This window comes from Numida meleagris, chromosome 5 (assembly GCF_002078875.1).
Source record: "Numida meleagris isolate 19003 breed g44 Domestic line chromosome 5, NumMel1.0, whole genome shotgun sequence".
NCBI lineage: Eukaryota > Metazoa > Chordata > Aves > Galliformes > Numididae > Numida > Numida meleagris.
The window spans coordinates 17,720,528-17,788,202 of record NC_034413.1 but is presented as its reverse complement, the minus strand read 5'-3'; the positions used below and the strand labels follow the sequence as shown (position 1 = coordinate 17,788,202).

At 40.8% G+C, this 67,675-nt stretch overlaps 4 protein-coding genes across 4 annotated transcripts in view; 1 reads left to right on the top strand and 3 right to left on the bottom strand.

Moving 5' to 3' along the window:
* Positions 10,964 to 21,893, top strand: ZNF488 (zinc finger protein 488). The gene is made up of 3 exons (XM_021400343.1): positions 10,964 to 11,206; positions 14,461 to 14,689; positions 16,064 to 21,893. Exons 1-3 carry the CDS (start codon positions 10,988 to 10,990, stop codon positions 17,221 to 17,223), a joined length of 1,608 nt encoding a protein of 535 aa, XP_021256018.1. The 5' UTR covers positions 10,964 to 10,987; the 3' UTR covers positions 17,224 to 21,893.
* Positions 21,959 to 38,071, bottom strand: RBP3 (retinol binding protein 3; the record flags this gene model as incomplete). The annotated part of the gene is made up of 4 exons (XM_021400693.1): positions 21,959 to 23,987; positions 25,754 to 25,896; positions 28,454 to 28,644; positions 35,033 to 38,071. Coding segments are annotated over 4 exons (3,702 nt in total), but the record flags the coding sequence as incomplete, so codon positions are not given.
* Positions 49,816 to 53,079, bottom strand: GDF2 (growth differentiation factor 2). The gene is made up of 2 exons (XM_021400347.1): positions 52,618 to 53,079; positions 49,816 to 50,963 (listed from the first exon to the last, which is right to left on the bottom strand). The coding sequence occupies exons 1-2, from the start codon at positions 52,961 to 52,963 to the stop codon at positions 50,023 to 50,025; spliced, it is 1,287 nt and encodes a 428-aa protein (XP_021256022.1). The 5' UTR covers positions 52,964 to 53,079; the 3' UTR covers positions 49,816 to 50,022.
* Positions 55,824 to 67,675, bottom strand: part of GDF10 (growth differentiation factor 10) — a 14,813-nt gene continuing 2,961 nt past the window's right edge. The window contains exons 2-3 of the mRNA XM_021400211.1: positions 65,270 to 66,174; positions 55,824 to 59,330 (exon numbers count right to left, since the gene is read on the bottom strand). Of these exons, the coding sequence (XP_021255886.1) occupies positions 59,139 to 59,330; positions 65,270 to 66,174 (1,097 nt within the window). The 3' untranslated portion in view covers positions 55,824 to 59,138. The remainder of the gene's footprint in view (positions 59,331 to 65,269; positions 66,175 to 67,675) is intronic.

Sequence of the window (67,675 nt, the reverse complement as noted above, 5' to 3'; positions counted from 1 at the left end):
GCGGGCGGGAGGGAGGGCGGCCCCGGGGTCCCCGTCCCCGGCGGAGCTGTCCGGGCAGCGGGGTCTGGAGGGAGAACCGCCGTCCTCAGCCCCTCCTCGGCAGCCCCGCGGGGTTCCACTCCCTCCCGGCCCCTCACCCCCGCCCGGACCGCTCGGGCGGCCGCTGCACTTTGGTCGCTCTTTCTTCTTCTGACTGCGACAAGTCGGAGCTTGGTTAGGGTCTGATCGCTTTAAGAAACGGGTGAACTTTCTTTGGAATATCTCTCCACGCTACTCCGTATTCCTACCCAGTGTAAAGATATCCATGCTCCTTAGCAGGAATTTCTTACTGGTTCCGAAAGTTAGAAACCGCTCTCGTCGTCACTAAGAAATGTCACTTTGGTCTTCACGTTTGTAAATCCCTCGTGGAAAGGTTTCTGTAGGAACGGAGTCGGGTACAAAGCGGGGAAGCAACACCTTCGCTCTGTGGTCGGACGGGTACCGCTGCGGGAGACGGCAGTGACAAAGTCACGGGAGGACGCGAGTTTTCACTAATTCTATATTTTCCGTGTAATTGGTGTTAAACAAGAAGCGGTTGCATTCGTGCATTGAATTGGAGAATTTACACATTCTTGCTGAGGAGCTGTCCCCTCTTTGTGGCTTTCAAAAATGCCAAACGCAGTGCTCGCAGCTCCTGTTACCGTTCGTTAAATATAATCGCGAATAGAAAGAGGGATTTATTTAGGCAATAGAAAAAACGGGAGATTAAATTTAAGGTTTATTTTTTTAGAAAATGTGTAAAGTGATGCTAAATCATCGTTTGCTGTTTATGAGAATGCGCATTTATGCAGAATTCAGGAACCTTCTGGTTTGTCAAAGCAGAGCAGTGCTTTACAGAACTCGACCGAAATATCATCTTACTGAAAGAAAAAAAAAGCTCCAGGGCCATAGAAATGTTAGCGTAAAGTCAAAATATTGCTTTAGCTTCTATTAACTGGATGGGAGAGAACCAAATAAAACAAAAAACAAAAACAAAAAACCCCGAAACAGAAAGAAATTTGGTGTGAGGAATTATGGAATGTACAGAAGAAAGGACTTACCTAAATCCCAGCATGTCATGTGCGTGTTTTTCCAAGTCTGTGATGCTGTGAATCTGTTAATGTGGTTCTCCTGCAGCACTTGTTACCTGTAAATGCTGTTAATTAAACATAAGGTCAAAGAACAATGTGTTTTATTGGGAAACAAATTGGTTTAGGTCAGAATTCACTTTCCATTAAAAGATTCCTTTGCTTCACTGCAGTATAGAGTAAGTGGTTTGTGTTGTTCCCCACAATTTCACATTATGTGGTGCTGTTCAGCTCAGTTACTGCTGTTAGTGGAGGTGACACCAATGTAAGTAAGGTGGATGCAAGTTACTGTTACTTAGTGCAGCTGAAGAAATCTCCAGCATGAACCATGTGAACATGACCACTCATTGTTCTGAAATATTTATCTTCAAATGCAAACGATGAGGATATAAAATTGCAAAAGATCTTACAGCTGTATGTATAGCCATATGTACAGCTGTGAGTGTGTGCCTGTATATATGTGTATATGTATGTGCGCACATAAACAAATATATTAGTTTCTTGTTGATCAAATATCACAATTTAAAAAATTGAGAGCTCCCAAAAATAGCAGGACTGCAAAATGAAAACAAACTGTGCACATCTTGAACAGCAATCAAATAAAGTCATTTATTTTAATTTGTGAAAAGGAGACATGAAGTTGAACGGTTGGAGAGAGAGCAGTGATGGTTGGTGACTCTTTTCTCAAGTTACAGATGCTTCTGCTGTGTGACTGTGGGGCATCAGTCCGACTGCATTGGGTCGTGCTGGCTGCTCGCTTCGCAGTGTTCTCTGCCTGCAAGTGGAGAGTGGGGTTTTGGTCTGCACGGATGCCCATGTAAAGAGGAAACACTCAATCTCTGTGAGAACAGATGTGCCAGCACGCACTGCCACAGCCTGGGTCTCTCCTATGGACATGATAGCAGAGGAAAGTTTGCATCATTACTTTCCCTGTTCCACTTCCCATGAAATGCATTTGCTGCTCTAACATATGTTTGTTGCATGCTCTTTCAAGGGAATGTGGGAAGCAGAGGCAGTTTGGGATCTGTTTTCTCTCCCTTCCTGGTTGTGCCCTGTAACATTCAAAATGCCTGTGATATTTTTGGGGTGTTGTGTCTATTGCAGAACACTGAGCAGTGCCAGAGCAGCTGGGGCAGAAGGCAGACCCAGTCTCTAAAGTGACCACTGGCACAGTGCAGATCGGGAATATGAAATACTGTGTGATCTGAACTGAAGTATATCCATACACTGTGCTCTGAAATGAGGCTAATTCATAACATTTACAGGCCAATAAGCCTCAAAGCTGACTGGAGAGCTACAACATGCTCCTGGTATGCCACAGGAACCCTGTTTTTTAGGTCCTAGGCCTTGCAAATGCAAGAACAAAAGTAGTGGATAAAGGTAGGCTGGTGAGGGATCAGCCCTCCAGCATAGTGCTTTGCACTCAAACATGAAGTCTTTAAAACCCATCAGACCACTGAGCCATAGTCATCTCCCTTTGCCCATGTGTGAATGTCTTGCACAAGCCAGCACCAGCCACCAAGGCCCGTTAGATCAGTTGCAGTGCCAGGCAGAGGAAATAGTTTCACATTTGGGGTCAGCCCAACTGGAAAGGTGTATTGACCCTTATTTCTGAACCTGGGGTAACAGAAGATCAGCATATTTCATCCGTTCCATCCCACATCCGAGCAAACCAGTGTTAGTGAGGCTTTCTTGTTCTGTGGGATAGTCTGCTCCACTCCTGCATGCCCATTTCCTGCTGCAGAGGATGTGGGCAATAGAAATGGGTGTTTGATGTAAACTGACAAAGAAGAGAGCTAGCTGTGGAGCTCCCATGAGGAAGTGTTCTGATTAGGGTACGTACCTCTCCTGGAACTTGTTCCAATCTCAGTTATGTCCTCACCAGGCTAGATCTGACACTGAACTTTGGATTTTTCTTTCCCAGATTTCAAGTAAAGAGTGGAAATTGCATCCATATGGTCTTGGGAGAAAAGTTCTGCCTCTTTTTCAGAGGCAGTTCTGAGTATCTTCAGGGCAGCTGCCATGCATCGGGTGAGAGCCCTCTTCAGCTTTCCTTGTCTTCAGAGGAAACAGCAAAGGAAACTGGAATCTTACCTTTTAATCTGTTCTTCCAAGTGGCTCCTGATCTCACAAGGCTTGCTGAAGGCAAATGTGGAACTTGAAGTATTTACTCATTTCTAAGCAGGGGTTTTAGCTCTGTCTTCTTCATTATTCCCACTGAAGTCTGAGAGATAGCTCAGAATAAAAAGGTTTGGCAGCTTCATGATTCACTAGGCTGGGTATCCAGCCAAGATATAATGATGGCTCATCAGGAGCCGTCAGCTTGCATTGCCTGTACTGTGTGTTTCAGGTGATGGAAGACAATCTGAGGACCACAGAGCCTTAAAATAGTAGGAGTTGGAGAACTGCTCCCTGAAGGTACTGTGAAAATAGAGCAGCAAAATTGTGAGCACTCAGTGAGCTTGGAGGTCTCTGATTCAGAATAAAAATGTCTGGATTGGACTTGCACTTCAGAAAGGGCCAATTTCTGGAAGCCCAATGTGTATATCAGACTCTCTGCTCAGAGATGCCTTGTGAATTTTTCAGGGAATGTGCAGTTTCCCTGCTTGTACCTACTATTTTGGGTGTTTGTCTAGGCAGAGTTCCGCAGCTGCTGTGCAGGAAGGTATGATGGAAGGAAGCTGGGGTCAGCTAAATACTGAGAAAAACCATTTGCATGCAGTGCTCCAGTTCAGCCCCAATTTTATTCCACCATTTTCAGACTCAGTTCACCTCTGCAGCCAGAAAATTCCTCCCTGATACAAAGCTGTATTTCCTGCTGCTTCCCCCAGATGCCTGGTGCAGGCAAACTGCAGGGACTGAGCTGCCCCAGAAGTGCAGGGGATGTGGTCAGAGCAGCAGTATGAGAGAGGTGCTCACAGGATTGCTCAGTGTTGCCCTGGGTAAGAAAACCAATAGGTCTCATTGGCATTTTGTTTATCATTGCTAATTGTGCTGCTCTTTCCACGTGGATTGGAAGCAGTACATTGGCAGGAGTGGGCCTGCCTTGAACCAGCTGATCCTGATCTGATTTTGATGTGCAGAATCATTGCTGGAATTCCAAGTTGCCATCAGTGAAGTTGGGAGGATGAAAGAGGATACTTAGAGCTCAGGAATTCAGTGAATGCGATCTATGGGCTTTTACTTGAAGATGAACTGGATGCTGGGCTTGAGACTCAGAAATGTGACACGTGCTTAGATTTCTGTCTTACAATCAGCAGCACCTCATCCCTTCCCAAGCTCATCCTAGACTTTGATATACTGTGCTTGGGATGTAACATCTGCCAGAGGGGCAGCAAGCCCACAGCTTGGTGTTGCCCATCCACGCTGGGAAAGGCAGCACATGGTGGCAGCTGCCTCATGTCTCCACATCCACTTGTATGGCTTTCTTCATGCACACAGGCTTCTCAGCACCAAAGGTATGAAGGAAAGGCTCTGGACCCCAAAGGAGAGGCTCCCAGACCTGGCACAGACTGCCTTGCAGCAACAGTGAGCTAAAGGAAGTGGCTGGCTTAGTTCTTCTGTGCTTTAACAAGACCTCCTCAGTTTGTGGTTTAATGGACTTAAGAAGCAGGTTGCAGTTAGTTTCAGTATTTGTTTGGGGGTATTTGGAATTACTTACTATATCTTTCAAAACAAGAATTGTCCTTTTCTTTCTTTGATTTCCTGCCAGTTTTTTTTTCCAGTTTTAGCTTTGATTCATCTCCTTTGCAGTTCACAGCATGAATAAAAAGTGAAGGAAACTCTGCACAGAAGGAAACCAAATGTTCGAAACCCAAGAAGTGGATTTCCTCACTTTTTCATCTCTGATTCCCTTGGAATTCCCCTCATGTGTTAAGAATCCTTAGTTCCTTACAACAACAGAGAATAATAAATGCTGCAGACAGAAGCACTCTGTCTGCATCAGCTCAGTTCTTTAATATCTGTAGTTTATTGTGCATGACAATGCATGTCTGATCACGGAGTCCTCGGGCTGACAGTATTCGGCCGACTACTGAAATCAAAAGGAGTTTGGGCAGTGGCCACAGGAGTGCATTGGCACCGAGTGCCAGGTTATGTGCTCCAGGGAGAACACTGTCAGTCCTGCGCATGGAGAGGAGTCAGTTAAAAGGAGAAGGGAATGATGGTTCCAATTTTTGTTTATTTCAGTTCCGTCAACATGGCAAGTGCAGGGCTCTACAACTCAAATTAATCTCTGCTCCAGAGACAGGCCAGAGTAGATGTAAAATTGGCCTTGGAGGGTGGAGTGGTGCTCCCGTGGGTCAGATCCTCCCAGAAACTTTTAGGAACATCTTTGTGGTGTGTTCTTTTTTCTTTTTCCAGAGGGTGATTGCTTTGAAAGGGTTATTGCTATATGCAAATTATGCCACACTGAAATGAAATGTGAAGGTGAAATTAAAGAAGCTGTGTGCAGGTATTTCTATGAAATTCATTTAAGAGAATCAGTCTTTACTAATCCTTTCCATTTAGGATTGCGAAGAGCAGAACTAACTAAAGTTCTGGTTGAAAATTTTCCCTTCTTGCAAAGATGGCTCAGTTGTTTCCTTCACACCTGTGAATCGATGATAACATTAAGCAAGGCTACCAGTGCTTTTGTTACCACCACCAAGCAAAGAATGGTGCCACAGTTCAATGTTGTCACTGTGGCAAAGAGAAATGGGCCTAGTCTTACGACAATAGGTGACCGGGGAGTCCATTCCAAGCGGAGTTTCTACGCTTGGGCTTTCCCAGTCATTCCTTAGAAGAGCTTGCAGTGACATCTGAAGGCCTTGTAGTAGAAAATCAGGGATCTGAAAATCTGCTCATAGCTATTCACAAGCCCTTCTCTCACTTTTCCCTGGAAATGTGTTCTTGTCTCAGGGTGTGGGAGCTGCCTTAATGCTTCTCAGAAGTTACTATTGCTTTAGGCTCTGTTGCCAGCTCTGCTGCTGCCTTTCTGCGGAAGCTTGAGAATGCCACTCTGGTTGTTCAAGAGTGGTCCAAATGCGCTTGTCACAGCTGTGTGAGAGCTCCATTGCACTCATCCATACTGAGCACGAACTTGCAAACGAGCTAAGTCGTGTCTTACAGGACATGCTGATTCCAAATGCCTTCCTTAAAGAAGTACAGGAAAACACCTGGAATGGGTCTTAGTAAGGGAGAATTGAAAGGGGATTGTGTTTTAATCAGGCCACTCTGTTAACTGGGTCATTAGAGCATGGGTTCACAGAAGTCTTCTGTAGACATGAAAAGGAGTAAGGCAAAATACTGAAACTATATCTTCAAAGCAAACTGCTAGAAATTCCTGCTAAATCACACTGCAATTTGTCAGGAGGAAGGGGGTGCAAATACTTCAGATTAAGGCAAAGCCAGCCTAACGCATCATAGTTGACTTTGCAAGGCCGTAGATTTTATATAGACTATCCCCAAACCATCAGGTGGAACCCTTTTTGCTAGCAATTTTTGTGCTCCTTCTGAAGTGAGCAGACTGGGAGCAGTTGGCATGAGCTCCATCTATTTCATGTGCTTTTTGATGAAGCATACACAAGTGTATAGTCCATTGGGAGCTGCCTGCCCATAGGTACTTGTTGTTTGACAGATCTGTCATGCTCCTCAGAAATAAAGATGCAAAATCCATCACTCAGGGACATGGTGTATGTGTATCAGATATTTTCTGGGGGATGAAGAGTCCATTAAACTGCAAGTCCCTAAACTCATCCATGTGAAAATTCTCATCTGTGACAGATAGAATATGGAGAACACCCCCTGTCTAACAGGTGATCTGACTCTAATGTCCTACTAATGCACAATAAATATTCAATTTATTCACCATTTCAGACATGTGTGTGTGGGTGAGCCTGGAGGAAGAAGAACTGCTTATACAGAACATGAGCGAGAGCAGCGGGATTATGTTGCATGAGAAGGACCGTATCTCTAGGAGGCAATGGCACTCTCAGCATTGGCTGTTTGAGGCAAGGGTATCATTGCCTGCACAGTACAGAGCTGAAGATATGACCTTCACAAGGAGACTTATGACAGAGTACTGTAAACTTTGCCATATAGCAGAGGAATGAGTTTGTCAGATGCACAAGCCAGTGAGCAAATCTGTGAGAAATAAGAGTGCAGAAGAATGGCTGCTTCTTAAAGCAGTTAGCCAAATTGTAGAAATCAGTAACATAAAACATGTGTGATTTTAATGTAGTGTGTCTTCACCTACATGTGCTTGTCCTGATGGCACAGGAAAACACTAACTGGGATTTTCAGGTCACTGAAGAGAAATTGTGTGCGGCTGTTATTCCTTAAGTACTGGAGTGAGGTCAGAGGACACCTCACTGGGTAAGGGCCAGAGGTGGTGGTGTCTGAGGAGCATGTGAGGCATAAAAGATGGGGGGTATGACCAGCTTGGGAAAATAACCAGTGAAGCCATCAGTAGGAATCCCATCGTTCCAAGTGCTTGCAGGTGTATGTGCATCAGGCAGGGAAGGGAGTAGTGACTGTACTGCAGTTGTGTAGGCAGCAATGACAGGAAGCTGACTGAAGGAAATGAAAGCCCGATGCCAGCCTCGGGACTTCCTGGCATCCTAGGAGAAAACAAAAAATCCATTTTGTGAAATCTTGAAGAATTCTCAGTTAGGATCATTTTCTCTGTCCTTCACTCCCCTTGAAGAATGTGAGCAATTCACGCACTTCAGTCTGCCAAAGACAAATGCCAGCCGGCCTGTGTACCATCACCACTGAACATCATTGCAACCCCTACTGTAGGTTCTTAATGATTGTAACTTCATTCAGACTGCAAGAGCCATTGGCAAAGATGTGAAATGCACCGGGACTGGATTCAGAATTAAGCAAGAGCTTCTGTGCTGCTGTCCCTTTGTCTCGGGCCTCCATGTTATGCTGAGATGTTTCACTAGGTGGAGCATTCGACAAATTATTTGAAGAGATTGATCTTCCCACACAGAAAGCTGCTGCAGGGCTCACGGGAACGAGCCCCTTTGCTCTGTACCCACGATACATCCTCTTCGCAGCTTTCCCAGAGCTGACCCTGCTGTGCAGGAGAGGAATGTGACCATCGCTGTCACCTGGGGGATTGTTTTTGTTCATCAGATCTGTGACTAATTCACAAGACACTTAGAAGACAAGCAAAACACAAAGGCATATTGAGTTTGAGGTAAGCTTGACTTTGGATAGAAGAAAGATATGTTAGTGATCTGATACTCGTTACTGGGCTCCATTTCCTCCATCCCCTCAATCCAGAAGAATTTAATGGAATGGAACGTTCCATTATCTTGATTTACTTGTTTCCAGAAGGGAGGATTACCTGTAGGCAGCCCTGTGGGACAGTGAGGGCAGGCAGAGGCTCCTGCATCTGGGAATTATTTCCTCCCTTCTCTTGGGATGCACAGAAGCCCTTCAGGACTCAAGACTGGGGGCAGGACCAGGGGCATCAGGCAGGTGGCGCGCAACGTGCTGCCAGCAGCTGCGCTGGCACCAAGGAGCAGAGAGCAGCCGTGCTGGCATTTTGCATCCATCCTGTGAGCAGCAAAACCAGAATGGGGAGCAGCACTGAGGCCTGTCCTACCCTGCTGTCAGACGTTCTTTGGGACGTCTCTTCTGGCAGAAATCACTAGATGGTGGTGTTGCACATAAATCCTAGTCTTGGTATCTGCACATTGTCAGTTTTTGGAGAAATGGTTCTTGTCATGCTGGGGTTTGTGGTCACTCTTTGACACTGGCTGAAACAAGGAAAGGTACCAGGCCACAGGAGTTGGCTGGAAGCAGGTGTATCTTCCTTTGAGCCCAGTATCCATGCTTCAGTGGGGATTTCTGGAGGAGGAGGCTGGGACCACAAACAGGCAGTGACCCATCCCTTTCTGACATGGATGTGCTCACATGCAGTATCCTCAGCAACATCCTCACTCAAATTCAACCTTGAAGACCCCCAAAGAAAACAGAAAATTTGATTTCCTCTGAAGGACACCGGGGTAGCCAATGCACAACGCTCTCCTATTTACATAGAGACATTCGGATGAATTAGAAAGGGGAATCTTAGTGAGATGATTTGCCTTCTAAGGTTGTAAGTGGATGAGTAAAATAATGCTAGAAGGGATTAAGAATTTACCAATTGTAGGCTCTTACAAAAGGAATTGTTTCAGTTTATAACTTATTCCTAATGCTTTCTTATGCAGAGTTACACTGAAGCATTTTAGATCTCAAACTAATTTTTCTGATGGTTTGGCGCTTTTATTTTTTTCATTATTATTATTTTTAAAATGTGGCCTCACCCTCTCCATTTATTAAAAATCAGTACTGTTTAAATGGAAACACATAAACGTATGAATCTGTTGTGTTTATTTAGGCACATCCTATGTTGTACGAATGTGCACGTAGAAGCCATCATTTTGCTCTCACACCAGTAATGACTTCAGCAGGTTATTGGGAAACCAGACAATGAAACTCATCAGTAATTGAAAGCAGAGTCCCGTTCCACCCTCCACTTAAGGACTAATTTCTGGCAAGCCAGCTGACCTTTTCTTACCCTTTTACCTCCCACTCTTTGTCTTGCTTGTCTGTTTTAGACCTTCAGCCTTCAGAGGTTCACTACTACTGCATACGTAAACATGCATTTCCATATTTCCAGGGTGGAGACTCAGACCTTGCCTATGAGGAGGAAATTATTCTGAATTAACGATACTGATTTGGAAACTGATTTAGTTAAATCAGTGCAACTCTCCTGAGCACTTTATATCACTTCAGTTTAAGTCATGAGTCAGTGAGTAACAAATCAATTCTGTTGGCAGAGAGTGAGAAAGATTAGACTGGATCTTTAGCCCTTCTATCTCAGTATTTATTAGGCTAAGGCCTCTTCAGGGCTTGTTGCTGTTCTCTTTAATTTTCTGTGCCTAATGGACCTGATCCAGCTCTTGATGGCATAAATTAGGGTTTTTCCATGACCTCCAGCTGGGAGCTGTAGATGGCAATATCTTTATTAAAAACCTAGAGAAGCTCAGATTGGCAAATAACACAAAGCGACTTCCTTGCTGCATATACAGACCTTGGATTGAGGCGTGTGATGCAGAAATCACCTCTGCTCTGAAAAAGATTTAATATTCAACATTCAGGGCAAGGAAGTATAGCCCCTGAGTACACCAATCTCTCCTAATATTATGCTATGGGTAAAACCATGGCAAGAGTCATAATCTGATTCGATTTTCCTAACAATAGCTAATAATTATTATCTTAAGTACATTTTGGAAGGGGAAGGATATAATCCCTGTGTCAGTCTACAGAGATTTTGTGGATTCAGGTAAAACAGACACTCAGTTTACTCCTGGTTGTGTACCCGAGTACTTAGACTGATGTTGCATTTCCGAATTAAAGAGCATGAATTTTTCAAAACCCATCTCAGAAAACATCTGCTTTTTTTTATTGTTGTAGTCCTTCTGCATCTTTCTTCACAATTCCATGAACTACCAATAATAAATAAGAAGGTTATCTGAGAATATACTGAAGAAGAGTATACAAAATTCCACTGGTTGAAAATTTTGCTTACTGTTCCCAGTGTTTCTTGTTCCTGGCTGTAGGGAGTAGCAGTGCAGAGCAGCTGGGCACCTGGACGGTCTGACTGTTCCAGAAAAAAAAGTAATCAACTTGTCTCCAAACCTCATATTTTGGTTTTCTACATGGTAGTTTTTCTCTTTTTGAACTAGATGTTAATAAAGCTGTAAACTCTGTAACCAACAATGTTTTGGCATGCTCTTACAATTCACCTGCAGTTCCTGGAAGCCTTTATATTGTTAAGTAGTGATGTCTCCTTCCATTACCATCTGTATTCCAAGTATGACTTCTTGTTATTTTACAGGTTTATGATGGAACTCACATCTTTGCCTAAATTCCTTTGGACAAGTGACAACAAACTTCTGCATCACCATTTTCCGGATATACTGGCTACTGTTCACACCGCACAAGACATTCCCGAAGAAGCTGTTTTTGGCCCATGCATGCTGCAGAACACCCTGCTGGACACTGTAGCTTTTATTGCCCTCAAGTGTTCTGACAGACGGACCATCCACTACGTGTTTAAGGTAGGGAAAGGCAGCTCTTGATGCTAGTCGTATCAGACAGGGTTACACCATCCTTCAGGAGGTGAATTTGTCAGAGGTGGATTTTCGCTCTGTTCAGCACAACTAACAGCTCCTCCAAAAGGGAGAAGCAGCCAGCGTGTTGCTGATTTATGGGCTGTAGATTGGAGGGACCTCAGTGAAAACTGTTTCCTCTGCAGGAAGAATACGAAGTTCTGTTTCTGTGCTCAGGACTGATGACCTGCTTCAGCACTGACTGCAAGCAGGAGGGAAGAGAGATGAATAGTTTAGCAACTTCACTTAGCTCACTCAGGTTTCCTCCTTACAAAGGACACAGGAGGCACCGTAAATCTGATTTTCTGAGTTACCCATAAAAGTAAAATCACAGTTGTCAGTGATTTTAGTATGATCTGTAAAAAGTGTCAATCAGGCAGCTAGCCCACACATTCTTCAGGTAGCCACATCCTACTGTTACTAGTACATGGATCTGCTGAAGTTACCTTAGATATGTCTGCACTGCAGCTGCTCGTTGCAGTCACTGCAGGGAAGCCACATAGCTGGGGCTCTGAAACAAAAGGAACCATCGTGCTGGGGAGGACTGGAGACCCATGATGGTGATGGAGTGAATGTAGGCTGTTAAATCTCAAGGTCTTGTTCCCAAATATTTGGATCCCTAGCCACTGTTTGTCATAACATTCTCATTTGGACAATGCCTATTTCTCCTGCTGACATCTTATCTCAGCCTTCTGGGTCTTGGAGTGCATTTCAGTCATCATTGTTCTAGATGAAGACAGGGACATCGTGTTTTACATCATGAAGAAAGAACATTTCTGGGAGGGATCCAGATTCTCCTAAGCTTTCTGTAGCTTAGAGAGAAATCCCAGGCAGAATGTGCAATAGGGAAGATGTGACAGCTGGACTGGATGATCTCGTAGGTCTTTTCCAACCTTGGTGATTCCGTGATTCTATGTATCTTTTGGGAGATATCTGTTTGATGTTTTTGGTTAATACAAATTAAGAAAGAGACAAAGAGCCTTCAGGCTTTTGCTGACTGTTCATTTGAGTCCCTGGCACAAGTTAGCCTGCTCAGGCAGGGTTATCAGTGCTCCAGGAGAACCATCAGCTCTCTGAAGAATGAGCCCTCCTGAAATGAGATTCTATGGAATAATTCTATATTCCTCCTAGAAGTTTTGGAATGACTGTAGACACAAGGAAGAGCCTCAGAGGGTTTCTGCATTGGAACAGCCCTCCAGTGAGATGTCTTTAGTGTTTTGCTGCATTTGAGTTAGGAGTTGCTATGAACACCTGAGCTGGCTCTGATCTCTGTTTTTGTCAGTAAATGCATCAAACTGAGTGCAAGTAGCTATTTCAGATGCAGTTCTTTGCCCCATCTCCTGTTTTATACTCAAAATTAAAACAAAACCTTCCAGAAATCAGGAACTATTGTTTAGCTTGCAACTCTGTGTGCAGACAATTAATTAATGATATAATCACGATGCCACAACATTGTCATGGCGCTGAGGGGAAAACAAGAGATGGGGCTTGATATGCTGGCTATAGCAAAAACACAGTGTTGAGCTGGATTCTCTGCAGCTGAATTTCGTGCTCATCCTAGTTCAGCAGCAATTCTTCAAAGCTTTGGAGAATATAATTTCCAAAAATATTTTCATTTTCTTAGGCTTTTATGTTTAGTTCAAAAGGGAGCTCTGTTTTTTCTCTCATCCACTTGGAGGCCCTAATTTGAGCTCCTTGAGCCAATTTATGTGCTTGGGAAACAATTGGCACAGGTAGTTCTTTCCAGCCAGTGCTCTACCCCAGAAAAGCAAACCTTTATAGAATCTGTCCTTCCCGCTGACTTCCTCTGCCCCTTGCAGCTTCTCATGCTTTTGCCTCCTGGATCCAAGGAGCAGCCTTATTCCCATCTTTCTCCTCCAGATTGTATCAGGGAAGCCAGACTAACCTCATGGCACTCTGGTTGAGCCTGTTGGGCAGTAAAGCCCTTCCCTCATGTATGGATGCAAAGGATTCATCTGAGGGATTGCCATCCCAGGGAGAGGGAAAGCTGACGTGGGCTCACACTTGAAGCTGAGTGCACCCAGGTCTGCTGTTCTGCCCTTGATTCCTCCTGTGAGCGCTCTCAGCTCCTGCCTTGGAGGTCTGGTTCCTGGAGGAGCTGTGTTCCCTTTGACTTTGGTTAGAACTCTGGGGGGGTTCTTGGTATTTCTGAAACACAGAAACTAATAAATGACAGCCTCTGTCATAGCTATTAGTCGCAACCACTGTGTCTGTGGGTGGGTGTGCTTGTGTTGCTGTCAGACTTTAGGATTTCTCAATCATTGTTAATTACCGTGGTGTTCAGAGAGAACCAGTTACAGGGCATGCAAATTTATTTTCTCCCTCATACTAATTAACTCTTATACTAATGGCCCTTTAATGTTTCCTTCTATATCCAAGCAACTGCCATAGTCGTACTTTTCTTGGTAGGTAACAGTCAGATTGAGTTAAAAACAGAGAAATAAATAACCTAAATACTGTTTCTGATACAAAACACCAATGAATGGCCATCCTGCAATTAGTGGAAAACAAAGAGCTATACATTGCTTGGGGTGAAACTTGGATCATGCTTGTCATTAGACATTTTTCATTTCCAAAATTCTTCCTTTCAAAACAATGACTTAGTGCTTCAAAAATTAGTTGAGGCTTTTTATGTGTGTAAATGTTGCCCTTGATCACCCTGTGTTTCAGCCTCCCAGCTATGAAAATCTTCCTCATCTTTCAAACACTGCAGAGGACATAGTTCTGCTGTGGTAAACACCAAGGAAAAACATATAAAGAAATAAATCATTCCCTATTCAAAGCAAATGCAATCAATTAAATGAGATGTGAGCCACACACTGAACAAGGAAGACAAAAACAAATGTTTTGCAGTTATATTATTTCCAGAGCATGGTCAACCTGTGACTAAAGGACTCAGTAGTCCTGTGGAGAAAAGCCTTTGTGAGACTGAGCACTACGTTGTAACGTGTATACAGAAGGGAAATTTAATTTGAGCAATAGACTTAATATTAGGTTGTTAACTCCTGAGCTTTCTCCCCACCATGACTTTGGTGACAGATGTGTATGGATTGGGCTCACCGCTTTGGCATAGGCTCCGTGTGAGGCAGAAAAAACCTTTTTCTCTTTTTCTTGAATTTGTTAGACATCCATTTTGGCTCCTAGAATGTGAAACTTCCCTTTTTTTGTGTCCTGTCCCACAGGTAGATGTCACATCCATGCACAGTCCTACAGGAATGCCTTGGATGAGGCTCGTACAAGCAGCTGCCAATAGCAAGGAGCAGAACTTGGAAGCTTACTTAGAAAACAGTCAGTTATATTATCGCTCTACCAGGAAAATCAACAAAAATGAGGAGCTGCTTGTCTGGTACGATGAAGAGCTTTCCAGCCTCTTGGGTTTCAATGAGATAAAAGCTCAGAGTCCCCCGACTGGTAAGTACTGGACTGTTGGCTGTGCAGAGGTCACAGAGGACTGAAGTGAGCCTGCAACTTCTTTAGTATGTGCTGATCCCGTAATACCGGACACAAAAGCTGCCTAAAGCCTCAGCAGTTAAGAGGTCAGACCTTCTGCTTTGGGGCTTGAGCTGAAGGCATAGAGTATGAAGAAATTTCCTTCAAATTTTGATGGAGTCAAAGTGGAGCAAACCTTCTTTTACATTCCTTTTGCTGGAATTAAAAGTAGCTTATATAGCTTTGTTAGCATAGGTATGGGTTGGTTAGTTTATATGATAATGTACTTACTAGTATTTTAACATTAAATTAACATAGATACATTCATAGCTGGTACCCACTAAATCATTTTAACTGATTTGAGTGTATTCTGCTAGCTTCTGTGTAGACACACTATCAGCCCTGTGTATTTACCAGGGCAGAGTGCTACCTGCACAAGAAACACTGTATTTAGATGCAAGACTTGAAACTAGCAGCTGTACTGTTAATAAGTTCAGCTTCTGTAATTCGGGAAGCAATCTATACTGTACTAAGCCTACAGATTAGGTTTGGTTTTTTTTGCTGTTCTGCCTAGCCAATATGTGAACTCTTCTATGCATCGCAGACCTCAGGAGCTCTCTGCCATCACTTGCATTTATAAACTGCAGTGTGTTGTGGAATACTGGAGCATGGACGCTGTTCACATTGGTTAAGATGTGCTATACATTTCTTGGTCATTGAGTTGTGTCTCATCTGAAGGCCAGAAAGAGATGGTGTCACTCCAGTGCATGTTCCCATTCCTCCTACTCATGACTGACATTGTTTCACGTTGAATATTTTCTATGCCACAGGCATCTATGCCTTGAGACATAGAGCAGTTTGCCAAATGACCATGAATAAGGGCTTCAGGCATTAACATCAAATGATTTGTAGAAAGTATTAAACTTTCAGAGTATCTTCTGCAGAAATTAGAGGCTTGAACCAAAATCTTTGAGTCTAGCTCTAGTCCGTGTTATTACAAGGGTGCATAGAAATTAACATTTAGCCCGTTTTAAAGATGGTGAGTGCAGTAATATAGTCCCAAAGTTCGTATGGTTTTATCTGCACTATTTTGTGCTGGCAATTTCATCAAATACAACCACGGCTGGAGGGGCTGCATGGAAGCATTTCTGCAAGTAGCACATGGAGGTAAACAGATGTGAATCATTTTCCATAAGAGCAAGGGATCTCACTCTCGCTTTAGCTTTACCATGTATCACCTTGTATGACTTAAGGGATGTTTTTGTGTTTTTGTTTGTGTCAATAATACGGTCAGGTTCTGCATCCATCCACGATTCTAACTTTGCAAAACTCATCATCTGTTATCTGTTTCTGCAGAGCTGAGATGCCAAGAATGCAACCGCGTCTTTAAAAGTGAGCATTCCTATCTGTCCCACGTTCGCTTCCTGTGCACCCCAGAGAAGAGTGCCCTGCTATGGAGGAACTTCCAGGCTGAAAAAGGCACCTTAGAGGAGCAGACCACAAATTTCCACAGCCTGGCAAAGGATCTAGAGGACAAAATGACAGCTCACAAAGATGATGCCCATGGTCTCACTGGAGAAAAGAGAGCAAAATCAGAAGAGGCTGAGAACAACAGGAGCAGGAAAACAGTGTTGTTGGAGAAAACGAATAATCTGAGTGAGGAACATAACTGTGGGGGCAAGGAAGAGGCTAGGGGAGAGCATGCACCAGCTGGTTCTTTCTGGAAGTCGAGTTCAGGGAGGCAGTCAGCTAGGAAGGAGGCTTTCGAGCAGAAGCAGAGCGCTTTCACTGAAGTCAGGAGGATGAAGGAGAAACTGAGGAATGAGAGACCCAAAGAATCAGACCAGGAGGATGGCACAGTCCCCACTGGTAAGGAGCAGGTATCTAAGGAAGCATTACTGAACTCCTCTGGTAGTGCATTCTCCTTTGTGTGGCCCACCAGAGGCCGAGGAGAGCAGAAGAGTGCTTTCAGCAAGCCCAGTAAATGTCTAGCAGAAAGAGCGGCAATAAATTCTTCTCATCCCATGAGTGAGTCACCAAAGAGCCTGGGGGAGCTGTCTGGCTTCATCGCCACCACAGACATCATGTGCTGCAGCACTCTTCTCAATTCCAAGTTCTTTGTCAGTGATTTGTGTAATGCTCAGATGCTGCAGACTAGCATCATTCGGGGCAATGTTTTCCCATATACCTCAGAACCGTGGCCCAAACAAGCAGGACAGTTACAGAACACGACGACTACTTCTTCCTCCTCCTCCACCTCTTCCTCCTTGACTCTTCTTCCCCCCACCTTCACGTCCTTTGGAGTGGCTGCCCAGAACTGGTGTGCCAAATGCAACCTGTCCTTTCGCATGACTTCCGATTTAGTTTTCCACATGCGGTCACATCACAAAAAAGAATACTCCTCAACCGAATCCCAGAGCAAGAGGAGACGGGAGGAGAAGCTCACGTGTCCCATTTGTCATGAGTACTTCCGAGAACGCCATCATTTATCCCGGCACATGACCTCTCACAATTAGAGTTGTGCAGATGGATCTCACCAAGGGACTGGGCAGGCTGGGTAAAGAAGAGGGACATCATTCACTTGTATCCATTTCTTTTTTGTGTTTACATTCATTTCTCACAGAAAATCACTGTTTACAGTAATTTATAATAGATGCTTTGCAAAAAATATAAAATGTTTACAAAAGTCTGAGTGGGTTGTAAATTTTGGAAACTCAGCCTGGCCCTTGTCAATCTATTTTTGAGGAAATAAAATAGTGAAATGAATGCACATGCAGTATTAATTTGCAAACAAAGTTTGGGGACAAAGGTATCATTTTGCAGATAAAGTTTGCTTTGCACATATTTGATTTGCTGGTGTCTGCAGTACAATGTAAATACAGAGGTAGCAACCTCTTCACTGAATGTGGAGTCTTTAAATCTACATGCTTGTATGCTAAAAGAAAAGAAGTTACCATTTTTATCAGCATTGGTGGCCTCTTACTCCTTTGTCCTAGCTGAATCAGCTCTCCTACCAGGTTTGTGAGTCTGAAGAAAAGACTTGCATCTCCCTGTTTCCTGGGCTTTGGAAGGCACTACTTAAAATTAGTGAAATTAGTGAAATTAGTGATCATCAACAACTGACCAACACACAGCCAAAGGGGATGTGACTTAGAAGTCTGAGCTCTGCTCAGAAGTCTGAGTCTGAGTTCTAGGCTCTGCCACTTTTGAAATAACTTATACAAAATCAAATCAGTCTGCATCTGCATCAAAATGTGAGCTGTAGTCAAATAATCATTTAAGGAAGGGAGCACAGACTCTTCCCAGAGGTGGGCTTGCAAGATCTATGTGACTTTGGTAAGCATGCAGGTCTGATAGGGGGAGGGTTTCACTTATGGATTTCAGTTTATGTATATACTAAGGAAGACAGCTGGGGTGTCTAAGTTACTGCTAGCTACTGCTAGATAGAACCTGCATTCTGCATTCTGGCTGGTAGGCTCTGTTCTGCTGACAGCTAGAAGAGGAATGTCCTTCACAAAATGACACAGATGCTCATGAATTGCACTGGATGAGACCATTTCTCTCATCTGGTTTCTACATTGGCTAATTCCAGATGTTTTACAGAAGATGCCAAAGTCTTTCTGTAGCCAGTCCATATGAGACATTTTTCTGTTGCCTCCTTTGGTTTGTGCTCTGCTTAGTCTCAGATGCAGATGAGTTTATATTACTCGGGGGGGAAGAAAGAAAGCAGCAGCCCCGCCTGTTGTTACTGCAGCTCATCTAATTAGCCTTTCATTACCTCTTAAATCCACTTAGGGACTTACTTTTGATAGTTTATGACAACATGTTCTTCAAGTCAGTCTTTGTCTCTCTTGTACGTTTTTTTTTTAAAGGTTGTCTCCTGGTTTTGTGGCCTGTCTCTGTGCCTCGTCTGCTATTATTCCCTTTCAGATAATGATCAGAAAGTGTTGATCTCACAGCTAGGAGTACCCCCGGGATTTGTATAGGAAGTTTTCCTTGAGTTCTCATGATGATGCCTAGGTTGATAATGCAAGTATCAGACAACAAAACATCTGAGGGACAAAAGACGGCCCTAAAGTCTTAGGCTGTCAGTTGAGTTCAACATATTACCTTCACTGTCCCCTCCTGGGAGATTTCTATGAGTCAGGAAACTGTATTCTTCCCAGTATACTGCTGTTCAACGTTAATATGTGGCTGTTCCCTATTAGCATAAACATTTGAAGTATTGTAGGCCAACCACTAGCTGTGCACTCCAGCTTTGTTTCCCAACATAAAGTGATACAATCTTTACTTTATGCCCTTGAATTCAGAAGACATAAATTGAGACTGCAGGTCTGGTTGGATTGTAATACAGCTTTCCATGTCAGTGGTGGAAGCTCTTTCACCAGAGTCATTAAAAACCAAAGGGAAGAAAAGCTTTCAAACATGTAGCACAGGGAACAACCTTGCACTGAGTAGGAGATTATGTGGTTTCCTCCTAATCTTTCAATCTCTATTTTGTGTCCAATAACAGTTACTGTGTAAGGAATATATTTATGGCAAGGTTTTAGAGGCCAAATTTCACTTCATCTGGTTTTGTTTGAGTGCCAGCCAGTTTACTGTGAAGTCAGTGTCCATAAAGTGTAATGAAGGACCCCATGGTGTAACTGCATTCATATGCGGTTAGGGTTATAGTTCCCATTAGTAGTTTAAGCCAGATTGTGATCTCACTTATTCCAGTGCAAATCTAGAATAATTCCATGTTGCTACTCCTGATTTACATCAGTGACTTTCAGATCAGTCTTGCCCTGTATAAATAAGACTTAATATTGTTTGGTACCATTGCTGCCAAATATTCTCCTCTTCGCTTACTAACAGATACTGTGTTTTATTAACACGGTATGTTAGAAACTTCGGAGTTCTTCTGGAAAAAGACAGGATCAGCTGTGTAATGCTTCCCCATCTTATGTTGGTACATCGCTTCAGCACTGCCTACTCCAAGGGCCTGTTTTTTTCAGTACGCTGCACGTAGGTCAGAATGAAGCAGTACCAGACCTAACAGTTTGGTTAACTGTTAGGTTTCACCTAACAGTGAAACCTAATGGTTTCACTGACTTTTGGTTGATGTAAGTCATCTTGAGAAAGTGTGGAAAATTAGCCCCTGATAAAAAGCTGCCAAATCTTCAAATGTTATCCAGTCATGCATTAGACCTGCATCCTTAGAGCGCTCGGAAGCGATTGAACTTCATTCTGCTTATACCATGAGGCTCATGCAAGCATTAAGACTGCAGGGAGAGGGAGCTTTCCTGTATCTCATGAAGCTCTATTCTTTGGTGAAAAAAGTAAAGGAAAAAGAAAACTCTTATCCAGCTTCTTTGTAGGCATATCTCAGCCACAACATATGTTGATGAGAAATATCTAAATAAGTGCCTTCTGTGCATAGAAAGGCAAGAGAATCAGTTATGAAGAGTGCCAGAGCTGATTTGAAATTAAAAAAAAACCGAAGAGGATAGGTTTTTAATCAGCTTTCCTTCTGATACCATCCTCACCTCCTCCAGTTGCAGGAGAAGCACAGTTTGGTACTAGCATGTAAAGACAGGGGTTTTCTTCTTGCATACCAGAAACCCCACTGCAGGGAAGTGTGTGCTATTCTGTCTTGCTCCTTTGCAGGTTGGCACAAAAATTGAGTGAAAGCAAATTGCTTTTTACACTGACGATTAAAGTGTCTTGTGAAGTAAGACCTGTTTACATACACAACTGTCCAAAATCACATTCTGTTGCAAGCTATGCCTGTGTCAGCATCAGAGCAAAATAGCACAGATGTCAACAGAACCAGAACCTGATTCCCTATGTGTAAAATATGCTTTTGTGCAAAGCCCCTTGTGGAGTCAGAAGGATGTCTTTTATGTGTTTCACATTGAACTGAGTGTCTCATCTAAGTCAGATTACGTAAACCATTGGGCTTATCCAAGAATTTTGGAGATTTTATTTCTTTATATGAAAATATTCATATTAACACTGAGTGAACCAAGGCAGCACAGGCAGAAGGAAGCCTAATGAGACAAATTAAAAGAAGCATCCTTTAATCAGGTCATGCTGGAAGCTTTTTCCCTATGTCTAGAAGTCTGAACATTTAAATTGGTGCAGGTGAAAGGAAATCCTGCTGTAGGAAAGGCACTCCACTAGAGCAGGGGGTTCTTGAAGAAATGCAGGGACTTGAGAAATTCATGAAGATAGTCCTTCAGTCTCACTCACAGTGCAATGCTGAGATCTTACAGCAGGGATCTGTGTGTTTATTATGGCTAGAGATACTTTGAGGAAAAAAAGAGTGTTTTTCACTAATTTCTTAGATGTAGTCTGTGAGTCCCTACAGACTACTGCTTGAAAACTGAGCTAGGGCAGCTTTTGTGGTACGATCAGAGGAGTCTGCATTAGGAGCACTCTCTAGAGAGCAAGAACGCGCCATTCTGTTGTGCAAAAATGAACACTCTGCCTGTCATTTCTTGTTCAGAGTCCTGTGAACTCTGAAACAAGACAGATCATACTGCTAGGAGTCCTGATATACTGATTTCTTACTTCCTTTGAAAGGAACATTAGCAGAATTAACCATTACGGAGTTATTCTAGATTGGATGGTAGGAAATGGTGCTACTACAAACTCTTGAATGTCCATCTCAGCTCTGGAACCAGAAGAGAGAAGAGTGGTGGTTTCAGTGTGTTTCCTGTTGTATAAAAAGCTGGAAGGGCACTTCAGAATTTACTTAGTCCATTTCTAAGACAAGTTCTGTCTAACTTTCTAATTTAAACCACAAGCCATCTATTTTCTATAACTGATTTTTGTTCAGAGTTTGATGATGTTCTAGCCTTTCACTGCAGTGTAATTTTCTACACAGTTACTTTCTACTGAGGGAGTATTACAGGATTATTGACATCAAATGGAGCCACCAGCAAATGCATTTTCTTTTCTTGTTTTCCCAACTAGATTCCAATCATTAAACATTTATTGTTCATAAGTACTTGTCATATTACTTTGGTGAAGAAATGATTTGTTATTTGTACCCATATGGTATAGTATTTGGTCTCTGAATGGATGACTACACGTTTTAAATGTTGCATTTGAGAACCACTATTGTTCGTACCTGACAGCACAACAGATTGTGTTTAAGAAAAAAGAAGTATATCTGGATCATTTAGATTATTAAAGAAGCTTAAAAGACATTAGAAGGAATACACGAGTGTTTACTCATTCATTGACTAAGCCAGTCTTTTCCTTATTAAGTATCTTTAATATTCTCCATACACATACCACTTTACACAAAATGCTGTATGAGTTTTAATCCATTTAAATGGTTCTACAACATTGAGAAATTCAACAATTGGCTACTGAATAAAAATCAGAGTACAAAAATGACTCAAAAGAGTCCAGGTTAGTGACTGCACCAAGAGTAACTGGAAAGATAAGCAGCAAAAAAGATGAAAAGTCTACTTCGTCGTTAAAATTATTTTAGTGAATACTAAAAGTGATTCTCTGCAGTTAGATGTTAAAACATGATTTATAAAAAATGGCAGTTACTCACAAATGAGCAAGTAAAGAGCAATGTGTAATCACTACAGCTTCTAACTGGCGATATTTAGGGGCACCATTTTCCTAAGTTAATTGCCTTAGAGCTGGTATTTTGCTGAAATGAGGAATCTTGAGATCTAGATTAGAGTTATACATATTTCTAAATCATTACAAAGACAGATAGTTAGATAGGAATTTTAAGAATGGAAAGGAACATAGGGCATTGAGTAGGTTCATTCCAACAATCCTGTTAATTGCCCTGAAATACACTAGCATGTCATAACTAGTTTGTTACCAGGACACAAAAGATATTTCTCTGCTTTCCTCTTGTCTTTGGGGCAGGGCACACAATAATCTGTTTTTAGCCTTAAGTCCATACACTTCTTTTCCCTGAGCATTGATCTGAGCACTGGGTGAAAGAGCCAATGCCCTTCTGCTCATTCCCCATCCCTCTGCCAGACTCTAAGGGAGAAGCAAACGTGCATGAGGAGTATGGGCAACCCGGCAGACTGGAAGGGTTATTTCTGACACATCTAATGAAGAAATGAAGAAGACACTTAGGTCTTGAAGTTTGGAAAGCAAACCCTCAAAACTACTGTTACTTCTTCTTTAAGATGTATAAATGAAAATGAGCACATTTTCCAGAAGGAACAAGTATGTTTTTGCATAAATGCTTTAAGGTGGTTCATGTGCCTTCAATACTGGCAGCTGGGATTTTCTAAGGGACCAAGGGAAATCTCTGTTATTTGGAGCTAAATCTTAGGGAAAAAAAAAAAAGGCAATGCCAAAACTAACATTTACATTTGACCAGAGGAGAGGAATCCAGCTATCCCACTGATATATCCAGTTATCTCAACCATGCCCAGAACAAGTTGGGCTTCTCAGAATGGGGTAAAACTACAGCATGTTAAATGGAGAGTCACTTAGAGCTATGTACAGGGAATGACTCACCACAGAAATTGAACTCAAGTTCCCACTCCTTTCTAGGGTTTAATCTGGAGAGATGGCTTTCTTCCCCAAGGAAACAGATTACTAAAAAGGTCGTTCAAAAAATGAGATTCCATTGTGAAGCCTCCTTCTGCTGCCCATAACAGCATCATTCCCAAGGCTTGTGAATTATTTTGGGTAGCAAAAATTATTTCTCCTGATGGAAGAGAGTTGTTGGGCAGTAAACAAATAGATAACATATAGAGAAACACCAGTACCCTTCCCATCCTCTCACATGCACACATACATGTACACACCCTGTTAGATATTTTTGGTCTCAATTTTGCGTTAGTTACTGAAATTAGGAATTAGGAATTAGAATAAGTCTTGCTCTGGGCTCCAAAACCATTATTGGTTCAGCTCGTGAGAGTGCAAGTCCCCCCGGTTCCTTTGAAAATTACAGCTATCTACATTTTCGAGAGCTAACTTGAGCTGTGCAGGTGAGCGCTGAGCACCTCCTTTGCTTTGATGAGGGCTGTTACTGCTGGTGTTTCCATGTGAGGGGGCACCCCTTTCCCTTCCCAAGAAGCGCTCTCTGGAGAGATGACTGATCGTGCAGTGGGGATGATGATGTAGAAGTTGGTATCATCTACTTGGTATGTCTGTGGGGAATGGGATGCACCACTGGTCTGTTCCCCAATGATGAGAGCTCTGCCCAGCCTCTTCATTATGAATACAAACTGCTCAGCAGCCCCAGCTGTCACAGCGCTGGTAAGGATTATTAGCCCTTTCTGGGCGCCGTACCTCTCCCCTGCCAGAAAGGACAAAAAGCATCACAAAATGTGGCCATTTTCAGAGATTTATTTGCACAACTAAGGCAATATATACTTAATTCCCTACTTGCTATTAATAAGCAAAGAAGTTTGAAAATCTACTTTGTATCCATGATGTTATTAAATCACTTTTTTCCCTATTCCAACCTCTACATTGTTAAAAAAGACGGTCTGTGTGGTGCTCTTGTGCCACCAGTTTCTGATATGAGCTTCAACAGCTGGGAGGCCAGTTCTTGGTTACTACTGCTGACTCTCCAGTGGCTTTGAATTCCACTGGAGCTCCTGGAGCAGTGGGATAGGCAGGTGAGGAAAACAACCTTTTTCACTGCTCCAGCAGGAGTACTCAAACCTCAGCCAGCAACATCTTCAATTACATTCTCATCCCTGCTCTAGAAACATGGCTGTCAATGTGCTTAGCCTCCAAACTATGCAGGTGGCATTTTTTGAAACTATAATTACAGTGGTTTCCCACAGGCTTTTTATAGTCTATATATGGAAGCTGTTGCACAGCCTTTGTCCCAGGCCCTTCAGCAAATACCTCCTTATTTTTTATGTCAGCCAAGTTGTTTCATTCTCTTACATAAACCAGTTGACAAGAGTAGAAGTTTTCTTGCATCTTATTTTCAACATATCTGAGTACACCGTGTACTTTTTGAAAGTTTAGATCCTTTGGAAGTATGACCAGTGTGTCACAGCTGGGACTTGATAACTTGAAACTTACCTAAAACTGCTTTAAAAATGTCATTCTTTAAGTTACAGTATGACATCTAATTCTCATACTAAGCTGTAAGAGAGGGGCCAATAGCATGGTAATTAATTTTCACACTATCTTTGGTCTTCTCATTTCACTTTAGACTTAATATCCATTAGAAGACTCTTTTCACAGTAGATATATATACTGCAGGACCAGATCCAGCTCCTTTGAAGTTAATACGAGTCTGCCTGTTCTCTTTGATGGGAACTGGAATATGTCCATACTAATCATACCCCCTTAGCACAGCCCACCTCCAACTGTCTGAGAGAATAGATGGACCCCACAGCCTGCCACAAAGTTTAACCATTTCAGTATGCTCAAAGCCAATAACTGCAGATACCATGAGACACCGCTTTCAAAAGTGTCTCAGCTTTAAAGGGGAAAAGAATTAAAGCCATTATTTAAGGCTGTTCAGTTCTCTAACTACACTATATGAGCACTGAAGAGCTATCTCCCTGAACGTTGCAGCATCTCTTCAACTTCTGTGGACAACGGGGTGGGGTGTGACACATCACCAAGAGGTCCAAATTCACTCAGATATGCAGAATTTAGTGCCTCTCTTTTGCAATTGCCTTCTCTGGACAAAATGGGCTATTGCTGGTATTCTCATCTTCTGAGATAGTATCTGATAGATTGCGTAGGTAGAAAGTGAAGTGATACAGGTAAAACTTAAGTGAGCATTGGAAGAGGTATTACTTTTTAATTTTGTCAACTTCATAGCAGTAAAGCCATAATTGCTATCTACTGTGTTCAGCTAAAATTCTGGGGACCAGTTAACAAACTTCTGTGCCAAACATACTAGGCTCCTAGGAATTATTTAGGATAGCATTAGAGACAGGGTTGAGATGCACATTTTTGTCTTTACAGCTTGAGCTAATTGTAGCAGGTGCTTTCACCTAATGAATTATGGTATCTAATGGCTCCCTTTAAAACACAAGGAGGGATACCTGAAATGAAAAAACTACTCTGAAAATAAATTGTCATTCTCACCTCTGAGCTGTGGCTGGGTCCATATTTCCTTTACTGAGTCACTGGGTCTGTCATAAACTTTGTCCAGGAGAACTTGGTGTCCTTCATCGAAGAAATACGAGCATAAGATTGGTATGGAATTGGTGTAACCTCCAATATTGTACCTTTTCAGAAATTTAGAATATTAAGAAAACACGTGAAAATTTGTTGCAGACATTAAAACTCCCTTCCAAGTATTGTTTCTGAACATTATTACTGGAAAGACTTAAGGCTACATTTTGATGCATTTACATTCATTCTCCCCCATCAGCATTAGCACATTTATCAGAGAAACAAAGTCCCATCTAACAGGGTGGGATTGTTACTGCCCACAACTGGCTACAAATGTAAGCAGAACGCAGAAGGGTCTGTTTTTCTCTATATTCTACCTGGAAAAGAAATCAGAAAGTACAAAATGACTTTTAATTTGTAGAGAAACATTAGACTTGCTATTCTTCTGCCTTGAATAACCCAGTGTTACTGACATAGGCAGTATGAGTAAATACCTAACCTTGAGGACAAAGCAGCTGTGTCTGCACAGGGTTAGGAGGCAGTGATCTGTGGAGGGTTCTGCTCAGTTACTGCCAAAAAAGCCAAGTCCTGCCACCTCTTTTGGTGGCAACAGACTAGGCAAGGTGGAGGGGCACTGAAATTTGCTGTCTTCTTGCTGCAGAGTCATCCGTCTCCTGGAGGATTAATTTGACTGTCAGATGTAGCCAAGAAGTCAACGTGTCCTCATGCACTTTGAAGAAAGGAAAGAGGTGTTTAAGGTACATTTTCCCATCTAGCCTCGTCTATACTGCAGTGCCAACCTCTGTCTGGGCAGCAAAGAGACAGAAGTATGCACCCATAGAGAAGCCAGGCAGCAAGATGACAGAGCAGCTGCCTGCCCTGCAGTGCATGCCTCACAGACTTGAGCTGGTGAAGTCTAGAAGATTTTGAAGGAAAAGCAAATGTCAAACATCTCCATCCTCTGCAAACATCAGTTTAGAGGCTTTTCCAATTATCAAACTTCTTGTCAAGAAAAAGAGACAGGGCTGATGAAGAACACAAGAAACATTTTGACATGACAATAGAAATAGAGCAATGCTGGAGAGATCTTCGTGAGATTCTCCAGGGCAGAAAAACTGCAGAAACTTTAGTCAGTAATAATAACTGAGCAGCTGTGAGAATTTTAGCTCAACTCTTTCAGGCAAGTTCTTCCTTCACTACAGAATTCTTGTGTGACATTAAGGAAGCTGTTGAGTTTACCAGTGTCTTTGTTCCCTGTGCTGTGACAGTTAAAAATATGAAGTTGATGAGTAGCTAGGGAGGGGAATTTGTAAAGTGTGAGACATTATATATTATAGTTGATCCTATGCAAAATTAAAATTATCAGTTTCCCCTTAAAATAATCAAGCTGTTTTAGGTAGAGTTTCAAAAAGTAAAATGCTAGGGGTTCTTTTTATCTGATTTCTGAGACCAAGTCTACGTGGTGCTCCCAGCTCTGCTTTCTCAAAGGTCTGGAAATAAGATAAAGATAAAAAACAGAGCAAGTCAAGAAAAAGACTATACTGAGACCATTTAGTACCTGGGACATGGCATCATCTTTGCTGTTTTGTTGGCCCTGGCATGAGTGCTGAATTGAGAGAAAACCAGGGCAAGAAAAGGGAAAGCCCTGCTCCTATCTCAAGTCTACTGGAAGATAGCGGTATCTTTGCTGAAACTGATTTCAGTCCCAGGTGATTTTGACTAACTGTTGTGCTGTCTTATCTGTGCTCACACAATGGGAGCTGTGCTCATCTTTTCCTGCACGTTCTGTGAATCCCAGAAAAAAATTAAGAAAATTGACAACCACTGAAAGACCCATTATAGCAATAGACAGAAATTGTTCCAGCATTAAAAACTGATTCTTAAAAATACCTTCTTCTCTTTAATTGTTATTTATAATGTTTGGGGCTCCAAACATTAGCTGTGAACCAAAGCAAGGGAGTAACTATAGAAATATTTTATGGGAAATGTACACTTCTGGTATTCATCTACACTGATAGCTGTCAACAAATGGATGCTGTCTTCTGGCTTGTAAAACTTGGAGCGCTGTTGACGCACTGGAGTGCCCAACACAATCCCAAAAAGAGAAGGCACAGGACTGCTGCACAGCAGGGTCTAGGAGTGCAACAGTATCTTTCAGGCAAGGGAGTGCCTTTAGGCCACCTCTGTGCTCTGTGCAAAAGGGTCATCCTGTACAGGGCTGATTGCCCATCATAATTTGGCACTGCAGATATAGCAGTCTAGATGCTGCAACAGACTTATGCATGGTCTGTTTTTTTGACCATTTGACTTGACCACTGCCCGCAGTGAAATATTTAATTAGACCATATATATATAACTAATACAAGGCACATGCAGAGTTAGATTAGAAAGAAATCAGGGAAAGAAAACAGATGTGAAGTCCAGGATTGTGTCCTGCAGCATATCCCCTAAATTTGCCTATTTAGTTTTAAACATCTCAAGTGATGGTACAATTTTTCTTGAGATATACTTCCAGGCTGTTATTGTTTTCTTCGGCTGATTTCCTTTACTCATTTAATTCCAGTAATGTTACTCCGTAAACAGGTCAGTAAGCCATGTAAAGCTAATTCACTGTTACAAATAAAATGCTGTTTCAAAAGAGGTTTGGTTATTTGCCATTCAAAGGTTTACCTCATGTCTATGATTAATGCATCTGTGTGAACGATTTTCTTCCAAACATGCTCTACCAGTAGATCAGACACCTGGATTAGAAGTTCACAGTCTCCAAACATATCAAATCTCAGATAGCCGATGTTGTTTTCGAATACATTTGTGTGGAATGAAAATTTAATCAGATCTTCAAAAACTTCTGGGGAAGGGATCTGAAAGAGTTTGGAAAAACAAAACAAATCATTTGCTGGCACTGATAGCTTGGCAGAAGATTTAAAAGGAATTTTGAAAGTCAGGATTAGTCCAGGTGGGACATATCTAAGAAACTGACCGAGTTTGAAGAACGATAATGTAATGATATTAAAACTTCTGCATATTTAACTTAGTTTAGCATTGGATGCTTTTTGCCCAGTACAGGATGCCTCAATAGCATGTCAAGAAACTGGATCAGGCCCCCATTTGTCACGTCTCAGTTCGTTTTTCAAAAATACAGGAATTTCCTTGGACCAAAGAATATGAGAAGGCTACTAAAACCACCCCAGGCCTGCAGCATAAGTCATTATCACAGACCTGTCACCCAAGTCCTTCTGTTTCCTCTAGCAGTTCCTTCTAAGGAAGGCATGTGGGGCTTTTTTAGTCTCTTGATTGGGCTTAGCTGACAAACAGCTGCTGGCTACAGGTGAGACTGGTTTCAGCCCCTGGTAACAAGCCAATCCCTGCGATAGTGAGGAACTCCATGTGTTGGGCATGTGCTGGGATGATAATGAGGTAGACATGTGTTAAGACTATTTATATGGTGGCCATGTGCCTGGAATTTCACATGTTAGGCTGTGATTAATTTCATTTTGTTTATCTGGATGTTATTAAACAGCAGACATTTTTTTCATAGCAACACGTAGCCAGCTAATAAAGTTGTTCTAGTAACCCTATATTATTTGGAAACAAAGTCTGCTGCTATTGCCAAACTTATGTTTTGCATGCGTATTTCTGAAAACTGAAGACTTTCTATCTTAAGGAGATAAGGCTTTGGTATATATATTACTTATGTGACCTTCTACAATACGGGCTTTTCTCCTCAGTGTCTTTGTGAAAATGATTGTATACTTGCTTCCGTCTTAGCTCAGCCCCAGGCAAGCCATAGCTTTATAGTGAAAAGAACAGAGAATCAGCAGTGCCACATGATGAAAGGTGCTCTCCCAACCTGCAATATGATCCAGAACTTGGGAGACATCTGTACTTGACACAGTTTAAGCACATTACCTTTACCTGGGGGAGTACTACCTACTATATCACATTTCTGGTTGCCCTCAGCTTCTTCAGTATTCAGTGCTTTATAAATGTCAAAATTTCAACCATTAATTCAAAAGTTTTGCTAGCCAGTAGTTGTTGATCTAATGCTGAGAGCAAACTTGACTGAGCCCCCTTCTGTACTTTCCTTCTTTTTGTACCTTGTAAAAATAATCACTGTATTTTGACTGTAAACATATCAGTCCAAGCTGCTGAGTTTGTCATTTCCAATCCACTTCCCAGTGACAGCAATGCTACTTGATCTGCCTACTGTACTTTGATTAACAAATCACAGTTTTGAAGAATGTATCCAGCATGCCCTGGATTGTTCTGACAGAGCTTATTTCTAGTTCAGAGGTACTGGTCCCCTCAGGAGAAAAAATCATCACTCATTGGTAACATACAAATAAAATTGATGTGGTACTCTCAGCCACTTACCAATGAGATTTTAATTGAATGCACATATTTCTTACCTCTATCTCACAAAATAATTGCAAGATGCACACCCAGAAGCATGTTGATTAAGAATAATCCTGTCTACACCTGTAATATTTTTTTTCTACTTGTTCTTTATGGCTGTAGAAAAACTTATGAAAATACATCTATTCCAAAAGCTCTAAAAGGAAGTAAGTCAGTGCAAAAAGCACTTGGAATGCACAACAACAAGAAAAACCCTCCTAATTTTTAAGGAGGGAGGAAGGCTGGACCTGACAGTAGAGAGTTACTGTCTTGGAAAACCACAAGTTCAAAACACTGGCACATGGGCTACATGCTGCTAATATCTCAGGAGGTGAGCCTACTTTTAGAGATAGACAGCATAATTTCCTTTGGAAGGCAGGGCTATGTTTGCAGGTCAAGGACAAGCCGGGACAGGATGCAGCTGAGACTAAGATCCTGCTGCTCAGTTACGCAGTGTTTACACACAAATGACTTGATGGTTAAATATAAAGCCTCAGGTGCCTTAATAAGAACTATAAGCAATGTGGCTAGACTAAAGGACCTCCAAGCTAACATCACTTAATCCAAGAAGAATTTCTTTTGGTTAACTGTATAGGGTGTCCAGCTCTATTCTGCAGTCACCTTCCACATGCATGTGGCCTAGCTAGAACACGTAGTGTGACACAGGGACCTGGATTGCTGCCCTGGGAAATACGCATGGAGTTTCACCACTGGCTCATACCTCAACCATGGGCAAATTGCTTTTCCAGTTGCACCTCTCTTCCCAGTTTTCTCCCCTTTCACCTCTCCCCTAAGTTGTTTTATTTATTTGAAAGAAAACTGTATTTTCATAGTTAACTTCATGCTAGCCATTGTAGAGTAACTCTGATCTCCATTAAGGCTGCTAGTGCTGTCAGCCTCCTGATTAAAATATCATCAGCTAACCTTGTGCCACTGGAAATCCAAGGGCTAGTTTAAGAACCACAAGATCTTGCGGCAGGGTGGAGATGTTCCTCCTTTCTTTTTCAGAATAACATTGGATATCTTTGTGCACCCTCACAATCTGAAAGGGAACCATCCAGCCTAGTAGATCCGTCAGCTCAAGAACTGAGCAGGATTAGCAGTCCCCCTGACAGCTGCTTCTCACTTGCTCTCAAAAACAACCAGTGACAGATATTACATGTTCCTCTTCAGGCAATCCAGACCAGTATGTCACAAGCTTTACAAGATGTTCCTAACATCTTGTGTAAACACTCTAAATTCACTGCTTTCTGCAGTTTAAGTGCATTACATCTTGGCCTACTCAACATGGACAAGGAAACAGATTATTCCCTTCATATTTAAAATCGCCTCTTATCTATCTGAAAACTGTTTTTGTGTATCCTCAGTTTCCTTTTCTCTTGTATAAACATCTCAAATCCTTTGAACTTTTTCAAGATAGCTCTTACCCACTCTTTTCTTTACTCCTTTTCCTCTTCCCTGGGCTCTCCTCACTTGTGTCACAACTTTCCAGAAAAGCATTGCACAAGACTGGGCACTGTGCACTCCAGCTGAGGCTTCATTATAGCTGAACGTAGCAAAAGACTTTGCATGTTTTACTGATTAGATTTGTGCTTATCCATCCCATTTTCATGACGATTATTTTTTACTGCAACAACTTGACTCTGTGAAATTGTGTTCAGATTGTGAACTCCAAAGGACCCATACACTTTTGTATGGGGCTCCTTCCATTTTCCTCCCAGAGTGGTGCAGTCAATTACTCTCACTCTAGAAACTGTAAAAATCTTGCATGTGCTGTTATTTAACCCCATCCAACTTTTCACAGATAATTTCTCCAGTTTTTCTAGAATTGTGGCTTTGAATCCTTATTCTGCCCTTCATTGCATAAGTAAAGCCAGAATGGAGGGGTTACCATAAGCAAGAGCTGAAATGCTTGGGGACAGCTCTCTGAGAAGGATTAAAAGAGGTGACTTAAGGCTGTCAGCCCACACTGAGGGAGTGCAGGGCAGAGAGAGAAGCTGTACTTTCACGTTGCAGAGGGCTGCTCCACACAGCAGCACACCAGCCTGCTGTAGCAACATATAGCTTGTAACATATTGCCAGCCAGTCAGAAAAAGCTTAAAGCATTGTTATTTTCTAGCTTGGAATATTGTGGAAGGTTACATTGGAAAACATGATTCTCGGCTAAGTTTTGAGTTTTCATCTAGCGCCCACTGAAAAATCCATAAAACTAACGGGCAAATCTACTGTAACTTTAATGACAATGCGTTAGATAAGCACGGGTCTCTTATGAGGCTAGAATAGCTACCAAAGGAGTATTCATTCCCTCTAAGACCTCTGCTTTACAAAGAAAAGGCTCTTTTCTGAATCACAAACCGCATACCCAACATTTGCCTCTGGGAAATCTGACTTTGGAAAGCGGCATTTATGCAGCAGAGATCTCCGGCTAGCATTGACCTTGCTGCTGTCACAGAGGAGACGTATTCACTACCCAGTATTATGCTTCAGCAGCTCTTCCAGTGTAGCAGATGCAAAGGTCTACATGCATTTCACTTGTCTGTCTCTCACGTCCCATCCCATCCCTTCTGCAGTTATTCATCATCACTTTCATTTAATTGTGTTGGATCTGCTTCACTGTCAAGGTCATTATCAAGAAATCCCACTGTTAGGGGAAAGGGTGGCTGGAAGATTGGTAGCACAACAGAAAAACAAGTTCTTTGATTTTTAAGGAATGAACATAATACAGATTAAAGAGCCACTGTGTTCCTATTTAAAATCATCCAAAAAAGATGAATTTATAAATGCGTTTAATGCTATCATGTAAACCTCATGGTAATCTCAAGTCATTTGCTCTCTGGGATATTGGAATGGGCAATTTCTGAAATGATCCACAGAAAGCATTCCTTTTGGCTCCGTAAAGGCAAGGCAGAATCAATTACCACGTAAGGGGAGTAATGAAGAGACAGGGACACTGTGGAAAAAAAATGGGGTGAGGAAGTAAAGGTACCTCTGCTGCCCAAAGCTCTGTGGATTTTTTTTCTACCTCTATCACAAGGTAAAACCCTTATTTTAAATTTTAGCTCATTCACTTTCTTTTGCCCTAAAATATCTCAATGATACTTTCTGGTCTCTCATCCTCCCAGTTTCATCAAGTTCCATAAGCTGGGAACACCTCCTCCTTTGGCCTCTATTCTAGCCACATAAGAGACTCATGCTTCTCCTCTGTTCTGTATACATTACTCCTCTTGAAGAAATCTCACTTTTGTCCAGATTTTCATCTACACTGCTATGATTTCCTTCATGTGGATGTACCCCCTGACCTTTCCTAATCATTTCGCTTGATGGAGTTGAGGTAAACAGTGGTATAAATCAGCATAATAGTATTTCTTCATGAGCTCTATCAGGGTTAGAATTTCACATCATGTGAAAAGTAAGAATTTTGTACATTCTGTTCTCAACATTCAAGGCATGAATAAAATAATTTTTAATAAGTAAGAGTAGAAGACAATATCCAATAGGAGACTTCAGAGAATATGGTGACTAAGTTGCAGGATGAGGATGTGTAACAGCTGTTAGTCTGCTAATAATTTAGCAGGGGGCACTGTCAAAAATCCCTTTAGAGAGTAATTATCTACACCCAATAAATGTAGGAGAGGGAGAAAAATGACGGAATAGAAAACACAATCCTTCAATTAATGATTTCCATTTAAGTGGTGCTTTTTGTTGTTGTTGTTGGTTTTTAAAATTTTGCTTGGAGGTTAAAAATGGAGCCAGCACCTCTTGGTTAACAAACCTGAACAAAATGCCCTCCTCTGAAAATGCTTAGATTTTGTCCTTGACCTTTGTATTGGAGATACTACCACAAAGACCATACCCACCTTAATTCATGCATGCCCAAAACTTCAGAGGGTGGAAGCCCAAAGATTTCCTCCCCCAGGAAACATTTGATAGTTACCTGACACTTGGTAAACTCTGGTTCACTGCAAAAGCAAATGCATTCTCCTCAAAATGTAATTTTATGAGTCCCTGGGGAAACGATAGCCATGCTGGAGCAGTAGCCAGAAAGATGCTAACTCCATCCAAGAAAGAGATCAGGTTATCCTAACCCTCCCTTTAATTTCAACATGGAATTATAACAAGTGCTCCTGGGAGCTCCCTCCAGCACAACAATGAACAAGAAAGATTGCCAAAGCAGACCAGTGTATAAATAGGCAGGCTCAGAACAAAGCACAGACTGTTATGCAAACCATGCAGCAAGAACAAAAGGAGATTATTAAAAATCAATTTCTCCCTAGGGTCACCTAAATTCCACCCAGATACTTCTTCCAAAGTATTTCTATGTCACTGGGAAACTATCAGATGCTGAGCATGAGATACAATCAGAACAACTTTTCACTACCAGTACAAAAGGAGTGGCTTATTCTGGTGTAACAGAGTTAAAAGACAGGTATGGCAATTTTATACATAAAAATCCACTACAAAATATGTGATCTTATATTTTGCAAGTATGTGCACTTTCACTGGACCAACTAAGTTTTTCTCAGGCTACAAACTCTTTTTCTAACCAGTAGTTTTCTGCGTTAATTTATTACAGCTTGAAAAGCCATAGTACTTTTCTGTGACTGGAAATGATGAGGTATTTTCTCTTCAGTATAGAAGCCCTGAATCAGAACCTTTACTTAAGGTAGATGGCTGCTGAAGGAGATATACAGTCTGAAGGCTGTTGTCTCCAGAATGCATGCAACCAGAACTACCGTCTACTACCACAAGCTACTCTCCTGGTTTGTCTTAGTGTCAGAGAGAGTTCATTGCCCACTGAGGCACTGGCTTCTAGCTGGTATAAATATAGCTGAGAGAACTGAAAAAGAACTGTACCTGTTTTGGCACAATCCCTGGAATGCTGTCCTTGGTGTGTTCAGGGATGTAGAGTATTTTCAGGTGTTCATCATCAGAAAGAGCTTGCAGGATTGCAGTCAACTTCCTGGCCAGCTCCTTTTCTGAATTAATCCTTTTGTAATTTTCTTTGTTGATACCTTTGGTGAGGTTGGATGCTATAACAGTCCCAATGTCTACAAAAGCATAATTTTCTGCCACAAGCTTACCTACAGTTTGCACTGTCTGTGGCAACTGGGCACGCAGGTTGGCAATGTGTTGAGCTACAGCCAAGGCTTCGCTGGCTTGGACGGTGATATGTGGCTCTGCTCCAGACACACTCCATACTTTGCCAGTGACTGGGCTGAGCACCACTTGGCTGGGGATGGAGGCATACAAGGAGCTATTGCCAACACGATAAATACCCACTGAGAGGGAACCACCTACTGTGGGCTCACCAATAACTGTGGCTCGGTGTAGATCCTTCATAGAGCGAGTGAAAGCTTCAGCTGCAGAACCACTCATATGGCTTGTTAGGATGTAGATGTCCTTGAGGGAGCCATATCTCTTGCCAGTGACCTTGGGGAGAGTCCACACCTCTGTGCTGCGGGAGGTACTACGATCGAAGACAGTGTAGAGGTGTTGACGAGGCTCAGGCTCAAAGAAATAGGAACAAAGTATTGGGACAGCAGTGGAGTAGCCACCTGTATTGTACCTCATGTCAATAATCATGGCATCTGTGTCAACCAGCTTGTTCCAGACCATCTGCACCAGTTGAGGCCCAATTGCTTTTACTGTTTCTGCCTCAGCCATCATATCAAAGCGAAGGTATCCCAGGTTGCCTGGCAATACCTCGATTTTGAAGAGTGCCTCAATGATATAGCTGAGCTCCTCAGGGCTGGGAATCATGTTGGGAAGCTGTTCTTCTGGTGTTGGTTCCACATGGCTGTGGAAAACATGAAGCCGATGATCCCCTGATGCTTCCTGCAAGTCACTGGTAAGCTGGGAAGCCAATGTCTCAAAGTCTACAGCCGATCGATAACCTCCTTGGGCCCGTTTGGTGCTGAGCATAACACTGGCCTTTTCAGCCACTTCGGGGATGGCATAGTGAGCCTCTAGAAGTTGCCCAGTACTCTCCAAAAGCATCCCCATTTTCTTATGAAAAGCTAGCACCTCTTCTGCCTTCTCCAGTGCATCTTCAGCCAACACTATGGCATCAGGCACAACTCCTCCACCCATCCAGCTTTCCCCATGGTTGTCAATGAAGGTGATAACTGGGACTGTGATGGTTAGGCCATGGGTTATTCCCTGCTCAGGTTGCAGCAGAGGGAAGGTACGAGTATGTGAGAGGCTACCTGCTGTGATCTCACCAATCAGTGTGGCACGGCCTAGTGACTGCATGAGGTAAGCAAACTCCTCAGCAGCTGTAGCAGTGTGGTGGCTGGTGAGCACATAGATGCCACGCTGAGCTCCGTAGGGCTCGGCCAGCAGTTCTGCCTGGCTGTTGTGCTCTTGTGTATGGTTGGTGCGCCTGTCATAGGTTGTGAAGAGACGCACAGAGCCAGCAGTGGGATCTTGGAAGTAAGAGATTAACACAGGCACAGCAGAGGAGGAAGGGCCACCATTGTTGTAACGTAGGTCCATAATCAGGTTCTCTGTATTTTGGAGGGGCTCCCACACTTTTTTTACAATGTAAGGTCCCAGCTTAACAAGAACAGAGGCATCAGCAAACTCATCAAAGCGCATGTAGCCCACATTGCCTGGCAACACTGACACCTTGAAGACAGTATCCACCAAGGCATGCAGCAGTTGCTCATTATCAGGCAAATTGGCTGCCATCGCAATTGGCATCTCAGCAGGAGGGGCAGCAACTTCACCTGGCATCATGGCTCGGACCAACAGACGAGGGTCCTCAGATAAGGTCTGCATCTCAGTGTTGAGCTTGGTGGCCAGGTCCTCTGCTGACTGCACAGAAGAGAAGTCAGAGGTAGTGAGGTGCCGCAGCAGCACTGGCACTCGTTCCACTAAGCTGTAATAGTCCTTTAATATGTCTGTGAGGCGACTGAGGGTGCCAGGCACTGCTCTGCGCACTGCTAAGATGTCCAAGGATTTCCGCAAGGCTTGCTCTGCCTCAGTAGCCACACATGGCATTACCCCACTCACCTCCCAGCTCTGTCCACCCCCACTCAAGGGGCTGACAGATCGAGACACAGGAACCATCATATAGAAATTAGAAGTGCCAATACGTAGCTTCTGGATGTCCAGCGAGCCCCCAGCTGTCTTCTCCCCAACAGTGATAGCTCTGTTCATGTGCTTGAGGATGTAAGCCACATCTTCAGCCACTCCTGTGGTGTGACGACTGATCAAAACAATGACATCCTTGTCTTTGCTGTATCTCTCTCCCAACACTTTTGGCAATGTCCATACCTCTGTAGTGGTGTTGGAAGGCCGATTGTATACAGTCTCAACATGTAGCATCTTGTCTGCTTCATGCAAATATGAGATAATGAAGGGAATTCCAGAGATCTGTCCTCCAGTGCTGTAACGAAGATCTATCACCAAGGCAGATGTATTTATTAGCGTCTTCCACACCTTGTCCACCAGAAAAGCTCCAACTTTCTCCACAGCTTCCTGTCCTATGACATAATCAATCCTCAGGTAGCCAACATTTCCCTCCAGCTTGTCATACATGACCACATGCTCAATAAGACTCAGGAGTTGTTCCCGAGTGGGGTAAGTTCCAACTTCTTGTTTAGGAGCTGCATGAGGTGATGGCTCATAGGAAATTACCAGTCTTGGATCATTCAAAGCACCCTGCACTCCAGCTGTCAAGACACTGGCCAGCATTTTTGGATCTGAGATATCCAGGATCTCCCCACTCTTGATGGCTTGCTCAATAGCTTCTTGCATTCCCACTAGGTTTTCAGGATAGCAGTAGTTATCCAGTAGGACTTTAGCCATGTCCAGCACAAGAGTTGGCTGAAAGATTTCCTCAGCAGATATGCTGTGTATGATCAGAACAGAAAACAGAAAGAAATATGTTCCAATCATTTTGTATTTGTGTGGAACAAAAAAGAAAAAGTACTGAAAGAAGTCAAAAGCTCTTATCTGTCAGAATGAGCATAGCTCTCCGCTGTCCCTCTGCTTGTGAATCACACTGAAATCTCTGCACTGAATACGGGTGCACCGAACAGATAAAAATCTTTTATCTGCATTAAACCTTTAATCTCATTAAAATGGAGTGCATCATCCAAAGTGCACCAATAGATGAAGTTCAGCTTCTTGCTACTTTACAGACCTCTTATGAAACAGTAACAAACTTCAATCATCAAGGAATATCTTTCTGGCAGTTAATTGTTTTCAAAAAGTAATACATTGCCTGTTAAAATCAGGGCCTGGCTTATCCTAACAGTGGATTGCTTAAATCCAAATCTTTGATCTTAACCACAATTAGAGCAGCAGTCATACAGTCTTTTACCATTATTTATGAAAAGCTTATACCAGGAGATTTTTCTGTGACTTAGTTATATCAATATTTAATGTTTTTTCAAAAGTTGTTGACAATACATTGTCTTTGGTGTTTTTCAGTCTGTGCAGCTAAGGACTGTTCTTTCCTTCTGACTAAGGGCTCCAAACAAGGAACTCCAGACATTTGAAACAGCTCATAAAATCCAAGGTAATGACAGCCTGTTAATTTTTGTGCTGAGAATTGCCAGCATTTTAAATAAGACTTTGAACTACATTTGCTTCGATGTAATGAAGCTAAATGGGAGGTGACTTTAATCTTCATAATTTGCACTCAGTTAGGATTTACTTGTAATACCATTGAGTAACATATGGTCATGTCTGATGACAGCTCCCAGCCAATGGACTTTAGGCTCAGCATACTAAAATAGAACGTAGGGGGTTGTTTTCTTCTGTTCACAATGTATTTGGAACCCTATTGTATTAAGCGTTTGAAAGAGGATCAGAATATGCAGTATGCATCTTCAGGCTGTACCCATGTAAATTATCAACACCCATAGCTGCAGTATGACATGCCAAAAACATACAAGAGCAGATTCCTGGCTCTAAATCTGAAAGAACTTGCTACTTCAGTCAATCTGCTTGCTGGAGGTAGCTGTAAGTACAGACTAGGAAATGTGGGGAAAGCATGCTTTTGTACCACTTTCAAAATGTCACTTGTTGCCACATATGAAAATAAGCAGAGGGGAGAGACTAAAAGTGGTCTGTTCCAGCTGGGAACACTCTGTTGGTGTCATGAATAAGGCCTGCCTGAAACACAGATCAGCCACTCATATTTAGTTTAGTGCAAAACTCTTTCTGGACCATTCAGTAAGAGTAATGAAAAAACTTTGTGAAGCTCCTTCCTTTAACATGTCTGTATACCTAGTCTATATATGCAGATACTAGTCTATGCACACAGATACTGTATAATCCCATGCTTGATTCATACGTGTGTGTATGGAAATATAAAAATGATGGAAAATCAAACTTATTCATGTGACACTTTTCCTCCTCATATCATGACTTTTTGGAAAATCTCAACCACAATTTGAACTTTCTGGGGAAAAAATATTTTGAATCTATTATTTTGTTTTCAAGAATTTATACATTGCTTCTGAATAAACCAAAGGGACATCAAGCAGAAATTCTGACCATAAATCAGATAGAGAAGTTATACAGAGAAAAATTCCTTTTTTTTTCCCCCCAGAGCACAAGGACTAGAGGAACTTACTGAAGCAGATAACAGGTTTAAAGTGTATAAGAGGAAGCAACTTTTCATGCAAAGCATAATTAATTTTCAAAACTCATTGCTAGAGGATTTGTGGGCACCTAAAGTATGTGAACTAAAAATTAATTTGGACAAATTCATGGAGAATAAAATCACTTCTGCCTTCAGTCTAGTTGTACTCTCACGTTTAGGAAGTTCCTAAATGGACATGTGCAGAAGCCAGAATGTTGTACTACAAAAAAGGCCATTTTACTTACACTCCTGTTTATACTCTCTTGAGCATCCTTGCTTGTTACTGTGAGAAAGAAAGTCTATTTTACTGAAAAATCTAACTCAAGTTCTTATCTAAAACCTTTTCTCTATTTTATGAAAAACTTTGTTTTTTTCAACAAGTTATGTCATTTTCAGTAGCAAGTGATCTCTCTGAATGTTTGCTTGTGTTCAGAAGAGAATCAGTATTCTAGATAAAATTCTACATCAATTTTCATGACATCATTTTGGTGTTTTTTTTATTTTTTATTTAGGTCTTAAATCCTACTATAAACACACTGAATGCAAGCTTAGAGTATCATGACAGTGGGATTCCAAGATGTGCCATCCTTAATCATACATAATCTATACAGTGGTGAATATAAGTGCGAGAGCCCTCAAACAGTTTAAGCAGTTTAGCCCGTTGTGCTCTTTCCAGCCTGCTTACAAATTTCAGGACCTGTGGTATTTATCCAAACTGACAGGATTCTGTGCGTTTTTTTTTTTTTTTTTTAATGAAGAATAAGAAAGTATGGCATTTAAATGTTACGAAGATTGTCATTTCTATACACAGTGGTTTTACTGGTATTATGTTAAAGAAAAGAATTGAATAAATCCAACAAAGGGAACAATTACGTGGCTCTAAGAGTCCATTAGAGAAAGGACTGGTCTATGGCAAAAGCTGTAAAACATGATGATATAAGTATCTTTGGCAACCAGGCAGTGCTATTATCCATAAAATAGCAAATATAAATTTTCATTTTAAAAAATGTAGCCACTTCCCTCATCAAAGAAGGGGACTGGGATATAGTTGAAACTGCTGCTGATAATGCATAAATAAGTAATTAATCTCCAAGTATGTCATGGCAGTGTTTCATGTGCCTGACTGGTAGATAAACTGAGATTCAGATGTGTTGCATCTTCTTAGTTTGGTGGAGTGGTGGGGTGAGAGTTGGCTGCTCTATATTGTGACAATGTGTGATACCCACCACAGAGCTTACTCCAGGATATTATCACCAGCTTGAATTGCTCTTCTTTCTTTCTTCCTGCAAAGGATAATTCAGCATTCTAGGGCAAAAGTAGCTTGAATAAAAATGCTCTAGCAAAACCACATTTTGTACAGAAGTTGACATTTGAGCTCAAGGATTTATTGCGAGAGCTGTATTTATTCCTCATGTGGACAATGCAGTGGCTAGGGCCACAGAAAATGGGCTTCTGTTTCTAGCTCTGCCACTACCCTACTGAAGTGACTTTGGGCAAATTGAGTACTACTGCTTTTCTAACCAAAGGCTCTTCTATCTGTCCAGCTTATACAGTTCTGAGGACAAAGAATATATCTTGCCACCACATACCCTACCCTTCCTTCCAAACTCAAACAGTGCCTCTAAATGCTATTAACAAGGGAATAATTGCATATACTGCAGTATATCAGTTCAATAGACTAGATAAATCTTGAACTTCATAAACCCATAATTTAATTCTGAAGCACCATGCACTCTGCACACTGACTAAGGCAGGGGATTTCTGAAATAAAAACACTAGTGACTGTGATTGCATTGATACACAGACAGTCTTAATTTTGACACACTGCACTTCGAAGTGCTTAACTTTTTAACTTTACTTCCACCATCTTTCAATTAACTTGAAAGTGAAGATATCTATTAACTAATTTTGTTTTGATGGAAAATGAAGCTTAACAATTAAGAAAGAAGTGAGACAGAAAACAGTGAAATAAAAATGTGTAGGGCTAGATATTCTGCCTGCTGGGCTAGGGGCTTGGGGTTTTTCATGAGTCCCCTTTTCTACTTTCTTATTTCCTTCTTCCTTTTACACCTGCTGGGTGCTGGATGAGGGCATGCCCAGGAGCCAAGGAGCAGGGTTACCAAATGGATCCACTGTGACAGGAATTGGGGAAAAAAGTACAATAATCCACGTCCCTAAGAATATGTCAGGATGGATCTCTATTTCTGTCTGTTTGTACAGTAGCTTTAAGCATACAGCTTTCTATCCCACAAGAAAAAAAGAATGACATTGCACGTTTATGGTGTATGCGTATATTTTCTTTTTCAATCCTTCAGTACATAGTAAGTAATGGACAACTATAATTATATAAAAACATTTAGGAAGTATGGGATAGTGATGGAAATATGGTTAAAGTATTTACCATTAGAACTGGAGAAAGTTGAAGTTCCTGAATTTCAGGAAAGTAACTTTATTTTGCAATGTAAACCACATTAAGTCTTCAAAAGTATATTTTTTAAGAAGGGCCTTCTTTCTCACTGTATTCTGTGACTGTCTTTTAGAATACAGATTAATGCAACTTGAAATGAGGAGGGATTATTTAAACTACTTCATTGTAACTTTCTGTTCAAGGCATGTCCTAGGATGTTGTAGGTGTTGCATATGAGATGGTAACATTCACCTCATCTTAGCCTGAATACAGCAGACACAGATGAATAGTCACAAAGATCATCCTCAGAAAGGAAGTAGCAACAAACACTAAGCATATTTTAATCAGGATATTTGCCAGATAATCATCTCCTATATCTAAGTGAGCTCTATATATCGTCCATTAAACTCCATACATGTATTTTTTGTCTAGCACTTCAGGAATTATTTCCTGAGATTTGTAATATTCTTCTCCAGTGCGGCCTTAGCCAGAGGTCAGAAATCAGGAAATAACCCTTTCCTACATGTAGTTGTTGTAAAACTATGAAACTTAAACAGGAATGTTTTCTGCTTTTTCTTTTTTTTTTAGTACTTGTTGTGCATTGTATCATGTTCTGGAGACTTTCATAGAAAGGCTGGAAACTTTAGCTGAGATTTTAAAAAAGTATATTGTAGTGTGATAGAAAGAGTAACAAGATAGTAGAGCAGCAAAGTCTTAAGCTACAGCAAGTGAGGCTCTACTTAGATGCAAAAGTAGCAGGCACAGAAATAAGAGAAAGAACCTGGTTTCCTTAAGAAGGCCTATAAGGCCTTCAAGTAGGCAGAGATCTTCAGAAGAGATGCTCTCACCTCCACTGCCAATCCTAAAATGAGGTGTGGGAAGGGATGGATCCTGGCTCCACTCCTTCCAGTCACCCTGGTACATTGCTTGCACCTGAGCTCTCCTGGGTAGGCCCTGCCTTCCCATCCTGCCAGGTGCTCAATCACCAGTTCAAACTGTGACTTAGCATTTCCACTACATATATATAAAGGATTGTGGTTTGCTTCATCCAATAAAAGCTAAGATATAGTAAGATTCTGTAGCTCAATGTATTCCTCTAGTTTGATATGTATTCTCCCTTATGCTTTCTGCTATTGCCCTTTTTCACTAGCTCTCTGAAACAAACCTAGTTTCACATTGCAACTGGAAAATAAACGCTTTTCCAATGTGCATACCTTAAAAGTGGAGTAGTATGTTTTTCTACATTAGATCTTTTCAGTTATGTTTGGGTTCTCTTGTGCTGAATTGACATGCATCATTTACTGCTACCTTCGTAGTTCTTCATACGCATTGTTAGACAGAGAGAATCTTTTCTTGTGTGGTATGGATAGTTCAGGCTTTGGAGAGTAACAGTTTACTTCTTCCTTGATAGAAAGAACTTATATCTTTATTCAGTATGCTGCATAATGCAATTCTGTTCACGGAACTCTCATTATTTAGCTCCAAAATATGATTCTACCATCATGTCTAATTTCCAATATTGCCCAAGCTAAATGACTATTTTGATTTTAGCTTTGAGCTGAACTCAACAGCTCAGGCCTAGTTCTAGCATTTATAGCTCATAAAATTTTATAATCCTTTAAAATCTGCCCACAAATATTTCATTTTCTGACTTCCGGTGGTTATGGACTTCCCACGTACTCAGAGAAGAGGCATTTTCTTTTATCTGTCTCTGACTAGTCTGCATGCAAGGTCTGCATCATTCTGATTGCATGCCAAAAAGCTTCCACAAGAGAGTATGTAAATATTTTTCTACTCCTGTATTCCCTGGTGGTCATCTGCATCTCACCATTCCCTCCGCAGCGTCGTTATGGATCACTTGGTCGCTGACAAACTGCAGTAGCAGGAAGCTCATCTGAAGGTGGCAGCAAGAGCAGCTTTCTCACTGGGAGAAATGATTTTTTTTGAACCTGGAAGCTATGCCAACAGGATTTAGAAACAAACTAATTTTGGTTTTAATAGAGACTCCTAATACAGTTGTATTTTAATGTAAAGGTGATATTGGGCTCCTAAATACTGAGAGGCAGAGTTTATTAGCTCAAGCACAGGACTATGCTAATGAAAATTTTAATGCTTCCAGGACTCTGGTAAGTATTTCTAGACAAACCTCCCCTGCCTTTTATAGATGTACAAGTCTGGGTCAGTACTACTTCATGGCTGTCTGCATCGGGCATAACTGGATTGCATAGGTATGGTCTATGACTGTCTTTTCTGTTCTGTTCTCGTTATATTTGGTACAAAGTGAACCTTGTCCCTGAGTAGGCTTTCTAGGCGCCTTGGTAGTACAAGTAATGAATAATATCACCCTAAGGTTCCTTTATAACTCTCAGGCTAAAAGAAGTAATGTTAGGTTTTTCTACCTAAGTCTTTCAGTTCTTACGTTATACAAACCTGTAGAGACTAAAATTAAAGCTGATGAAGTTGTTTTTAATGTCAAAAGATTTACATTTTAAGAAAATAGCACTTCAAATGAATAATGATTATATTTGTCCATTTTAATTTTCTTCTGCTAATATGCCTTTCCCTTTCCTTCCTTTCCCTTCCCTTCCTAAAAGGGACACTAAAAAAGTATCAAAGACAGAGAAAAGCAAAGGAAGAAAAGTATGAGAAGACAGTTTATGATTTAATTGAAAGACTGGGGAATGGTTGGAAATGTACATTTCCGTTATCTCTGTTTTCAGCCAGGATTCATGATACAGTCAGGAATAGGTGGAGAGTCATCACAGCTCGTAGCACAGTTGTAATAAACTCACATTGCCTAGCTCTACTGAACTGCCATATTCTGGATAAGCAGAAGATTCGGGAGGTCTTCATATAAATGCTTTGCTGCTATCCAGCCTCAGCTAGTTCAGTCACATAGTTTTGCATTTTGATAAGTAGTTTTTTTGACAAATTTAGGGAATTGATGTTCAGTCTTTGGAGAATTGGTGTATTATGTGCTTACACTATATTGTGTGTATCCTGTAGATTTAATTCTATTTCTAATTCACCTTTTTTTGAGCATGTTGCACCAAAAGAGTGTTTGCCAATACTAAAAAGTGAATGTTAAATATTTCATCAGGAGACCTCCTATCCGTATTATTTGAAAAAGTGAGAACTCTGGTAACACACAGCAGCCTTTGTTTAACTGCCAGGTACTGTGAACTGCTGCCACCAAGCTAAATCCTAGACACTGTGCTGCTGATGCCCCGCCAGCTCCAATGCCAGATCAAACACATCCTGCCCATGCCATCCACTGTGCTGACGTAGGATGCAAGCGCTCAGTATGTCCAGCCAGACCAACTATTGCCATCTTAATCTATCTAGTTTGCTGTAATGTAGTGTTCTCCACCGCTGCTGGCTCGGAAATTTTGGTTACCAGCCTGGTACCGAGGCCTGGGCTGCTAGCTTGCTTGCTCCATGCTTTTGGTGTGCTGGGCCAGCATCAAGGCTTGTGAGGGCCACCAGAAGGCCTGCAGGGCTCCAGCCAAAGCCTGCGCCTCAGGAAGGGGCTGACTCACAGCATCCCATTTTCCAGGGCTACACTGAGGCCTTTGTCCTGTGAGGCTTCGGCTGATTTATGACTGATGATCTAGAAGAAACTAGAAGGCAGGGTACAAGAAAGAAACAGGGCCATCTTAGCAGTAGCTGACCACAACTGTGAGGCAGCTTGGCAGGATGATAATGGTGCTGAGGCAGCCCGGCGGCGGCAGCCTGCACAGAGATGGCAGCAAGGCAGTGTGGAGACAGAGAGCAGAAAAGTCTGTGGGCAGCCCAAAGGGAGGCCGACTTTCAACAGACATTACATTTAAGGCACCACGGGAGGGGGTAAGAAAGGCTCCTGGCAGCCCAGAGATGGCACTGAGGCAGCGTGGAGGCCCCTCACAGCCCAGAGATGGCGCTGAGGGAACGTGGAGATGAGACAAAACTTAGAACACTGAAGGCTGAAGAAAGCCCCACGAGGCAATCTGTAGGCCTCAGTCAACCCTAGAGTGGCACAGAGATTTGTGTCTCAGGCACCTCCAGCTTGATCTTGCCCTGCAGTGAGACAAGCAGAGCTCTTCGAGTGCTCTCCTGAGACTGCAGCAGGACCTGCCCTGGTTTTACCTGTGCTAAACACAAGACAAATGGTAAGTTGGAGAGTTCAAATGGGTAGAAGGGAGGTGGTTAGCTCTCAGATGCAGCCAGAGGGAAAGTGGAGCTCCATTTAAGCTGTTTGAGGTTGAGGTCTTGCCTCAAAGACATTGCTCATTTGCTGCTTGTTTGTTTTCCCAAATTGTTCTGTTCCGTTCTGTACCCTTCCAGTCTTCTTTGCAATAACAGACTTAATTCAGTCTGCATATGGGCAGCTACAGTGAGATGTTAATACCTCCTGCAACTAACAGTGCAGGCTTATGTGGACCTCCATGTTGTGTGATTATAGTGGCCAGGCACTGAGGAGGCTGGAGAAGATTCTGCTGTGATCTGGGAGCAGTGTTAGTTGTGTTAGGGCACAATTCTGTCTGAAATGATAAGCTTCCTTGAGAGACAGTCTAAAACCTGTTACTTAGAATTTCAGAAGCTGGCAATTTTGAGTTAACATTCTGTGTTGTCAGGATATTTTCAGTACAGAGGTATCTGAACAGAGAGCAATTGAACATCTCCAGATTTCCATGAAGCTACTGGCTTTTAACCCATAGTAAGAAATAGTGAAAATGGAGGCATTTGTGGCTTTTAGTGATCACTGTTGCGGTACGGTTGTTAAGTGGGAAGTTGTATCTGCTGTTCTTCTGTGTTGGGACATAACACAGAGGATATTCTGTCTGCCATATACACAGACAAGGTGGGAAGCTATGTGAAAATAGCAACCACTTTATCTCCTGAACAGCTTCCACCAGGTAATCATAGTATCTATTAAGAATGAAGTGCTGTTATGTAGCCTTAAAATTGTCTGTGTCATGAGCTGGTGATTCTGATGTTAAGGGGCTGTAATTATACAGCTAATGAGCCAGAATATGATGACATACTCTAGCCATGTGTTTATGTTAAACAAAAATGCTTTATTTTTTAATTGTACCTCTGCTGGACATTGCACAAGCCCCAGCATGCTCTGCAATAGCAGCAAGCTACTGGTTAACATTCACAGTCTGGTGGTGAGAAGGAGTACCTCAGTGTCTATTGAGGCCTGGCTTGATGCAGGTAGCAAGATGCTTTGCCTGCTCTTTGCAACTTATATATTTTCTAGTGCTTTTTGTCCACCTGGCTGATTCTTTGCATCCCAAAGCAGCTGAAAATTTAGGGAACATGACCAATTGTTTAAAATCAAATGTTCAAAACTTAGGTAGCTAAATTTACAATGTCAAACCAAACATCAATTTGACACACACTTCAGCTGTGCTGTAGGTAGCATCTGTAGTAACTATTAGGTTCTCATTTCTTCTCAACCCTGTTCATTACACTGTAGAAAGATTCATGTTTCGATTTACTGCTGTACCAACCAAAATGTTAAGCCTATGGGAATGTGATGGTTAGAGCTGGCTGGAGATGGAATTAATTTTTTTTGGTTGAAATACAAAAGAGACTTGTAGTACAGTTTTGGGAAGGAGTCTGGAGAGCTTCACTGGAGTTCTGATAGCATAGCTGGGATCTGAATCGAGCTGAAAAATGGCTTTTTATATTTTTTCCCCTTTTTTTTCCACCAAGAAAATAACTGATTCTTGAGAATATATCTCTCTGAACATGTGAGGACTCGTCTTTGTCTTTCCCCACTTTTTAATTTGATTATTGACAAAGTCCTGCACTCAGTGAAGTCAAAATTACAGCTAGGACCTTGTGTTTAGATGACTTGAGGGCACACAGCTACAATTACCTTGACACATGGGTGGATAAGTCATTCTAATGTGATCACATCAAATGCTTGCTTGGTAGTTTGTTTTACTTGGAGGAGAGAAGTTGTGCAAAATATTATAGACCTAGGAGATATCAATACAACAGGGAGAGAAAACAGATATTTCTGAAAGGAGGAAGCCATAACAACAACTGCAAGATGACAGAAGCCAGTGGGGAGTGGTAAAATGAGAGGATGTCACAGGAAACTTAAGAGGTTAATGACATGCAGTTATGGATGGATAGAATTCTCATGGATCCAGATCTTAGATCCGATCCAATTGCACCCCTCTTCTAGTGGAAAAGGCTGTAAATCAGTCACAGGATTCTGGTGAATCATGGTTTGTGATATAACCAACAGTTCTTGATGGAATTACAAACACCCTGCTCACACTCACCTGCTATTTGCTCTGTATTAAGTTAACAATAGTAAATAAACTGCATATTAGATTTCAAGCTGAGCTGTTCATAGCAAATGAATTCGTCTTGCCTGCAGGCTGCCCTAATTTAAAACATATGTATCCATTTAAATCAGGTTGCTTCCATATATTAAGCTTCTTTTCATATTTTTGCCTCATTAATATTTAGTATTTTGAATATACATATAGTTTGCTGTGGATTTGAATCAAAAGTGCTCTCTGGTAGATTTTTTTTGGGAGGGAGGGAAGGTGGAATAGTAGAAATGAAGCAGACCATGATGGCATTGTATGACACTTACGATTTGCACCTGAAACCAACACAAAGCACTGTCTTTTCTTGCACAGGCAAAACCTTGATTAGAATCAAAGAAAGTTTACTCTAGTTGCAGGAAAGATGGGATTGTTGTTTACTGAAAATAGAAGTAAAGACAGGAGAACCATTGTGTGGTAGTGTACTTCCCATGCAGCAATGTAAGCGTCCCAGAACATAGAAAGGAGTTTTCAATTGTTCCCAGACTTCTAAAGGGTGGAAGAATTTTGTACGTAAAATAGAGTTTATCCTAAGAAGAAATAAGGAAAATAAACAGAGCCTGGTGTCAGACTCCCAAGAACTTAATTATGCCTATAAAAATTAAGCTTGTTTTTTTTTTTTTTTTTTTTTTCACAAGTGCTGAGCACTGCCAACTCCCACAGTTGTTAGGGCACAGATCCTAAGACTGGATGACGTTTGACTGTGTGTTCTTGCAAAGAAACACTAAGAATATGCAGTAGGTCAAAGTGGCTCCTTATCTTTGTGAGGGGATAAGGCCTGCTGTTCCTCCTAGGAAACAGTGTCTTAGAAGCGGAAGGCTGTGCTTCTTATCATTCAAGTATGTGCCATAAAGGGGTAAAAATAGGGACAATGAGGATAAGAAAACTGAAACCAAGGCACCTGCTACCCACAGAAGGAAACCGGGGAATTAAATGAGATGGAGAGTGTCATCTGTTTGGGAAATTAAAAAGCTTCACTTATAGGAGTAAATAATTTGCATTAAAATGATTTTTAAAGTCTCTGAGACAACTGATGTGAGAAAAGGTTTGCAGGATTTAGACTCCTCGCTTTACCATGCAAACTAAATTCAGTTTAGTGAGTTTTACAAAAGCTGGAAATGTAAGAGTTGGCTGAGAGAATGAGATTTCTATGCCTATTAGAAATTTACAGGACGTATTCAATCCCAAAGGCTGCTTGTGACCTGAACAGAGCTGGTTTAACAGAAAAGTTCAAATAAATTTTATAAATTTTTGGTTTCTGTCCCTCTTGTCAAACAATGCATAGTTCTTTCAATCTCACAAAATTTTAATTAATGGTGTATTATGCAGGGTATTTACAATGATTGCCATTCTTTAAATGCCAGCTTTCCTCTAAAAGCATCAACAACAACAACCAGCCCCATGCCATGCTCCAAACCTTGTTTGCAAGGATTTTCATTTGCATCACTAATGTAGAGTTTCACAGACAGCAGAAAAGAGTGTATTCTTCTTAGATATTCTGCATATACTACCTGCAGCCACATTCTGCCACCTTCATTCCTTCATAGTTATATATCAAAGTGGGCACACCAGCATCATCTTTATAAAGAATAGAGATTGAATCCAATTTAGTTGGAACACAGCAGGCTTTGGAAGCTTTCTTTGGATTTTGGAGATGCACCAGAGTCTGGACAATAGCATGTTTTGTTGGTGTAACGTTATCTGTCAGAGGGAAGAAGCAACCTCCTTTACACTCAAAAGCCTCATAATCTTTGGGTGCAATGATCCAAGAATCCCAACCAATCTCTTTAAAGTTCACGTGGAGCGAAGTTCTCCGACAGTGGTTGGCTCCGATGCTTCTCTTGCTTCTGGAGGAGCGCTGATGAGGCCCAGTGATGGCCTTTTCCTCTCTCTGTTGTTGTTCTTCAGATGAAGAGTTGTTCTTTCCTAATTTGTTTAGCACACTTTCTTGTTCATGAACAATCATCTCCCGGAGCTCCACTTTGGTCTCTTTTGTCCCATTGCTGCGATCATTGGAGAACACTATTAACAAGGGCAGATTTTTAGTGTCACGGGTGACACTAATATCCAGCTTCTCACAAGGGAAACCACCCAGAGCCTTACTCTCTAAAACAACTTCTAGCTTGTTTTTAGTCTTCAGCTTGTCTGCCCTGACCCATCTTTTCACAGCGCTGGACACTTCAAACATCTCCCAGCCACACTTCTGAATGTTGTGGGAGGCAAGCAAAGATTTGGTACTTCCTTTGTTTTCCCAGTGGTCTCCATCTAGAACATCGTAAATGACCATGTTGCCTTCCAGTCTGGAGGGAGACTCAACTTCACTGTGACAGGAGATAAAGAGTCTCAGTTCAGCTCTGGTGATTTCCTCATATCGTGGAATAGAGATGTTGAAGAGCAAGATGTGTTTCTGAAATGGGTTTTCTTCTGGCGAGGTTAAAGAAACAACATCTGCAATAGGAAATCAAAACATGTGGTTATAGTGCTCCTGGCAGTCCAAATAACTTGCTTTTAAAAGATGCGGGGTATGTTTTGAGAGTAAAATAAGACCATGGCTACCTAATGTAAAAAATACAATACCATCTTCTGGCCAGGTTTCAGGAGCAGGGAGTGAAGAGTTAAAATGAAGTTCCTTGATGTTGGTAGTATTTTCACCAAGATTGCATGCAGGTGAATGTCTGAAGGAGTGGAGGGGTAGCAGGAAGAGTCTTCCTAGAACAAGGTGCAGGCGGTGCTGGTCAGTAGTAGGTACTCATCTAGGAAGTGTTAAATTTAGCAATTTCCTAAAGAGAATTTTACAGAAAGAAGTCCTAAAAAAAAGCTGAGAATTTACCACTCATCATAGTGCAATGGGATGAACTGCTCTCCTAGTATTCAGAAGCATAGCACATATTTGTGTCTTTTTAAGAATTGACAGTGCTGAGGTTTGTGTTGTCTTCAGATAGCTTTGAAAGCAGCTTGCATTACTGAGAGTTAGAGGAAACAGAAAACCTTTGAAAAACCTGTATCAAAGCTGGAGGGTCTGTTTAAATTGGGACTTGGTGATAAAATAATCTTTCATACTTAAGTACATTCCAGGTTTTTGTGAGCTTTTATGGTGTTGCGTTATTTTTTTCTGCAAGCATAAATGCAGTCTCAGCAGCTCTGCCTTGGGAAGGGCAGATATTTAGCTGAAAGATCAGATTGGTAGTATTTTAAAGTCATCACTGACTGATTTCTATTTGATGGTCAATGTAAGATAATTACTCAATCATCATTGTGTTTTAGGGCAATTTTAATTAGCTACTATTGACACTTCTTCCCTTTAAAGCAGTCTGAGTAGAGAGTGGGATGTGGGAACTATAATCTAGCTCATACTGTTAAGGTTTCTTTGCATTTCAGGACTAGAGTCACTTATTTGGGAATTTGGAGATCCTTGTAGTGCTGTTACCTGTCTACAACTATGTTTTACAAAAACAGATTCTCCCTGTCTCAGTTCCATTCCAAAGATTGCACTTACTCATAACTTTTTTTATTGCTTCTTGAGATGGAGCTTTCAAAAATCTATTTATTGTTACACAGACAGATCTTGATTTTTTTTCAAGTTGAGACAAGCTTGGCTGTGTAATCTGTGTAAATCTTCCCATCTAAGCCAGAATTTGAGGTGAGCACTGCTGGATCCTTGCTTGGATCGAGGCACAAATTTCTCAGTTGGCTATTGTGTTTTTTAAGAATGGCAAAATTCCCAGAAAGAAGAGCTCTCTGGCATGAATGTCTCAGTTATAGATGATCAAATATTTGTTTTCTAACAAAAAAAAAGCAGTTACAAATCTCTAGCTTTGAGAAACAGTTCATTTTAACCTTGTACTCAATATATTGTTTCAATTTATGCATTTGAAGAGATAATATTTTACAATAAAAATATCAAATAGAAAATTAAAGGTAATTGTATTTTTGAAAAATCGAAAGGAGCAAGGCTACAGCCCAAAATTTTAATCTATTTACTTTCTTAGTAATCTGTGAAAATTAGGCACTTCGTTTCCTCAGAATTTCAAAAGCATCTGAGTGACTGCTGTTCATATATTTCTTTAAGAATTTTTGTCCGCACACTTAGGACTTCTCCTACCTTCAGTGCTGAAGCTCCTCACGATGTTGGATGCAGGGATGGAGGACTTGTCCGCTGTATATCTGTTGTATAAATCAATCATGAACTGTGGTGGTTCTTCTTGGGTCTTCACTTGTGAGGGAACCCTTGATAAATTCAAACTTCGTAGTAAATCTGTCTTCATATTCTCCAGGAAAGATTTAAAGTCAAAATGGGTCTCATCTTCCACTTCCCCAGGATCATGAAAGAATGCATCAGACTCTCCCATAGCTGGTAGCTTGTCCCAGTTTTCCAAAGGCTTGCCTCTTGTCAGACAGGCAATGATATTGAAAACAGACAGTGAAGCTAATACTCCAAAATAATGCATTTCTTATGTATTTACTTTCTGATGGAGAGACAAGAGGATGAAGGTATTTTAACTGATTAAAAATGTTGTGACTTACAGACAGAGGAAAGGAGGTGGAAGGCAAACAGCTGGAATGCCCTTTGCAAATCACTTTCTTGTGTTCTTTTCACAGTCTGCTTCAAACCCCAGCCTCTTGTCAGTTGTCAAGCAGATTGGTTGTACACTTGCCCTTATCTGAGTCATTGATGCCATGCTTCAGCTTCCGTTATCTAGCAAAGCTCTTAGTTAATGAAGATTCTATAAACATCTGACAAACACACATGGCTGGTGGGAAGGACATTGTATATTGTAAAGAATCCACATTTCACTTTAGGGTCATCGTTGCTTAATTATGCTCTTTTAGTATTTCCTTGCCAACTCAGACAGAAGCTTTCTTAGGGACGTGGAAGATTACACGGTTTTCATCAAGACTAGAAAACAGAAATCTAGAATCAAATTATTCTATTAGCTATTAGTAAATAACATCTCACAAATCCCTGCCACATTCCATTAATATGCCATCAGAAAATCTACAGTAATTTGATGGAGACCTGTGATTCTGCAAGTGATACTGTCATGTGATCTCATGACAGTACAAACAACCTTAAAACTTCTTTCAGTTTATCAGCCAAGAGCTATTATTTGTACACACTGTAATATCTGTTTTGTGTCAAGTGTGCTTCTTGCTGTTCGCAGGCTTGTCCTTTTTCAGTTTGATTCTTTTGGTAGATGGGAGTTAATTCCTGTTTTTATAGTATCTTACATAATATATTTCTTAGATTTTTGATGGTCAATACAATCCAAGAGCAACCAGAGCAACCAGTGACCTTAGAATGAAAACAGAACTAAGCCTTTTGAGGCTATGTGGAAAGTAAGAGGACTCTGATACTGTTACTCATTAGAAGAGTGGCACAAAGTGCAAGTTTGATGGCAGAATTTCTTATGATACAGAAGAAAATAAAGTGTGTATTTATAGGCAAAGGTATCACTTGTTATTTAATTAACCTGTTATGATTTAATCTATATTACAGTAATATACATATACAGTAACATACAAACAAGTACTGTTAATGTATAATCTTTTTCTAAGCACAGCTCAATCCATACTATGCATATGCCACAAATTCTGAATAGTATGATGAGCTCTTACTTAAAAAAAATGTCCCATTGACAACATTTTATTCTTTCTGGCCATTCTTCTCTAGCTTGCTATCAATGCAAGCACTGTTTAAAGTAAGCTCGGTCTAGGTAGTCATGTATCTGTTCAAGTGACAGCTGGGATCCAAGATTCTGGTTAACTATATTCCTACACTGTAAAGTCAAAAAAGATTATTTGGCATTGATTTTGTTCTCCTGAATTAGCAAGGTTGTTACGTTTTACTCAAGGCTTTTGTATTTTCTACTTGTGCACAGAGCCCAGTTGCTTGAATTTGGCTGAAGCATAACATTTCAACGGTCTCCAGAAAAATGAAAAATGTCTTCTTTTTTTTTTTGGTAGCACTTGTTCTCAAAGATTGTCACTCACGCTTAAAAATCCTGGTGCTTCATTTAATGTTTCATTGTGCCTGGCTTACACCTTCTAGACACTAGTTCTACTCACTTTCCTGTTGGATTCAGAAGCCCCATAGTGCTGGCATTTTCTCTCCATCAAAGTCCTTGCACAGTGTAATCAAGTTACTTTTCAGTTTGCTTTCTGATAAAATAAGCAGATAGTGCTTTTTTAGTCACGTTCTAGAAGATATTTTCTTTAACTGTTTTTGTTTCTCTTTTTGTGTCTCTTCCAGAATTTCAATGCTTTTTTGAAAAGGTGAACACTGGAGCTATACACAGTTTTCTAAGTGGCAGTCCTCCAGTGCCACATGCAGAAATAAAATCTCCTTTCCTGCTGGGATTCTCTGCTCCACTGTGCATCTTTTTGTAGCTTTCATCAGCTCTTTTTACATGGCATCGGCCTGGATGCTTAAATTACACTGTAGGTCCATGACACACACTGAATTTATTTGAAAAGTTACAGTTTTCAAGAGTGCGGTCTTCTGCTCAGTAGGAACAGCCTCTGTTCCTTGTGCCTAGGTAGAATATTCTGCATCTGTCTACCTTGAAATGAGTCCTGATTACACAGCTTGATAAAGTGGTCTATATAAATACCACTCTCCTAAACACTCTTATGCAAATACTGTGGAGGTTGTTATACATGCAAGACTTCCAGTTCATATATAAAGATGTTACATATTGTCAGGCCAAGTGTCATCTTTGCAGAAACTTAACAATGAACAGTTACATTTAGTGGCAGTTCCATTTGTGAGCTGCTCTTTGAGGTTTGGCAGTGAGACAGCTCTTAATTCATGTGATGCATAAGTATGTTAACATTGTCCAGTAGTTTCCTTTAATTATACTGCCTTGTGAAAATGAATTGAAACAATCCACAAAAACCTAAGGGCATTCCAATTGTTGCTTTTACCTCTGGCAATTAAACTTTGATCTCAAAGAATTAAATGGAATGTTTTAGTAAAAAATGTCCTTTAAACTTTGCTGACTAGTATCAGCTGATTTCCTGGTTTATCTGTTTGTAAGCATCCCATATTGATATACTCTCAGTTTCTGGAGGATTAATTAGTGGGATTATCTTGCTGTTTATTTTAAGTGTTTGTCAATAGTAACTTTTTCTAGAAATGTAAACACTGAGTGGAAAGGTATACAGGATGGCCATTGAAATCAAAGAACTGTTAGGAGAGAAAATTCAAGATGGTATGGATATCAGCTGACAGCATCCATGCTATTTTAAAAATAATTTAAATGTATTAAATGCAAAGTTTCCTTTTCTAAAGGAAGAATATACATCCAGAGACCCAGAAAGTAGACACTTGTAAACAAATGGTGGTAAAAGCCTGGTTTGCATTAGAGAATTGACAGATATAGCTAAACCGCAAGATGTCTTCTGACAAAACTTGTTTCTTCTCTAAGTTACAGTACTCTACCAAATGAAATAAACTTTAATAATAAGAGAATTGCCTCTTTTGTGCAGTAAGGGAATGCCTTGACAGCTATGTCACTTAAGGGTATAATTTTGTTTTGCCCAGGCTAAATTCCATAGTTACGCCAATCTTTAAATGCAGACTAGATCTTTCAGGTTTCTCCAGGTATCCTAAAGAGACAGGAGTAGCATTTTCCCTTACATCCTGTAGACCTTATAACAGATCTTTCTCTCCTCATTATTTGCATGAGCACATCTTGGATAGCGAATTTGTACCCGGTGACTATTTCAAGATACAGAATAGATTCCGTAGGGAAAGCAAATGCAATAGAGTAGAACATAAATACACCATGCTAATATATAATTCTCTTCAGAGCTGTTGCTCAATGGGATCAAGATGACCTACAGAGAAAAAAAAAAAATCACGTAGAACAGAAATGGCAATGACTTAATATACTTTGGAGAGTTTTATGCTGATTGCTGTTCTGTAGGAATAAATGTTGAATTTCTGATAACTTTTTCATTTTTCCTTATATTTTACCATCACTGTCAATGTTAGTTGAGTGTCTTTTGTTTTATAAAAACACAAGACCCTTCATTTTTAAGGGATATCTTTAATAGCAACCGTACACAGAAGTTTTGTCCTAGTCCCTGTGTGAATCCCTGTAGTGCTTTGGAAGAAGAAATGCCTATCAAGATCCATGATCTTTTGGCAATTGCAACTAGCAATCACTACAAGGTGTCTTAGAGATATCTACTTCACAAGAGTGTTAGGATGAACTGGGAAGAACTGTTGATAGAGTAACCTTGTACACATCAAATCTTGCTTTTATGTAGGTTAGGGGGGCGGACCACATTTACACAACTTTATTGTCTGGGAATCTGCACTCCATGAATACAGAATATTTGTGGCAGAAAGTAACTAGAGCCTTAGCAGGATAAGAAGCCTTCCAGATACAGTTATTTGTCAGAGGGTAGTGTATATTGTATCCCTTCCCTGAGCAATATGCTTCTAATGCAATAATAGAGACACTCCCTTGAGGAGGAAAGGCTTGGCATCTTGCTCTCTGTGCTACCTCACAGGTTTCAGAAGTTCGTTCTGCTCCTGGTCTGCCTAGATTATTGTACACCAAGTAGGTGAGAATGGAACACATCACCAGTGTGTCCTGGCATGCAGGGATGCAGAGAAGAACTGACAGGCTCAGTAATGGAACATCAGCTCTTAGAGGAGTGTTGCAGTTATGAGGGCTACCATGAATGTATCAACAGAGGATTATAAGAGAGTTAGAGGAAAGCAGAGTTATTTCTGTTAAGACTTTTAATGGAACAGCTGCCAAATATTGTGTCCCATGTTGAAGTTCATTGTTGGAAAAAGAATTTAATGAAAGTTCTGGAAAGACTTCAGAAAAGAGCCATGAGAAATTGTTATGAGGCTTAGAATAATAAGAAATCAAAGTACCTATTTAAATCCTAGCCAAAATGTAATTTGACCCTGCTCTGTATACTAAAAATACACAGCGAATATATTTTGGATAATAGACAAAAGGGATCTAATAAAAATAGGTTACAGTAAAATCCAATGAATTGAAGCTAAAGCTCAATAAATTCAAGCTAGGGATTAAGCCACAAAGAACAAAACTTCTGGAACAACTACTAGTCCAGCAGAGATAGTTTATCACTTGAAGCCAAATTTACATGTTTTTCAATATTTCCAAGCTTAAAAAGCAGAAGTTTCATAATACATGATGCAAAAACTACTGAAAGTAACAGAGTAGATTTATAGAATGACAATTTTATTTTTTGATACTACTGTTCCTTTAATTTATTAGCTTTTGTTAAAAGCATGTAACAATCTAGAGGATATAATTTACAAAAATATAAATCTTGGTTATTTTTTTTTTAGTATTTCAACATACTAATATATAGTATGTGTTACTCAGAGCATATGTTTAACAACATAAAATTATCCAGCAAATGAAATGTGTGGGATGTTAAATTATGCCTTTTGTAGAGCAAATTATATATTTGGGAAGGGTAACCAAAAATGTCTGTATTAACATACGGTGTGTGTGAAAGCTTATACAGTGCAAGGTTTATTATTGCACTTATTCCAAGTGCAAGGTCTTGCACCTGGTTCGTGGCAACCCCTGCTGTCAGTAAAAGCTGGGAGATGTAAGGATAGAGCACAGCCCTGCCGAAAAGGACCTGGGTATACTGATGGATAGCAAGCTGGACGTGAGCCCGCAATGTCCCCTTGCAGCCCAGAAAGCCAGCAGTAGCTGGGGCTGTTCAGCCTGGAGAAAAGAATGCTCCAGTATCTAGAGAAGGGCTAGAAGAAAGAAGGGGACAACCTCTTTAGCAGACTCTGTTGTAATAGGACAAGGGGAAATTGATTCAACTAAAAGAGGTGGGATTTAGATTGGATAGAAGGAAAAATTTTTTTACAGTGGGGGTGGTGAGGCACTGGAACAGATGGCCCAGAGAGGTGGTGGATCCCCTGTCCCTGGATACATTCAATGTTGGGACTCTGAGCAACATGATCGAGCTGTAGGTGTCCCTGTTCATTGCATATATGCATACCATCATGAAGGTCTAGATGACCTTTAAGGGCCCCTTCCAACTCAAATGATTCCATGTTTGTTTGATTTTGTGACAGTGTAATATACTTGCATCTCGAAGAAAACATACATATTAAGCCCTTTATTACAGCATTTTTTCAGTATAAATATGCAGATTACGAGTGTTTTAGGCAAAACATTTTGATTTGTGTACAAAAGTGATATTGTAATATAAGCTTGCCTTAGCAAGTTCACTTCCAATCTTCTTAATTAATTGAAGAGATAAAAATAGTAGAAATAGCATATAAAATGTGTTTTAGTCTTTTGATTATGGAAAACTTTACATTTAAATTTCTCACTAAATACCAATGTGTCTTGGATAGGTGGGTTAGGAAGATATTTGTAAAAACACTGAATGCCTGGAAGGTGAATATACAAGTCAAATGATGGTACTAAGGCATATCCTTTCAGGTGGGCGCGTGTATCATTTTAATCTTTCCGCATGTTTTCTGTGGAATTGTAGGCTTGCATTCATTTGTCAGCTCAAGTGGATTCATTTCCCACTCACAACTTCCCAGTGCAGTCAGACAGGATCTGCAGTTGTTGTTGAAGATGTATTTGTATGAACTTATCGGCAGGCACAAGTTTCAACTGACATATTGGGATATACCTTCAAAACAACGTTTTTGTTCTCATCTAAGAACAGGACGCTGAGTGAGCTCATTTTGTCAGGAACACAGCAGGGCTCTGGGATGCCGGGAATGATTCCCACCGCTTTCACGATGCTCTGGATTGTAGCGTGATTTGATGGTCTGACAACCTGGAACAGGAAAGGAAATGGTTATTATTTCATTTATGAGAAGTCTCTTTCTCGAATAGGCTTGGAAAATGACTGCAAGTAAGTTGTGGGGTTTTTTTGTTTGTTTTGTTTGTTTTTCAAAAGAATAAATACATGTGATTGAGTCAAAGGGCCATGCAGCATAGTCATGCCCTCACATTTTCAGCCTTCTTGCACAGGATGTGTCCAAGTTTGTACTCCTGTTGCTGCCTTCGTAAATACCAGAGGAGGGCACTGGTAGCACAGCCAGCAGTCAGTTGCAAGGAAAGAGAACAATGTCCATGACCGTAGCTTTTAAATGCTGGAGGCAGGTATGCAGGAGAAAAGGGCTAAGGTGGGGTACACTTCTCAGCTGTAAGTTATCTCTTTCTTAACCTCTTGTCTGACTGGGAAAATTGGCTACTGTAATTATTTCCAAAATAACTATTTTAGTCTTCCAGTAGTACTTCTCCTCATATACATTACTCTGGAATTAGTTACATTTTCCTGGAGCAATTGCTGTGGTTTAAAAAAGTGCTTCAGAAACAGGAGTTGCTGTAGAATAAATGAACAATCTCACAGAGCTTTTTGTGATCAGAGGACCATTGCAAATAAGTACTCCATACCTACAGTCTGCCTGCTGCCCTCTGCCTTCCTCAGCAGACTCCCCCAACACCCAAGCTCCTAGTTAGTCTTGAAGTGGGAGACGAAAATAAAAGGCTGAGGGGTGGGGGGGAAACAAGAAGTGAGATTTCACCACAGCTTTATATCTATACACTGTTCAGGGTGCTGAACCACCATCTATTGATTTTCTGACACAGTAGAAAATTATTTGAGAAGAGGAGGAGCTGTTAGGTATAACAGCACTGGGAATGAGGAAAGGAGAGCAAAGACCTACATTTAACTATTAAATAGTATACTATTTGTAACTCTTTTTTTTTTTTTAAATCATGTATTTGGAAGTTACACTCGGTCCTTGTAGACTAAGCAACAGAATAGTACTAAACAGTTTTCCCACTTCTGTTGTTTCGGGTACATACAGTCAAGCAGAGATTTACCAGTGAAGGAGTGACAAGTGTCAACCTTTCTTTGTCATTGCCTCAGCATAGCATGGAATAAATGTTCTCCAAGTACATGATGCAGTAGTGAGGCATGCAACCCACCACTGAGGCTGAAGCTTCAGCGACTCCTGTTCATATGTCATGCTTGAATACAGTCCCAGAAAATGAGTGCAGTAACAGCTGGTCAAATCTGTGTGGTCATATTTGGCATTTTGCTACAGTTTTAGTAGTTTTCATCAGATTTGGTATAAGTGGCACCTTGGGGACAAAAAAGAGGAAATTTCCAAATCTCAACATGGAAGCAGATACTTTAAGTGAGAAGAATTAGTCTCATATCATCTCTATTTTTCAACTAACTATGGAGTATATACGAAGCATTATTTTTTATTTTATCATGAAAAGTTATGCAGTGCATGGCTAAATCAAACAATATTTTTTTTGAGGATAATTCAGTTCTGATACATTTGCTTTAAGTGTAACATCATTACCAGAAACTCAGAACAGACCTTAATTTCTATGAAAGCTTCTAGCTGTTTCCTATTTAAAATGACTTCATTTGTACTATTACAAGGGCAAAGCATGAAATCCATTTTTGATCCTCTGCTGTTTCAAGACAGCTTCCCTGTCAAGATAGTCCCAACAGGTGACCAATCCGGGAAAGAGCCTTTCTGTATTTAGCATGTGTTGGCATAATTAGCAACAGTTTACTCTCTCATGCCACCCTTAGTCTTAGGATTTCAAAGCTGTCCACAAACAAGCAGAAGTAATTTAGTCTAGTGTTTGCTACATTAAGTAGAAATAAGCTTCTGCCTACGTTGTTCATGTCAGCAAATCTGGACAGCAAGACAGACAGAAGTAACATTTATGTATATACGCAACTGCAGAGTTTAGAAATTCGAAGATCTGAAGCTCCTAGAATCTAATTCTTGAACTAACCTGTATGAAAAACCTCCTGAAATGGTCCTGTCTCCTTTATTCCTTCATAGTGGTACTTGTAACAGTCACAGATCTTAATGTGCTACTGAAACAGAATTTGTTTACCCCATGCAACAAATAGCCACCATCATTGCCCTCCCTGCCAGTTACTGTCCTGTAGAATTCCTGTGCTGAACCTGCAGAAGATCCTACTAGGATCTTCTCCATCCATACAGCCTCTACTATCTGCAAGGAACAAACAGATGTGAGCCAAGTTCAGTGAGAGCAGCTGTCACCCCTGAAACTAGTTAGAAACAATTCAGCCTGAGTAAATCAGGCTACTAAGATGACAGCACTAATTAGGTTTCTAATGCCTGCAAGCATATACATTATGAGCAACAATGCTTAAAGAGAAAGCTGCTTATTATGGAATATTACTTTGTGCAGAATCTGGCTGCCTGAGTCCTACACCCACAGCAGAGCCAAGCAGCACACCCATCCCACCTCCAGCCAGGCTCTAAATTTTCCAGCCCTTCTGGAAATCTGGCCCAAGTGCTCAGTGACCTTGGGCTGAGCTTGACTTTAGCCTTTATATCAATGTGCTGAAGTGGAAAGATGGAAAGTCTGAGTTGAATGCCCAGTAGTGATGGTGCTGGACAAGCGCTATGTCTTAAATGCTGGCTACTAATTTTATCCAACTGGCCACGTTCTGCTCTTTCTTAACCTTTAGGACAATCCTAGCTGGAGGAAATTTTGGACCTCAGAAAACAAGAGTGTGTTGATGTAGCTGAAAAGTAAATCTGAAATACTTCAGGCTCCACTCCTTATTCCTGCTCTACATCCCTTTTAATATCTGCTTTATCATGGATCTACCAATCAAAGAGCACCCTCTGCCACATCTTAATAAGCAGTACTTCCTAGCTTCAGTAAGGGGTTTTTTTTGTTTTTTTTTTGTTTTTTAAATGTAGAGAGTGGAATTAAAACCTGAAAATCATAAATGATGCTCTTACAAGGACATAATCAAGATTATTCTAATTACTATTGATAAGGGAGAAGATATATCCAAATGCTGGTTTCTTAGTGGTAGCCATGGCCACTGAACCAGAGGTGTGACATGGCAACAGAGGTCAGCAAAGCGCTATCAAGACAAATGCAGCCTTCCTATTCTGGCAGCTGAGAATGCAGTTTATGCTATCATAGAGATAACGCTGGCAATATGTCCTCATATCTGGATGAGACTGAAGTCTCAAGATAGTATTTAGCTTGCAAACTTTCTCTAAATAAGATGAATGCATGAAAAAGCTACAAGCGTTAAGTCCATGGAGCTTGATCTCATATTTCAGAGTAAAGAGGTCATGGATAATTGCACAAGGTGAGCCCTGAGCTGCTGTAGCCTACCTGTTCCTAGGAATAAGTTAAGAACTAAGAGTCCTGTTGGGTAAGTGTCAGCATCCACCTGCTTAAATAATTTGTATTGTCTTCATTAGCTATTCACTTTAAACTTTCTGTATAAATAAATCTTACCCTTTCCTGTTGGTCAAGCTCAGTTTCTACCATGTAAATATACATGTATCAAAACCCATTATCAGAACAGTGAGGCAGAATTAACTTTTCTTGGCATAATGAAGTGCTGCACTTCTAAATGGCAGTACTACACAATGCAGAAACATCAGCCATACCAGTAGATGGTAATGAAGGCAGAGGATCTTTAAGCGTGTCTAGCATATACTCTCCTCCATATGTGAGCCCATCTATTTCTACCACACCTAGGATTACCATTTGTTTGGTAAGTGGAGCAGTTCAGCCAGCTATTATTAACTGTATAAATTAGCCTTCTCCCTCACAGTCAGGGAATAGGAGTTTCAGTGGCAGGGTAGATGAACTCGAGACAAAAGAACTTGTATGAGTGCTGTTTTGTACCAAGAAATGCAGTTTTACATTAGATGCGCAGATGTACTAAATGAAAAATAATCTTACAGCATGGTGATTCTCAGCATTCCAAGTATATGATTCTGTCCACAATTTTAAAAGAGTACCTTAGAAATAAGTTTTGTTTGTTCCTCACCAGCTGACTGCACAGAGCAAGACTTTATGACTTAGAACTACATCCGGCCTTTGATGTAGAGCTAGAAAGATCATATGCATGCTTTCCTAACTTGAGACATATATGCAAGAGCAAAGGCTATTTCAACTTCCATAATGTTTATAGTAATTTTTATGCTCCGACCTGAGCTGAAGTTTCATTCAAGCATGCAGACATCCTAGTCATCCTTGATCTGTTGGAAACCATCATTTTAATAAGTTAAAACTGTGAATCTGCCTGTATACTTTTTTCTTTCTTAAAAATACAAAGCTAACAAAAAGTAGACCTCTTCCAAAACAAATCCAAAGTGTCAAAACAAAAATCCCCATATCTGTGTGGGGTTTTTTTTGACACCAAGATGCCAGTACAGCTACATTAATTCATCTGTAAGTAGCAAAATGAGAATTAAAAATGGTTTTGATTTCCAAGAAAATCTGTATTTTATAGCGAGCAACATTTCTAGAAATAACATTAAGTAAGTCAGCAATATAAGCTTATTTCACTGTTTCAACTATAAATGTATCAATTCTCCTTTGGTTCTGTCAGGTTCTCTGTGCCATACTGTTTTGCTCACAAGGAGCCAGGTGTGTTATTTTCTTTCTCTTTGGTATGTATGAATAATGCATAAGACTTTGGGAGAGGACCCATATTCCTAGGCTGTGTTTTGTATTTTGAGTGAACTTTCTATACTACAACAGAAAGTGAGAACTGCATGTGAGCCTCTGCAAGTTTAACTTTTACCAGATCGTGTATCAGTTTATGTATATGTGGGTCAGCATCGGCCAGCTACACAAGAATATTTGGTCTGGGCAGATTCCTTCACCCCACCCTGAAATCTGGATTTCCACTGTTCCTGGACTTAAACTAGCCTGCATATCTACTCTTCCTGCAGTCATACTACTGATTTCAACATAAACATACATCAGACACCCTATAGGGCAGATTCCTGTCTCAGAGCTTTGATATTCTTTTCTGAAAAACACTATCAATTACTCATGAACAGAACGACCACATGCAAAAATGGCAGTTAAGTGAATAATTGGGCCGTTTGTAGGTAGAATTGCAAAGTAATTACTTTCTGAACATGAATGTTATGCCATGCTTCAAACCTTTGCCCTTTATCTGAAAGCCCTATAAAGTGCAAAGAATTTCTGTGTTGCACAGGATTGCCAAAATTTCTGCTTGTTGCCATAGAGTAAGGAAGTTGGGAGAAGGCCAAATCAGAATTCCACTAGAATTCAAAAACTTCATATTTGCCTCTTTATTAGGAAATTTCACACTGCTTCTCTAGAAGGAATTCAAAACACCAGAGTTAGAGTATTACACACAGCTACTTGACATTCTCTGCTGCATATGGAAAAGCAACTTTTTTTTTTTTAGCTCCAGCAGGGTTTTCTTAATTTTACAACTTAAATTAAGGAAGCACTAAAGAATTTTGAGACAAATACCAGTTTAACTGGCATTCTTATTTTCAAGGTAACAAGCAGTTTCTTCAGTTAAAAATGTGTCACTATCCTTCAATATTTTCCTAAGGTAGTATGAGTGGAAATGAGAAATACTCTGATACAGTACCTTGTTTTATTAGTTTTAATACCATATTCTTCTGATACCACACCCGAATAATTTGGTTTAGTGTGTAACCTCAAGGTAAGCTTGAGAGATTTTTTTTATTCTTCAGACTAAATTAAAAATAACTTGGAATCTTTTTGCACTCCGATCAATAAGTTGATAGAAACAGTACCGCTTAAATTAGTTTGAACAGAGTATCAGAAGACAGTGAGATAGGTAAAAGTCTGAAGGTAAAAGCTAGCTAATCAAGTAGCTGGATAGGCAGAGCAGTAGTCTACTATTTGCAAACTAACAGCAATGAAAAGGCATGCTACCTTGGGCATTGGGAATTCACATGTCCCTGCACAATAGTAGGCATCAAATGATTTGGGAGATATGATCCATTCATTCCAGCCAATATCAGCAAAGTCAACTTTCATGTATCTTCTTGAGCAAATCCTAGGCTCATTCCATTGTTTTCGCCTTGCTTTCTTCATTGTTTTCTCATCAAAATTTAGCACCTGAGACTTTGCAAGTGTTTCTGTATTTTCTTGCCCTTTTCTCCTTCGGTCTTTACGGGAGGCTTTTGGTTTCAAGGACTTGTAGGCATTCTCCCATATGTCATGTTTATTGTATTTGTTGTTATACTCTACCTCTGGCAACTCATTGTTCTGAATAGAACTAGAGAGGTAGGTATCCCTTCTCACTCGAGTGTCAGCAGAGGCATTAGGTGACAGATTTCGATCCCCATCATTGGAAGGGAATGGGTCATAACGCTGTAGGGTGACAGCCACACTATTAGGTTCGGAGATTGCAAGGTCATTGGCATAAACCAGTATGTAAGGCAAATGACCGGTGACCTGTTCAGGGAAGCCATGGTGTTTCTCCCCAGAATCAAGCTCAGCACAGAGGATGAGCTCTGCAGCTCGTTTCAATTCTTTTATGATATGCGAAATGTCCTTGGCATGCCAAGCCCCTCGCCTTTGAAGAAATGCAGTGATGTTCCCTTTCACTTGTCCATAGGCGGAATTCTGGGGTATGCTTCGGAAAATGAGGTTGAGTCGCAGGATTGGAGGCAGGTGTAGGAGGCGGCAGGATGAGTTCTTGGATCGCTTACAAAACACTTCCCGGTGCCGAGGATGTTTGTCAGCATAGAAGTGAAATGTGGCAGCAAGGACCATCTCTGAATCCTGCATGGATGTTAGATTGAAGCAGTACAGGGGCTTCTGCGACAAGAATTCTGCAAGAGAGCAAGGAAACCATTGATAAATACCCAAGATAAAAAACAAACAAAACAGCAGCAGTCAAACCTCTTATTCTTCTAAGTGGATTAGCTAACTTTGCTTTTTGCTTACTCGCTTCAAACCAGATAGTATAGTGAGCTTGCTGAAGTCACTTCAGCTTAAAACTGTGCAAGCAGTTTTTGCAGTTTTTTGCAGTTATACTTAAATATAGTTTTTCCTATGGCACACGAACAGATAGCATGCCTAGATAAAGCATCACGTCTTCATTGATGTTAATGTTTAGACAGCATCTGCCTTGTTCTCTGTACTTCCCTTGTTTCTGCAGTTCAGGGCAGGATTCCTATCAGAGAACTTTTTATCAACACTAGTCATATCCAAAGGTGCTCAGTCTATGAAAAAAAAAAAAAAGTTAAGAGTTTAGATTCAAGTCTTTGGAGTATTTTGTTCCTAGCACTATCAGTTCTATAAAAACCACTTAAGTTTATGCATCTATGGGATAAAAGTATTTCAAATGTGAATCCGAGGGCTGCACATGAGTAGGGAATTTGGAATTAGAGCTCAGAAAGGAAATTTTGACTCTTCTAATTTAGTTCTGTATTCCAAAGTGAAACAAATTACACAAAAATCAAAATTCTTTGTAGTAAAGAATCAATCTACAGCTACTGTGGATTGGATGGAAAAGCTGGAAAATACCTGGAAGTGTGTTTTTTTTAGGGACTGAGGAAACTTGAGTTTTGGAGGGAGCATAGTTGTATAACAGTAATTCATCACACACACATGATTCATGCTTCTATCAATATTTCAGCCAAGAATTGTTATGCTTTACAGGTCTACTCTTAGTTGAATGGTACTAGCTATATAGATTAAAGCTAATAATATTTTACTGATTGTATCTACCTGTCTACAGCTTCAAGTTCAGAATGCAGGCAAGATGTATTGAGGGTATATGCAAGAGATGGGTAGAGAAAAAGAGGAAAGTGGCCAAAGAAAGCAAGCACTAACTTTCAGCAGGTAATCCACCTGCTAGGAGAACACCGCATTGCAGTAAGTGAAGATTAGCAGTGCTGATTTACTGATAACCTGTGTGAAAAGCAACATGCAGAAAACCTAATTTAAAATATTTTCAAGCTATGAAATTATGTTAAAGCAACTGTAAAGCTCTAGAGGCCAGAATTACAGTTTTGTGAGAAATCTTCATTTATTTTTCTAGCACAGACACACAAAACAGTCTTAATTAAATTGCTGCTGTTTTCTAGTCTTCACCAAAGCCCATGTTTAATTTAGTACAGGAGATGGATGGCATTCAGGGAATGAGCCTGAGCTTTAAGAAGCAATTTATGGATGGGTTTCATGGCTTAGGCAGCTGCTTGCCGCCACGAAGACCAATTCTTTTGTCTCAGCAACCTCAATGAAGTTGGGGAATAACTTCATATCTCACACTTGGTCACAACCTACGTTCCAAAGCCACTTACGACTTGACTGTACAGCTAACTTTGG

What these genes read in the sequence shown, in the direction of transcription:
- GDF2 (XM_021400347.1), bottom strand. Translation starts at nt 52,963, where the DNA reads ATGCATTATTTTGGAGTATTAGCTTCACTGTCTGTTTTCAATATCATT. An exon ending in GAGGAGCTTCAGCACTGAAG is followed by an intron (nt 50,964 to 52,617) that starts GTAGGAGAAGTC and finishes TTCCTATTGCAG; the next exon opens with ATGTTGTTTCTTTAACCTCG.
- ZNF488 (XM_021400343.1), top strand. Translation starts at nt 10,988, where the DNA reads ATGATGGAACTCACATCTTTGCCTAAATTCCTTTGGACAAGTGACAAC. An exon ending in CCATCCACTACGTGTTTAAG is followed by an intron (nt 11,207 to 14,460) that starts GTAGGGAAAGGC and finishes CCTGTCCCACAG; the next exon opens with GTAGATGTCACATCCATGCA. An exon ending in AGCTCAGAGTCCCCCGACTG is followed by an intron (nt 14,690 to 16,063) that starts GTAAGTACTGGA and finishes CTGTTTCTGCAG; the next exon opens with AGCTGAGATGCCAAGAATGC.